The 69,979-nt window shown below is 39.6% G+C and overlaps 7 protein-coding genes, 1 long non-coding RNA gene and 1 pseudogene across 17 annotated transcripts; 6 read left to right on the forward strand and 3 right to left on the reverse strand.

Annotated features, from left to right (window-relative positions):
* The first annotated feature begins 3,885 nt into the window (after positions 1-3,885).
* LOC148204930 (uncharacterized) lies at positions 3,886-6,740 on the forward strand. Its single transcript, XM_088095634.1, has 11 exons — positions 3,886-3,918; positions 4,003-4,629; positions 4,717-4,842; positions 4,942-5,420; positions 5,506-5,587; positions 5,680-5,769; positions 5,853-5,975; positions 6,069-6,197; positions 6,263-6,366; positions 6,464-6,554; positions 6,639-6,740. The coding sequence occupies exons 1-11, from the start codon at positions 3,886-3,888 to the stop codon at positions 6,738-6,740; spliced, it is 1,986 nt and encodes a 661-aa protein (XP_087951760.1).
* A 2,062-nt stretch (positions 6,741-8,802) lies between these two features.
* Positions 8,803-18,591, reverse strand: LOC148204931 (uncharacterized). The gene is made up of 5 exons (XM_088095689.1): positions 18,551-18,591; positions 18,265-18,322; positions 9,266-9,340; positions 9,070-9,135; positions 8,803-8,979 (listed from the first exon to the last, which is right to left on the reverse strand). Exons 1-5 carry the CDS (start codon positions 18,589-18,591, stop codon positions 8,803-8,805), a joined length of 417 nt encoding a protein of 138 aa, XP_087951815.1.
* LOC148204932 (protein FAR1-RELATED SEQUENCE 5-like) lies at positions 10,830-15,583 on the forward strand (annotated as a pseudogene).
* Positions 16,350-17,620, reverse strand: LOC148204933 (uncharacterized). The gene is made up of 4 exons (XM_088104423.1): positions 17,561-17,620; positions 17,331-17,465; positions 16,809-17,246; positions 16,350-16,565 (listed from the first exon to the last, which is right to left on the reverse strand). Exons 1-4 carry the CDS (start codon positions 17,618-17,620, stop codon positions 16,350-16,352), a joined length of 849 nt encoding a protein of 282 aa, XP_087960549.1.
* Positions 18,592-21,186: 2,595 nt separating the features above from the next.
* Positions 21,187-23,121, forward strand: LOC148204934 (uncharacterized). The gene is made up of 5 exons (XM_088109562.1): positions 21,187-21,693; positions 22,013-22,167; positions 22,274-22,368; positions 22,469-22,792; positions 22,874-23,121. Exons 1-4 carry the CDS (start codon positions 21,507-21,509, stop codon positions 22,725-22,727), a joined length of 696 nt encoding a protein of 231 aa, XP_087965688.1. The 5' UTR covers positions 21,187-21,506; the 3' UTR covers positions 22,728-22,792; positions 22,874-23,121.
* Positions 23,122-25,451: 2,330 nt separating this feature from the next.
* LOC124830773 (uncharacterized) lies at positions 25,452-34,242 on the reverse strand. Its single transcript, XM_088095727.1, has 6 exons — positions 34,233-34,242; positions 32,678-33,061; positions 32,468-32,551; positions 27,136-27,260; positions 26,126-26,248; positions 25,452-26,008 (listed from the first exon to the last, which is right to left on the reverse strand). Exons 1-6 carry the CDS (start codon positions 34,240-34,242, stop codon positions 26,003-26,005), a joined length of 732 nt encoding a protein of 243 aa, XP_087951853.1. The 3' UTR covers positions 25,452-26,002.
* On the forward strand, positions 34,192-40,631 carry LOC148204935 (putative pentatricopeptide repeat-containing protein At2g01510). Of its 10 annotated transcripts, none has more exons than XR_015782645.1 (6): positions 34,193-35,020; positions 35,107-35,183; positions 35,420-35,506; positions 36,278-38,637; positions 38,949-39,273; positions 40,445-40,631. XR_015782645.1 is itself a non-coding variant. In XM_088100728.1 (5 exons), exons 1-5 carry the CDS (start codon positions 34,903-34,905, stop codon positions 38,922-38,924), a joined length of 2,793 nt encoding a protein of 930 aa, XP_087956854.1. In that variant the 5' UTR covers positions 34,192-34,902; the 3' UTR covers positions 38,925-39,540. The 10 variants fall into 10 exon arrangements, 4 of the variants coding, with proteins under 4 accessions (XP_087956854.1, XP_087956827.1, XP_087956838.1 ...); XR_015782649.1 differs by having other exon boundaries at positions 36,278-38,624; XM_088100728.1 differs by lacking the exon at positions 40,445-40,631 and having other exon boundaries at positions 34,192-35,020; positions 38,774-39,540.
* A 56-nt stretch (positions 40,632-40,687) lies between these two features.
* On the forward strand, positions 40,688-43,893 carry LOC148204936 (sialyltransferase-like protein 1). The gene is made up of 11 exons (XM_088100736.1): positions 40,688-40,822; positions 40,909-40,985; positions 41,222-41,308; positions 41,426-41,503; positions 41,593-41,684; positions 41,777-41,978; positions 42,228-42,318; positions 42,400-42,458; positions 42,593-42,741; positions 42,916-42,997; positions 43,079-43,893. Exons 1-11 carry the CDS (start codon positions 40,705-40,707, stop codon positions 43,469-43,471), a joined length of 1,428 nt encoding a protein of 475 aa, XP_087956862.1. The 5' UTR covers positions 40,688-40,704; the 3' UTR covers positions 43,472-43,893.
* Positions 43,894-44,499: 606 nt separating this feature from the next.
* On the forward strand, positions 44,500-46,423 carry LOC148204937 (uncharacterized). The gene is made up of 2 exons (XR_015782666.1): positions 44,500-45,341; positions 45,469-46,423. It is a non-coding gene; the product is annotated as an uncharacterized LOC148204937 (long non-coding RNA).
* The last annotated feature ends 23,556 nt before the right edge of the window (positions 46,424-69,979 follow it).

Below are 69,979 nucleotides of genomic sequence, written 5' to 3' on the forward strand. Positions count from 1 at the left end.
GCCGAACGTTGTTGAGACTGGTGGCCGAATGGTTGAGGTGGCCGAACGTTGAGGCCGATAGAACAAACGTCACTTGCGTCGTGGAGTGTCCGTAGCCGTGGTGTGTCGAGCGTTCGCATTCAAGGGCGAGGAGAACGGTCTTTTGTTTGAACGCTCGTCCACATTGAGTGTCGAGCGTTCGAACCCAAAGGCGAGGACGAACGGCTGAATGCTTGGTCGCTCGTCCACAGGTATTGTCGAGCGTTCGACTCCTTGAACGTCGAGGCCGAACGTTGGCTGTTTGGATACTCGTACACACTGATTGTCGAGCGTTCGAGCAGGAACGTCGAGGACGAACGTCGAGCGCGCGAACGGGAACGTCGAGTCCGAACGTTGGCTGTTGGGCGCTCGCACACACTGATTGTCGAGCGTGCGAGCAGTAACGTCGAGGCAGAACGTCGAGCGTTCGAGCAGGAACGTCGAGGCCGAACGTTGGCTGTTGGGCGCTCGCACACACTGATTGTCGAGCGTGCGAGCAGGAACGTCGAGGCCGAACGTCGAGCGTAGGAGCAGGAACGTCGAGGCCGAACGTCGAGCGTGCGAGCAGGAACGTCGAGGCCGAACGTCGAGCGTAGGAGCAGGAACGTCGAGGCCGAACGTCGAGCGTGCGAGCAGGAACGTCGAGGCCGAACGTCGAGCGTAGGAGCAGGAACGTCGAGGCCGAATGTTGAGCGTAGGAGCAGGAACGTCGAGGCCGAATGTTGAGCGTAGGAGCAGGAACGTTGAGGCCGAACGTCGAGCGTAGGAGCAGGAACGTCGAGGCCGAACGTCGAGCGTGCGAGCAGGAACGTCGAGGCCGAACGTCGAGCGTGCGGGCAGGAACGTCGTGGCGTCGAATTGCCGAATGGTTGAATTTTAGGGAACAGAATTTGGGTTGAATGACGTGGAGGCAGAACTGAATGACGCGTGGGTGGAGCGAGTCTTGCGGAAGACGTGGAGAATGGGTCCGACAATGCGGTTTTCTTGGAGGCGCCGAAATGGCTTGTCCCCGAGTTTGGGAATTTAGGGTTTTCGGTTTGCGAATTGTGCGATCATGGAGATGATAGGGATGACCTAACGGTGCTCCTGCAACAGCAGTGCCTGGTGGCGCGACGGAGGCTGATGGGTGGACCCGATTTGGGGATTGTTTTTGGAACACGTTGGGTGCAGTTTTCAGAAGAGATGTTGCCATTGAAGACGAAGAATGAGAACCTGCGCTCAATTTGGGGATTTGGGGATTTCTGTTGTAATTGGATTTTCATTGATTGGAATTGATTGGAATTGTGGATTTGATCTTCGCAGTGGCGACGATGAAGGCATGGAGATGGTGATGACGACATAGGTGCATGATTGCTGATGGAAGATGAGTTTGGTGGCTTCTGTTACGAGACCCGCATGAGGGGTTCACAGATTTGGGATTTCAAAGTAGTTATGGAAAAAATAGCTGACGATTAAAGGGTGAGGGAGTAAGGATGGTCTTTCCGTGGTGAAGGCGGAAATGAATGAGTTCTGATTTGCACCGTTTCCTCTTTGCAGATATGAATGAAGGTCTCCGAGGAAAATGATGAACGACCTCGTGAAACTCGAGATTTGGGTTTGGTTTGATTGCGCGCTTTGGGATCTGAGGAGTGGCGTCAATGGAGGTGCTGGTGTGGGTTGTTCCTGTTGAGATGCATCGGTTCGGTGGTTTCCACCACTGTCGTAGGATCAGCGTTTTCGTAGAGGTGCTCGTGGGGGAGCCAATGGCTCACGGAGGAGAATCCTGGAGTGACGCGGCAGCTTCATCTTGATGGAGTAGTTTTATCCGAAAGAATGCTTGGTAGAGGCCGAGGCTCCTCTTATGGTTTCATTGGGATGGCCCTCGGCTCCACGGTGGGCGCCAAAATGTTTCGGTGTACATTTTCTTGTGTGTCTCTGTTGCTCCTGGCTGTCTGGGATGCTTGCATTTCTTCAATTGTTGTCCTTCATACTCGCCAAAGGAGGGGGAGGTACCTGCAAAGATACTCCGACGCTCAAGTCAGATGTGAGTTATGGAGCTGAAGCTCTCAAGAGAATGATTATGATACTGCTCTGAAATATTATTCAGGATCTCTAGAGCATAAAGAGAACGTACCTGGACTTTGATCCTGTCATGTATTTATAAGCAAAATAAAAATAACCACCTTACCTAAAAATGTGGTGAGTGGCTTTGATAAATATCTTAACCGTTTAAGATATTTAAGATATTTTAATGAATACCTTACTACATAACACAATCCAATAAAAAAAAATAAAGAAAAACTTATTCTGAAAGAGTTTATGAGGAACAATTATTATTCTCATCTTTATTGATTTTCCCATTACAAAATCTTGAGAAAAAAAATGAACGAATATATTAAAAATAATATTATGGACAGATAATACTTTTCATGGAATGAGATTTAAATGGTTTATTCTTTTATTTGTAAACTATTTAATTTAACTCTATCCTTTCACAGCTATATATATAATAATCTATAACAAGAATTCTTGTTAGATGGATGATGAACATTTATTATAATGTCAACGACATGAATATGAATTTGCTTTCATAATCAAAGAAAAAAACAAGAAAAGGAATATAACATTCCAATTTGAGCTAATGCGATCACCTTTCCGAATATATTTGAAAATTGGATGCTCGAACATATTTTTCAGAGAGTAGCAAAAACCATCAGGAATTAACCACTACCAGTAGTGATATTTTCTGTTTCTTTCACCTTTTCCACTTGTTTTCTTATAAACTTTAAACTTTAATCTATTGTCAAAGCTAATCAAAAGTGGTTTTCATGTTTATCAGTTGTCAATGATCAATAGAAGAGAGAGTAAACATTTTTTTTTCACACCCAATAACGTGTTGTGTTGAACTAATGATGGTGAAGAATAAGAATAGATAAAACTTTTCTGATAAGACTAGCCATTATGGAATATATGTTATGAATGAATATAATCGTTTTAAAAGTACTAACCGCATATCTTGCACTGAGCTAGATTACCATAGAGTTTCTGTTCATCCACTTAATATCAAATAAAATTATGGAAAACGATACTCCGACAACATATTTTGACAACATTTCGACACAGGCCACGTGTCAGCGAATGAGAGGGCCACGTTTACAACGAAAAAAGCTGCTGCGTTCTGAGCATATCTGAGAAAACCTGCTTCAAATTTGACGTGGGCAGACGGGCACGGGCAGCTTGCGAAAGTGCGTTTCAAATTTCGAATGCTTTTTGATCACTTCGTAGAGAGAGAAGAGGCGCGAACAACCAAAACCCCCACTTCTGTGACCTAGACGAGAGAGAAGCGCGAACAACCAGCGAACAGAGAGAGAGACCGAGTCCTTGCCGGAGTGCCGCCGTTCACTGTTGAACGCCGTGTCGGAGAGATCGAACGCCCTCCAGCCCGTTTCTGTGTGAGGGGCGCTCGTGGACCGCTGGAAGCGAAGACGGCATCGTGTTCCGTCCGTTCCGGGCCAGCGACCTACGGACGCTTTGAAGGTGTCGCTTCGTCCGAGGTGGTGCCGTCCCTGTCGCGGAGTGCCGGCGGAGGTTCGCCGGAGTGTCGGCTGTGAGGCGGACCAAAAACAGGGGTTTTCCGCACTGTGAGTTCCACGGACACCTGAGGCAACCGTATCTGTTCCAACCGCCACACGTGGTCTTCACCCAAGGTTGGTTTGTTTTTGCATTTTTCAGTGGAATGAACGTTGAATACATGGATGATGTTGTTTTTGGATTGGATTTGGTTTTGTATGAAACGTCTCCCAAGTGAATGTTGTTCTGTTTCTAATTTGTATACAATTTCTCTGCTTAATCTTACATTGTTGCTGTAATTCTGTTGGATTGGTAGTCATGGATTGCAAAAACGAAGAAGCTTACAAGAATGTAAGTATATTTAATAATACGAAAAGTTTAAGCTTTGTTTCAAAAGAGGGCATGATGGTTTAATTGTTTGAAAATGAATTGTAGTTGCGGTTGCGGGCATGGAGTGACACAAAACCGATAGTGGACCTTAATTCCATACTACGCGACAGTCATAGGACACGTATCCAAATGACTCCCTTCAAGTGGTGTGTTTATATGAACAGTCCAATTGACTTCTGCACTCCTTTGTTGAAGGAAATGGTTAGACGTTGGGTTAGCCGGAACGAATCTTTTGTTTTGAAGCAAACAATGGTACCATTTACAGTGGCGGATGTTTGCATGACTATAGGGTTGGGTGTTGGTGGTTCAGATGTCAATTTTGATGATAACTTTGATGCTGTTGTTTGTCATCAATTTTCGTCAAAGTCATTCACTGTAAAAGATGTCATGCATAGGATAAAGGTGTTAATAGAAAACAATGAGACTGATGTTGATTGTGTTTGTCGTTTGTATATTTTAGTTTGTTTTATTGTTTTCTACTTTCCTAGACATTCAAGAACAGTTAGTAACATGCCTTTTACAGTATTAGATAACATTGATAATTTGTACGACTATAATTGGGCAAAAGCTGTCCACACATTTGTGGTAAATAGTTTAGGAAATGCTTCACGGAAGATCAGGGAAGGTGACATAAGGGACCTAGGTCTTAGCGGGAATGTTGCAGTGTTGCAGGTAAGAAATTATAAATTTTATTACGTTTGATGTGGCCGTAATTTGTTTATTATATGATTAATGGTTTGGTTAATATTTGTTTTTTAGCTATGGGCGGTTGAACGTTTGGGTTTAGCCGACGGTGCACATGACATTGTGTTCCCGCGAATAATGAATTGGCGTTCGCTTAAGTTAAGGTCTAACAAAATAGACGAATTGTTTAAACGGAAAGAGGTAAGTTAGGTGTTATTTGAATTTACATTTTTATGATATGCAGTACATGAATTGTGTTTTATTGTTATTAAATGATTAATTACATAAGGATGTTTACAGATATGTTGGGAGTGGTTTTTGCGGGACGAGGACCGTCAAAACTCAATCATTTGTGCGGCCCTTAATTTGGAAGAAGGGTCAATAGCGGAAGATGATGGAAGTTGGGAAGAAATGGTCATGAAGAAAATTGAAGACAACCAAAGAAAAATGGTTGCAATGGATAAAGAATTAAGAAGTTTGGCTACATTGGTAGGTGTTGGGAAGGAAGATTATGACAAAGGGAATGATGATAAAGAAGAGGATGGTGATGTTGACGGTGATGGTGGGCCACATGGGGAAGGCGAATGTTTTCAAACATTCAGGTATACTGATGGGGGTGGTTGTTGCGAAGGACAGAAGGATGACGTTGAGGACGTTATGGATGTTGAACCTGTTGTAAGCACTGTGGCAGTACATGATGACACTGAGGATGATAATTTATTGAATGTAAATCGAACACAGTTGTACAACATGGTTATTCCGTTTAAACTTCCTTGGAGGTAATGAATTTGACAATTATTAAATTCGATTTAGTATTACTGTGATGATGAAACATGTTGACTTATGTCATATTTTTGTTTCAAGGGTTGTTTCTGAAATTTGCGGTCAAACATTTGGAACCCAAGAGTGTTATTCTTTTGGACCTAGGATGCAGGTTGGCAACACGGTAATAATCAAATTTGGTGTGTCAATTTATGATTTATTTTATTTCATATGTCGGTTCAATTGTATAGTATTAACAAGTTGTTGGTTGTGTAGGGGATTTTGTTTGCCACATCAGTGTTCATGTTCTTTGAAAGAAGGAGTACTGGAGTAGTGAAAAGGATATGTTTTAGTCCATTATATGCGGTAGGTTAAAATAGTAGTTGTTTTATGCTGTTAATAATCTGTTAACATGAGAAATGAAAGCTAACCGTGTCAGTTCCTTGCAGACCCATGTTTTAATTGAGTCAAGAAAGAGAAAGAGTAATCGCAAAGTTTGGACATTGAATGACTACTCTCACTACTTCCAGTCTAATATCATCGGATTTGATGACATTGTTAATGCCGAATTTGTTAGTGCAATTAGATTTCATTGAAGTAATTTGGAGAGGAGAGTATGTTTATGGTTATTGATAGTTGATGGTGTGATATTAATTTTGTTGTAGTTGTTTGTCCCAATTATCCATGACGGCCATTGGTGGTGCTACGCTGTGAAGATTCCATCATTGGAAATGTTTGCACTGGACTCTTTTGGCCACAAAAGAAAGGAACGACAAAAGATTGACAATGTCATTGTATGTATAGTAATTGATGTTTACTTTGTGATTCCAAATTTATAAGGGAAGTATGTTGTTTCCAGGCACATAATCTTGCATTGCTTTTTGGACATTTGTTGAATTGTTCGGAAGAGAACAAACCATCATTGGAGGTACAACACTTGCATACTCCAATCCAACCAAACAAGTATGTTTGTAATGTTGATTTTTCTAAGTATAAAATTTTATTGTATAATTCATATGTTAAATATCATACTGCCGTTGTTGGACTTGTTTTGATGTAGCTTTGATTGTGGAGTAATTGTTTTGAAAATTATGGAGTTGTGGGATGGCATTGACAAATATGAAAGAAAGACAATGCCCAGTTACACAAGTGTAAGCTGTGTAAATTTGTATGTTGTGCATCTTTCGTACAAATGTTGCATTGGATTAATGTTTTGTGCATTATTGTGTTTGCAGGAAGAACTACAACAAGTTAGGGAGCATTATGTTTGTCAATGGATTTTGGATGTCGACAACGTGCGGAGGAATCAAGTCTTGGAAGATTTAGGCATGTTGTAGAATGTTGGGAATTAATGATGTTTGAACATTTGTTGATACATTTGATATTTATGTATTGGTTGCACATCCAATGTGAATTATGAAAATTTAGAGAAATATATGTGGTAGTTCAAATTAAGTTATTTGAAGTTATTTGGGTGTCATGTGCAAAACGTTTTATGGAAGTACGTAGTGGTCCTGTGTGTGCAAAGAGTTAAACCAAAGTAACCACTTATTTAGCCTTTGGTAACAGTTGTGGTCCTGCAGCTGGACTTTTTCAGAGACCGAACGCTCGTCCAAGTGCGGAAGCAGGAAAGGACGCTCGCCCAAGAGAAGTAACGGTCGTCAGGAGAAGGAACGTGCAATTGACGCTCGTCCAGCGAGAAGAGCACGCTCGCCCTGTGGACGGAAGTCAACGAACGGTGGCCCAGTGAGAAGTGGACGGTCCTCCAGGAAGTTAGGGAGCATTATGTTTGTCAATGGATTTTGGATGTGGACAACGTGGGGAGGAATCAAGTGTTGGAAGATTTTGGCATGTTGTACAATGTTGGGAATTAATGATGGTTGAACACTTGTTCATACATTTGATATTTATGTATTGGTTGCACATCCAATATGAAATTTTTAAATTTTGAGAAATATATGTGGTAGTTCAAATGAAGTTAGTTGAAGTTATTTGACTGTCATGTGCAAAACGTTTTATGGAAGTACGTACTGGTCCTGAGTGTCCAAAGAGTTATACCAAAGTAACCACTTATTTACCCTTAGGTAACAGTTCTGGTCTTGCAGCTGGAGCGTTACCAATTGAGGTTGGAGTGGGACGAATTTGTTAATAAACTGAGAAATTATTGTATGGAAATGAATGACAAACACAACCAACGAGGGAGAAGACATTACGCACCCCTGAATGAGTGTGGTGAACGAAGTTGTCTTTTGTGTGGAAAAAGTTAAACCTAAGTACCCACTTATTTAACCATTGGTACCAGTTGTGGTCGTTGATAACGGTAATTTTGACCATTATATTCGAACAAATTTTCGTACCAAATCCACCCTGTTTAAGCTTGAAACATGTATAATCCTCCCCTTTTATATGTAAGTTGTGAATAAATGTAGTGTAAGCTTTACATTTAAGTTTTCATGGTTAATCCCTTTTGGAGAACTACTTAACTGGGAACCAAGGAAAAGATGCAAAAGCATGATGGTAAAGGAACGCTCGTACAAGTGCGTCACTTTTTAAAAAAAGGAACGCTCGTTGAACTTCCTAAGCAGGAAAGGACGCTCGCCCAAGACAACGAACGCTCGTTAGGAGATTGAACGTGCAATTGACAGTCGTCCAGCGACAACAGGACGGTCGGCCTTTGGACGGAAGTCAACGAACGCTCGCCCAGTCAGAAGTGGACGGTCGTCCACCAAGTAGGTTCAGTGGACGGTCGTCCAGCCAGGGAAAGAGGACGGTCGTCCATCAAAGGAATGATATGTGAGGACATTAGGCACCCGTAAATGACTGTGGTGTACGATGTTCGCATGTGTGTGCAAAAACTGAAACCTGAGTACCCACTTATTTAGCCATTGATACCAGTGGAGATCATTAATGTCATTGTTTGGAAATTACGTACAAGTCGAACACATTACCCCAAATGTAATTGTAACAGCATGACGAAAAACATAACGTGCGTAAATGTTTAACAACAAAACGTTCGCATCAGGGACTAACAAGTTTCCTTAGTATGTCGTCTATTTCGTTGGATGAAGTGGGGTTTTGTGGGATCATTTCGACGGACGACTTGGTTGTTGGGTATGTTGTCCTTCCATACAGGCCATCTAGATATGAATTCAGCTCCATTTGTTTGACATGAACGATGTCGGATGGATCCAATAGGAAATGCTGAAAGCAAAGGAAGGCTACGTAAGGTGGGTAACAATGATGTCCAACGTAAATTATGGTTATTATTTGATTTCAATTGTGAATAGGTAACCTTCATTGATATTGAAATAAGTGCATACAGTACGTTACAAAACATAACTAATATTTATGTTAACTAATGCTTCAAATACAAACATAACGTTAATTTCTAAACGCTCATCAATCTTCCATGGGGATTGTTGTTTTATTATTAGATGCAGAAGGACAAGCCTTTTCAGATGGACCAACATCTTTGTCTTTGTTGTTGTTTTCGGCACATGGGTTGGATCGAATCACAGGTCTTGATGAAGCCTTAAGTAGTTCCTCAGTTGGAGGTCCTATGTCAGCTTTGAAGACCTACACATTGGTTAAAGTCACTATAACAATACGACGCCCGTACGTATGGAACAAAATTATTACGATTTAGTTATGAGTTCACGATATTACCTTCACAACGTTCCGGACTGTTATATTCAAGTAGTAAATCCTGCCAAAAGGACTCAATGCACCAACCTGTGCGTAAAGACATGTATAACATTTTAAAGCAACGAATAAGTTAACGTTAACGTGGTGCATGATTGTTAAAGGTTATAATTAGAAGGTGTAGTTGGTTTACACTTTGCAATAATAACACAGCACCAACTCCTATATCCGGCCCAAACTCTGGATGCAGAAGGACTTTGTTGTGAACCGAAGCAGACAATGACGTACTTTGATCCTGTTAGGAAGGAATACCGAAAAAGTTAACATACCACGCTTTTAACAAAGTTAACAATGTAGACAGTGTGGCAGTTCAATCCTGTAAGTGATTGACCTTGACAACAATTTTCATGTCACCCAATCCATTTGGGTTGCACTCTTTAACAATACATGCTACAAATGGAAGGACATGCATTGACTTAACGCGTTCTAGCTGGGTGACGTTGTCAATGTTGCCATCTTGTACAAGTCCTGCATACAATATCATACCATTGTTATTCAAAACATTCAACATTTTCACTACATAACCGTGTCCACTTATAATGAAAAAGTTGACCATGGTGTTTAATGAACTTCTCAGCCCATATCCAAGGATTAGATTTAAAATCTCGATCAAATGTTGCCTTTGCAATGTCATTAACAAATTCCTGTGTTGACTTAGGTTCATCTGTTTCCCTGTTTAGCATGGCCGCTTATACATTTCCAGCTGGTCCTGGTATCAACGTTGCAGTTGAGTTGCACTTTTTTAAGAATGCTTTGAGATCACTGTCGTCTATATCAAGTCCCTCCCATGGCTCCATTCTTTCAAACTGCATGGTTGAAAACGAATTAGGTTATGCATGGGCCAACGAAAAAACACACAACTTGTAGTTAAAGGAAAGGAAAAGCTACTGTACCTGACGTCCAAACAACTTTGAGGAGATATGCCAATAGGAAATCGAAAGCTGTATTATATAGACGAATAAAATATTATAATATTGACTTAAATCGCCATAATTACACATCAAACTTTTTTAACACAACTGACGCAGGGATAACTTAACAATTGAATAATCATATAATAATATTATATTAATTTGACATGACGTTTGTGCAGCTAAAACCCTTAATTGGCTTGTCATGCAATTAATGTTTAGGCGTTCCAGCCGTTGGAGTTTCCCGCCCATCCACCAACTTCCATTTAAAGCATTATCAACCCAAATAAAGCGGACCTTTTGTGATTAATTTGGTTGTTGGCATTAGTCACCTTTTATCATTCAAGAATTGCAGTGTATGCCCGAAACCAACAGCTTCCGTGTATGAAGTTGGTAAGGCATTGAAGAGCATTTAATCCCAGCAACTTGTTCAGACATTGAAGAGCATTTAATCCCCAGGAGCTTGGCCGTTGGACCTTGGTGGGATATTGAAGGCCATTTATTGAAGCCGTTGTGAAAGGACGTTCCTTCTCTTAGTAAGTTAATGTTTTACTGATTTCAAATGTTATGCCTTTTATTACAGAGTTATTTTCTGGTTGATTGAACAAAGAAAAATGTTGGCTTTTGTTACAATATTGTTTCAAAGTTCCAAATACAAGAAATTTCTCGTTTTGACAAAGTGTGGGCATGAACATTAGTGGTCCCGGAATACCAAATATGTTGTTGTCATGTTTTAATGATTGCTTTCATTAACCTTTGACGTCCATGTCATCTTGGACTAGGCGTTGCTTTTGAATGTGATTGTCACGTATTATGGCGTCTGAAGAAGTAGCTTGTGCGGTGAACAACGATTCCATTGAGAATGTGAATGATATTGTCCCTAAAATTCATATGTGGTTTGATACAATTGAAGAGGTTAAAAGTTTTTACACTGACTATGCTGTGAGGAGTGGTTTTGGTGTTCGGATACGGACTTCTAGGAGAAATAAGAACAACGACTTAATCTTCCTTAAATTAGTTTGCTCTAGGGAAGGGAAGTACCTATCTTCCATCGCTCCAGAATGGAAAACCCAGCCAAGTCAGAAAAACCAATGTCCAGCTGGAATAAGTGTTGCTATGAAAGAAGGAAGATGGCAGGTGAGAACAGTTGTAACTGAACACAGCCATGACATGTGTCCAAATAACTCCAACCTTATACGTGGTAATCGAAGCATTAATATGCATGCGAAGCACACCCTTAATATCAATGATAATTCTGGTGTTCGCATTAACAAAAGTTTCATATCTTTGGTCAATGAGGCCGGTGGGTTTGAAAATATGCAATTCGTGGAACGTGATGCCCGTAATTATATTGGGCAGCAGAGAAGAACTCTTTGTAAGGAAGGTGATGGGCAAGCACTTTTAAGATATTTTTCAAGAATGAGAGAATTAAACAATGAATTCTTCTATGATATGGAAATGGACGACGAGAACCGAATAAGCAGTGTGTTTTGGGCCGATGCACGAAGTCGCGCAGCATGTCTAGATTTTGGTGATGTTGTGTCGTTTGACACAACCTACCTAACAAACAAATATGATATGCCATTTGCACCGTTTGTTGGTGTTAATCATCATGGTCATTCAATATTACTGGGTTGTGCTTTGATTTCCGCAGAGGACACTAGGACATTCACATGGTTATTTTCAACTTGGCTTAGATGTATGTCAAACAAGGCTCCTGAAGGTATCGTGACTGATCAATGCAAGGCAATGTCCAATGCCATCAACGTTGTGTTTCCAAACACAAAACACCGTTGGTGCTTGTGGCACATTATGAAAAAATACCTGAGAAGTTGCAAGGCTACAAAGGCTATAAAGCAATCAAAAGTGAAGTTAAGCGCCTTGTGTATGACACACTCAGTTATGAAGACTTTGAGTTAGGCTGGGCAAATTTGATGTCATCCCAAGGCTTAGAGAATAATGATTGGCTTAATTCATTGTATGCAGATAGAGAAAGATGGGTTCCTTGTTATATGAAACATCAATTTTGGGCGGGAATGTCAACTACCCAACGAAGTGAGGGCATGAATGCATTCTTTGATGGATTCATAAATTCAAGTACAACACTTCAACAATTTGTGCAGCAGTACGATAACGCCCTACGACAAAAAGCACAAAAAGAAGTTGAGGCCGATTTTTCTTCAATGAATACGACACTACCATGTGGATCTCAATCTCTTATTGAAAGACAATACCAAACGGAGTACACACAGGCAAAATTTGTCGAAGTTCAAAACGAATTTCGGTCACGCATGAACTGCTTCATTAAAAACATGACAAAAGAAGGTACAATAACTAGGTACAGTGTTAAAGAAGACTTCATATGGGAGGCTGAGTGTCGTTCAAAATTTCATGAAGTAGTCTTTGATGCTGTGACAACTGACACCCACTGTAGTTGCCAACTGTTTGAGTTTAGGGGAATCTTGTGTAGACATTCCTTATTGGTCCTAGGGCAAGAAGACGTGCGTAATGTACCAAGAAAATATGTTTTGCGTAGGTGGAGCAAAAACGTCCGTAGAAGACATACGCTAATTAAAGCATCTTACACCAACAACATTGAAGACCCTAAGATGCAGACGTATCAAGCCTTGTGTAAGCGTTTCTATGACATCGCAGAGGTTGCTTGTGACTCTGAGACTGCATCTGAAAACTTGCTTTCGGATTTAAACTGTATAGCCAAAACTTTGGGTGTATGTACATCAACCACATTGTCCACGGTCAATGATGCATCTCGCATGGATGGACGCGTGCATTGTAATGAAGAGGTTCCACGTAGCTGTGAAATTGACGGCTTACTTGTGCGCAGTCCTGTAGCTGTCAAACGCAAAGGCCGACCCAGGACAAAAAGGTTGCAATCAACGATTGAAAGAATTACGAAAAAGAAAAAGTCCCATGCTGCTAAAACCAAACATGGAAGCAATTCCAATGTCAGTAACAGACAAACATGTCGTTTCTTTTCATGTACTTTTATTAGTGATCAACTTCATTCATTTAAACCTTAACTAATACTCTTATTTCAGGATACAACTAACCAACACATAACGGACGTCCACAATGTTCAGGAACTTCCAACTGAGGAGATAACGGACGTCCACAATGTTCATGAACTTCCAACCGAGGACATGTTTGAATCTCAAGTCACCCAATCAGATTTCATGTCTTTATTGACATCAGGAGAATACATTGTTCACAATGATGAATTTTCACCAAATAATTATACACACCTTTAACCCATGTACTGTGGGTATAAACTTATTTTTTGGGATATGTATGGTCTTCAATATTATGTGTGTCATTTCATTCAAATAAATAACATTAATATATTACTTGGTTACATTTATTTTTCATTAATATGGTTACTGAGGAATGTTTAATACCGAACCCTGTGTTTGTTGGGTAAACGTTAGATTGGTGGGAACCACCACTTCCTGAATAACGAAGGTAATGTTCCGTAGTTTGTAAAAGTTGAGGATTTTGAGTAAAGTGTCTTTCCTTTGTAAAAGTTTAGCTGTTTTATTCATTATCAAAGGAGAGAAAGATGTGCAAAGAAACCACCACCACCGACAAAGAAATAAGCAAAGTTGCAGTAGAGAAACAAATCTGTGTGAGTGTGTGGGAAGAGAGGGACAACCACTGCAAAATTGGTATAGCACCACCGTGAAGAGACAAAGTGAGTATGTTATTTATTGTGTTCAGTTATTGTGATCTGTGATGATTGTGTGCACCACAATGAGGGAAAAGAGTTATTTTTGTATTTCTGAAAGCTTTTATTTACAATAAAAGTATATTTCGGACCAACCGTGTTGAATACCGAACGCTGTCCACATGATTCCGCAGAACGCAAAGCATGGACAAAGAATGTCCTCCAAAACGAACGTCAACGAACGAGCGTCCACCAAGGAGCGTCAAAGCGTTCGCTGACGTCTACGACCGCTCGTTATGAGGCCCTTCTTTAATAGGGCGTTCGTTAATAGGCCCTTCTTTAAGAGGGCGTTCGTTAAGAGGCCGTTTCTGAATAGGCCGTTCGTTATCGATGGTCACCGTTCGGCCCATTGTTAGAGCCGTTCGGTTTGTGCTTCCAATGATCCCTCTTTACTTATGGTTCATTTTTTACTTTTAACCTTCCGCGTGCTGTGCTTCCTTCGTATGACGGTCGTTATGTAACGACCGTTCGCCCATTCTTAGCACCGTTCGCCCATGATGGGGTTTGACATGTGCTCTACTGTTGACTTTGAACGTTCGGTTTGTCAACTGGTTTGTTAGGACGGTCCTTATTTGGCGCCCGTTCCGTAATATTCGTATTCGGAGAACGTTCGTTGTCAACATTAGTAGCGTTCCTTCTTAATGTGGTTTTGTCTTCTTCTGTTATCCATTTAATGTACCCCAACCACCACGTCATAAACTAGTACGACTGATTTATTATGAAATAAATGGTTGTTGAAACGGTTCAACACATTTACTGATGCGTTGAACGGATTCAAATTCCACACCTCCCAATGGCATTCAACGTTCTTGTAACGAAGCAATTAATTGACTCTACCAATTCATTGGACACGTCTGACTGTGCACTGTTATGACTTTTCGTCAAACCTCTTCCTTGTGTATATATATTTGTGGTTTAGGGTTGGGTTAATGGAAAGAGCCAAACATATTGGTTTTGCATTTTCAAGTTATGGCTGCCTCAACCTCGGCTCTAACATTACGAGTGTTGTGGAAATTTGGATCCATCCACTTTTCTCATTCGGTAAGCATGTTCTTCGTAATTTATTTCTTCTCATTAAACTTAGCTTATACTTGCTTAAAACTTGTGCAGGACATTGGGTACGTTGATAGGCACTTTGCTGCGGCCTTTCAAAATGAATTAGGACCGACATGGTCCTTGCTGGACAACAATGGTCACACGCATGTGGTCACTTATAACATGGATACCGTCAATCCAATAATAACTAATGGTTGGGGTCAAATGAGAAACATATACCCCGAAAGATTGAACGATTCCCACATAAGCTTCGACTATGTGGGTAATAATCATTTCCACATCACCATATATTTCGGTGCTTGCTCCCAAGAGAGTAGGGAATCCTTCATTTATGATCGTACCAATTATCCTGATACCTCATTGTTTCCGGTGAAGTTGACAAAATCACAAGCAGAGGGTAGTCATTTGGTACGTCCTAACTAAATTTTTATTTTGTTATAAACTTGTCATAAATTGGACAATGTCATTTACTACAATTTTGTTACTGCCATAGGACTTGCAAATTGCATTTGGGAATCTTATCAGGAGCAAAGGCTTGACACAGGTTATGCTCCTTGGACAGAAGGACGGCGTCATGTGTAGTGTTTTGGTTTCTGTCACTCGCAATTCCACAAAGTTTGGCAAAGGATGGAAGGAATTTTGCAGGGAATATGGGTTGAAGGAGGGAGACGTCCTAGTCTTTGAGGTTAACAATCTTGGAAATGACATTTTAGTTGAAGTTTATATTAATGGATGTCCCTGTACTGTTATACATCCAATATCAGTGTAAACCATAATCTACATTAGGAATTCATGTAACTGTCTTTGAATTTTTATGATGTAATGAAAATGCAATTATTACTTTTTTCTGTCAATCACGTTGGTCTTGATTCAATTGTTGTAGTTGAACTTCAATAATTTTGACTTAACTTCATTTGTTATGGTAAAAAAAAATTTAAATTAATTCATTAAAACCACTGCAAAAAAACATTTGTTGTCAAAATGATCACTAACATAATCAAGTAAATAATCTTTTGGAAAATATTCTACATAAGTAGGACTTTAGTTAAAATATTTGGGTACTTACGTTATCAGTTTTGCCCACACGGGTTTGTGAACTTGGAAATCATCTTTCTACCTGACAAAAATGCCCAATAAGGTAGACTTAGTTGGACATCAAGGTTTTCATCTACTCTTGAAAATTTAAAAAATAAAATCATGATAATACAAAATCAAAAATTAACGTGTGGGATGGTAGTTAATATGATTGGGTACTTACTTTATAAGTTATGCAGACTACGGTGCACTACCTCTTTCATAAACGGTTTGAACTTCTAATTTTCACCATCATGTTAAAAATGATTATATTTTAATATAATAAGCGTGGTAAATTATCAATAGGAAAATGTTATTTGGACAACGTTGTCAAAAGAGTGTTAAAAAACTGTTGTTGGAATATCGCGGTCCTTATCAATATATAAGACAACCTAAGTCCCAAAATTATGTTACAAAACAACAACTGGACCTAACAAAACACAAATGGGATCAGCGTTGAATTAAGTGGGGACTAATGTTTGAGAACGGTCGTCCTCGCCGCTCGTTATCTCCACTTGCTGAGGACGCTCGTCCTCCCTCCGCTCCTTCAGCCCTCTTTCTCCCACTCGCTCTCCCACTGCCTCAGGACGGTCGTCCTCCCTCCGCTCGTTCAGCCCTCTTGCTCCCACTCCCTCTCCCACTCGCTCAGGACGCTCGTCCTCTACCGTACGCTCGTCCTCAAATTCCCCATCAATATCAAACAAATTTTATTTCAAACAACTTGATTTCATGTTCATCCCACTTCAATTGAACTCCCTGCTTCTGTCATAAACTATTACAGACAACAACAATGAAATCATGACAATTCAAAAAAGGATTCCAATGTTTTCAAAATTAAAACAACTATTTCAACATGATTCCAAACATGATAACATTATCTAAAAGTGATATTCCTAATGTAATACAAATTACTCAGGTACTAATTTGTTTCTTCTAACACCTGCAGTATAAGGACTTCTTCTTACGACACTCTTAACCCGTATTCGGGGTTGCGCTTTCATACGATCATACATTGTGCTTTGTTGCATTTGAAATCCACCTTCAACCACAGCGGTTTGCTGCTCATGCTGAACCGGTGTACTTTGACAACCATCTTCACTTCCCCAACACGGTTGTTCCACAAATTCTTCATTGTTATCTTCATTGTTATCTTCATTTTTTGCTTCAACCAACTTTCTTAAATCCTTAATACTGCTTTCCATGTCCGCGATTACCCGTGTTTGTTCTTGTACAACAAAAACTAATTTTTCCTTATCTCCTGTATTTTGCTTCTTAAATGGAATACCAAATTTCTCACAAGCGTCTTTCACCATACCATAACAAAGCTCCTCTTTGGACACACCAACATCAATAACAACCTGCAATGTGATTAACAATTTTTGTTTCATAATAACACAAATCATAAATAACTTTGCACCTTCCTGTAATCAACAACTACTCACCGATCCCTTTGCCAAAGCAGTTTTGATAAACTTATCCCCAATATTCATATCAATCCAGTTCAACAACCTTGGGAATTTTGTTACACGTGTACTGTAAATGGACTTCGATGTCACAAAATGGTGACAAAACCATACCTGCACATGTTTAATCCATCAACTAACACAATAAAAATAATTCAAAGAATAAAAAATCATTGTCTTTCACTAACAATTACATAACAAACACCTACCTGCAACAGGTAAGCACATCCTTGAACATGAATATGGCTTTTGGTTGTTTCATTCTTCATTGTTGTTGAAGCACTACACACACTTTCAACAAAGTACTGAAAAACTAAACTGCCCCAATTGTAGTTACCCAGACACCCCAACTGCCAAACAAGGTCAAAAATGATTGGAAATACTACTCCACTTCGATTCGGGAGCAAGAACTCTGATATCCCTACCAATATATACAAGCTGCAAAAATGTTCTATTGGAAAATTTTCATGTTCCTCTAACAAAAAGTCATATACCATGCTGACATCCACTTTCCCCTCAGGGAAGTACTCCCTAATAACACTACGATGCCCAACTTTATTTAAATCTATCACTTCACCAACAATAGGCAACCCTAACGACAGACACACATCAAGTTCAGTAAACTTAATAACTTTGCCCCCAAAATAAAACCCACTCATGTTATCTACCCATTGACCACATAACTTAGATAACAAATTCCGACCTATCTTAATACAACTTGGCAAGTATAACAACCAACCAAAAACACTCTGCTCAATGTAACCCTTCTGCTCAATAGTCAACCGTTCGTTCAAAACAGCTATCATCTTGGTTCTGCAGTAATGTCTGAACACTAACTGCATACGAAGTCATGCTTACTCATTAAATACAGTGAAACAACAAATGGATCGAAATGAAATACAATCCTACGTACCTTCTTCCTTCTATCACTTCCTTTATCACTTTGTTCACCAAGTTCTTCCTCCATCACACTACACCAACACAAAAACTAAAATTACATTACACCAACACATTTAACTAAAACAACAAATTGGAAATCATAACAAACATTGTCACCGTTTCTTAAAACACAACAAAATACTCAACAAAAATATAATTGTCATTTATGAATTCATATAATTCGTGCCACACAAGACAACATTTTCAAACAATCATGCTACAGAAACAGGACTGGTACCTTAGGCTTAATAACTGGGTACCTGGGTTCCAGTTTTTGCACACCAGGGCCAACTACGTCCATCACTCTCATTTTGGGGTGGCTTGTTTGTTTTCCCTCATTTTATCTACTTCTCACTAATCTGGGAACACTCGTGTTAACATTATTTCATGTAATTCGTGCCACACAAAACAACATTTTCAAACAATCATGCTGCAGGAACAGGACTGGTACCTTAGGCATAATAACTGGGTACCTGGGTTCCACTTTTTGCACACCAGGGCCAACTACGTCCATCACTCTCATTTTGGGGTTGCTTGTTTGTTTTCCCTCATTTTATCTACTTCTCACTAATCTGGGAACACTCGTGTTAACATTATTTCATGTAATTCGTGCCACACAAAACAACATTTTCAAACAATCATGCTGCAGGAACAGGACTGGTACCTTAGGCATAATAACTGGGTACCTGGGTTCCACTTTTTGCACACCAGGGCCAACTACGTCCATCACTCTCATTTTGGGGTTGCTTGTTTGTTTTCCCTCATTTTATCTACTTCTCACTAATCTGGGAACACTCGTGTTAACATTATTTCATGTAATTCGTGCCACACAAAACAACATTTTCAAACAATCATGCTGCAGGAACAGGACTGGTACCTTAGGCATAATAACTGGGTACCTGGGTTCCACTTTTTGCACACCAGGGCCAACTACGTCCATCACTCTCATTTTGGGGTTGCTTGTTTGTTTTCCCTCATTTTATCTACTTCTCACTAATCTGGGAACACTCGTGTTAACATTATTTCATGTAATTCGTGCCACACAAAACAACATTTTCAAACAATCATGCTGCAGGAACAGGACTGGTACCTTACGCATAATAACTGGGTACCTGGGTTCCACTTTTTGCACACCAGGGCCAACTACGTCCATCACTCTCATTTTGGGGTTGCTTGTTTGTTTTCCCTCATTTTATCTACTTCTCACTAATCTGGGAACACTCGTGTTAACATTATTTCATGTAATTCGTGCCACACAAAACAACATTTTCAAACAATCATGCTGCAGGAACAGGACTGGTACCTTAGGCATAATAACTGGGTACCTGGGTTCCACTTTTTGCACACCAGGGCCAACTACGTCCATCACTCTCATTTTGGGGTTGCTTGTTTGTTTTCCCTCATTTTATCTACTTCTCACTAATCTGGGAACACTCGTGTTAACATTATTTCATGTAATTCGTGCCACACAAAACAACATTTTCAAACAATCATGCTGCAGGAACAGGACTGGTACCTTAGGCATAATAACTGGGTACCTGGGTTCCACTTTTTGCACACCAGGGCCAACTACGTCCATCACTCTCATTTTGGGGTTGCTTGTTTGTTTTCCCTCATTTTATCTACTTCTCACTAATCTGGGAACACTCGTGTTAACATTATTTCATGTAATTCGTGCCACACAAAACAACATTTTCAAACAATCATGCTACAGGAACAGGACTGGTACCTTAGGCATAATAACTGGGTACCTGGGTTCCAGTTTTTAAACACCAGGGCCAACTACGTCCATCACTGTTATTTTGGGGTGGCTTGTTTGTTTTCCCTCATTTGACATAATTGTAAACCCTAAACCAACATTACTGCTACGAAAGCCGAATGAAGTGGGTGATTGGGTTGAAGTTTTTTGACAGCAAAGCCAACTAGGTCCATGACTACCAATCCAACACGATTACAGCAAAAATGTAAGATTAAGCAGACAACTTGTATAAAAATTACAAACAGAACAACATCCACTTGGGAGACGTTTCATACAAAACCAATTCCAATCCAAAAACAACATCATCCATGTATTCAACGTTCATTCCACTGAAAAATGCAAAAACAAACCAACCTTCGGTGAAGACCACGTCTGGCGGTTGGAACAGATACGGTTGCCTAAGCTGTCCGTGGAACTCACAGTGCGGAAAACCCCTCTTTTTGGTCCGCCTCACAGCCCACACTCCGGCGAGACTCCGGCGAACCTCCGGCGGCTCCGGGACAGGGACGGAACCACCTGGGACGAAGCGACACCTTCAACGCCTCCCTAGGTCGCTGGGCCGGAAGGGAGGAAACACGATGCCGTCTTCGCGAACAGCGTTCCACGACGGAGCTGCGGCGCCGTCAAACGGAACGGGCTGTGCACGACGGCACTCCGGCAAGGACTCGGTCTCTCTCTCTGTTCGCTGGTTGTTCGCGCTTCTCTCTCGTCTAGGTCACAGAAGTGGGGGTTTTGGTTGTTCGCGCCTCTTCTCTCTCTACGAAGTGATCAAAAAGCATTCGAAATTTGAAACGCACTTTCGCAAGCTGCCCGTGCCCGTCTGCCCACGTCAAATTTGAAGCAGGTTTTCTCAGATATGCTCAGAACGCAGCAGCTTTTTTCGTTGTAAACGTGGCCCTCTCATTCGCTGACACGTGGCCTGTGTCGAAATGTTGTCAAAATATGTTGTCGGAGTATCGTTTTCCTAAAATTATGGAAAAGGTTTGTTCGACAACAGATTTTTGACAATAATTTGACAACGATACGTGTGACATTATCATTGGTTGTTTTTATCAAATTTTTTTAAAAGTTTCATTTTGTCTTCGAGGGCATCTTTGGAAAGATGGTTCAGAAACATTTTGGTACTTTTCACTTTTTGAAACAATACTCAGAAGAAAAACCTATTCCTCTCTTCGAAACTCTCTCACCGCCTTCGACATTCCTCATTCGAATCTCCGCCACCGAAGTACTGTGTTTATTCACTGTTGTTCGTTCGTTGCTTGGATCCACCGTTGTCTCCGGAGGAAGTCGTGTGGCCTTCTACTTTTTCGTTTCTGGGTAACACAAAAGAAGAAGACCTTGGTTTCCGAGGGTGTTTGTTGTCACTGTTCATCGCTGCAAAGTTGCAATATTTTGGCTGATTCAGCGTTTCAGATGGCTTTTGGTGGTTGATTCTCCTACCAAGTTGAGAATTTGAGATGAGCAGCCAAAAGGGTCGTCATGAAGAAGAGATGGGCACCTCAGAAACCACCGGGAAAGTGGTTGTGGTTGCAGTTAAAGCTTCCAGAGATATCTCAAGGACTGCTCTGGTGTGGGCTTTGACTCATGTTGTTCAACCAGGGGATTGCATTAAGCTGTTGGTGGTCATTCCGGCTCTTTCTTCAAGTATTGCTTACTTTTCTTCATTCTCTCTCTTTTTTTCCTTTTAATTTATATCTGATTGGTTTGGCTCTTTCTTAGTTACATTACTCAGTTTAGTTTCACATTAATGGCTTTATAAAACTGAGTTAAAGAAAAAGTAAACTAGAAGATGAATACAGAGAATGAGGCACTGGTTGGCACATTCTACGCAATTCTGTTTTGAACCTTCAAATATGTAAGGCTTTAGGACCTCGACGTTGCTAGAGATCTGAACAATCCAGAAACCTGTTCTACTCATTCTTGTATCGAGGTTCGTAACTGACTACAATTTCTGCATTTGCAGGCAAGAGGGTATGGGCATTTTCAAGATTTACCACTGACTGTGCCTCCAGTAATTGGAGATCCAGTTTAGGAACTGCTTCAGATCAGAAAGAAGTTATAACAAAATCCTGTTCTCAGTTAGTGCTTCAACTCCATGATTTTTACGATCCAGAGAAGGTTGGGACATACATAACATTGTAATAGCTTCCATATATGCATATTCTTTCTTGCTTTCTTTATGTCTAGTGTTCGGTTTTCCTAAACTGTCAAACAATTTACACAGATAAAGATCAGAGTGAAGATTCTTTCTGGTTGTTCATGTGGAGGTGTGGCCGCTGAGGCCAAGAGAGTTGAGTCAAGCTGGGTTATATTGGACAAGTAATTTTTAACTTTCTTTGTTAAAGGCTGCGTTGTTGCTTGATGCATCTGTGAAGTTTTCCCAATTACTCATACACCGAAGATGATTGTCTATTTGCAGAAAGTTGAAGCATGAAAAGAAATATTGCATGGAGCAGCTGCATTGCAATATTGTAATGATGAAGCGGTCTAGGCCAAAGATTCTGCGCTTGAATTTGAATAGTTCACCTAAGATGGAACTGAACATGGGTTGTCCATTGAAACTCAGAAGAAACTTGAAAGAGAACACTGGACATGGAGGTATAATCAGAGGTCCAGCTGTTACTCCTGCTAGTAGTCCTGAACAAGGGTCACCACCATTGACTGCAACTGATGCTTGATCACAATTGAACTGTGGGATGATGTTCTCAATTACAATGAGAAAAGTATGCTTGATCACAACAATGTAAGGATCAGTAACTTTGCTAAAAGACTAGATGATTTTGGTATTGTGTTAATTTTTTAAAGTAACTTGTGTTGATTTCAGGAGCAGTTGCAAGTATTTAGACAAAAATATATATGGACTGGATTCTACACAATGACAACGTGTGAAGAGAACAAGTGTTGCAACACTTAGGATTTTATAGGTTTTCAATTATATGTTTATTAGTTGCCTAGATATTTACATTGTATGAGCCTTGTACATGTTTTTTGTAAACAAAAGATTATGATTATAAATGTTGGGTAATATGTACTGATAATATATTATATAAATAAAATTTCAATTTTGATAGAGTACCATACGTTTTCTTCCAGTGTTGTTCGACTATATATATTGAAACCTTTTTTTGGGGAGCAGTGTTCATCTAGCTGGGGAGTACCGTTGAAGTTTTTGTACAAATTATCCTTTTTCCTCTGGTAATCGATTACAGTAATCGATTACCAGAGGAAAAAGGATAATTTGTACAGAAACTTCAACGGTACTCCCCAGCTAGATGAACACTGCTCCCCAACTCTGTTTTTCTGACCTTTGCTACTTGTTTTGTTCTTAACTTTCTCCACCAAACTCCAAATAACTTGATTCTTGTTTTGTTGGAATCTAGACTCAAAGAACTTTAAGGAATTAACTGCATCTACTCAGATGTCCAAAAATTATAAATTAGTAGTCATTGGAAAGATTTTTGAGTCTACTTTCTAATAAAAAAAGAATCACATAATTTGGAGGTCTGTGAAAAAAGTTATGATTAAAATAGTCAGCAAAGGTCAAAGTTGACAGCATGGGTTATGCACCTCACCTCAATTGGAGAAAACCACCTAAATGGACATTTTTATTTTGAAGAAATCAATGACCTAACCTCATTATTAGAGCAGGGAGTACACCCAATAACATTGAAGTCACTCACCCATCTCAAAAAAGGAAAAATTCAACAAAAATAGAGAATGGGGAGCATTGTTCATCTAGCTCGGGAGTACAGTTGAAGTTTCTGTACAAATTACCCTTTTTCCTTTGGTAATCGATTACAGGGGTCTTGTAATCGATTACTACAGGAAAAAGTGTAATTTGTACAGAAACTTCAACTGTACTCCCCAGCTAGATGAACATTGTTCCCCAAAGTTGATTTTGTGTCCCCAAAGTCATTTTTCATTACTCAATACCCTTCATTATTTTGTTTATATTTGTTTAATATTGAAGTATTCCAACTTGTGTCAATGATGACGAACAAACAACTGCAAAACAAAATTAATATTTGTTGGTACTTGTCAAACCTTGTCCATGGTGAAGGGCCTCCCCCATCAACCCAGGATCACCTCTACTTGGTCTTCCATCAACAACTGACACTGACCTAACTTGAAAATCCTTCTTTTCCAATCATTCATCCATGGCTAACCACTTCAAAAAAAATAAATGAAAACACAGTTCTGCTGACAGTGGGGAGTTGTTCAGGAAATACTAGGTAGCAGTAGTCAACTTTTGGTAGAAAATTCCAATTTTCCAATTGTAAGCGATTACCAACACATGTAAGCGATTACATCTGCATGTCAAACCTTGTCCATGGTGAAGGGCATCCCCCATCCACCCAGGATCACCTGTACTTGGTCTTCTATCAACAACTAACACTGACCTAACTTGAAAATCCTTCTCTTGGACACCTTCAACCATGGTTAACCACTTAAAAAAAACAAAAAACACGGTCCTGCAGACATTGGGGAGTTCTTCAGTGAATAATGGGCAGCAGTAGTCAACTTTTGGTACAAAATGTCATTTTTGCAATTGTAAGCGATTGCCATCACATGTAAGCGATTACAGCTGCATGTCTAAGGTTGTCCATAGTCGATGGCCTCCCCCATCAACCCAGGATCACCTGTACTTGGTCTTCCATCAACAAAGGACTCACCTAACTTGAAAATCCTTCTTTTCCACACCTTCATCCATGGTTAACCACTTCAAAAATAATTGAAAACATAGTCCTACACACAGTGGGGAGTTCTTCAGCCGAAACTGGGTAGCACTAGTCAACTTTTGGTACAAAATGGCATTTTTCCAATTGTAAGCGATTACCAACACATGTAAGCGATTACAACTGCATGTCAAAGGCTGTCCATGGTCAATGGCCTCCCCCATCAACCCAAGATCACATGTACTTGGTCTTCCATCAACAAAGGACTCACCTAACTTCAAAATCCTTCTTCTGCACACCTTCATCCATGCCCAACTTGGTTAACCAATTCACAAAACACTCAAAACACACTCCTGCAGACAGTGGGAAGTTGTTCAGCTTAGACTGGGTAGCACCCCTTAAATTTTGGTACAAAAGGCCATTTTTTCAATGGTAAGCGATTACCAGGCCCATGTTAGTGATTACACTTGCATTAACACACTGTAAAGGGCTCCCAGGGAGCGATTAAGCTAGGCTTTGTAGCACTCATGAGGTTTTGGGACAAAAACAATTTATCAAATAGGTAAACAATTACAACTTCTCTGTAATCGATTACAACCGCTTCAGCTCTGTCAAAATTGTTCATCAATTCAGTTGTCAACTTACAAACACCCTTAATGGGTCTTCCCTACATATAGGGGTCACAGAAATGGACATAACTGGACATTTGTTAAGAACAACTAAGGATGAAAATTAAACAACACTACCAATCAATAAATGGAATGAATATTACAATAACAATTCAAATAAGCATTTGCTAACAACCACTTTCTTTATTAACAAACCAAATCTTTGTTTCAAATACAAATAAGTTCCATAATTAAAGTTCTACAAAATACTACAGTAATACAACTATCCATAATTAAAGTTTGGGACTATATCTGGTGTACGAAGTTTTACAAACTGCACTTTTGAATCGCTTTCGATGCATGTAATACTTCATAACAATTTCATTGCTGCAATCTTCTCCCTACATCCAAAGTTGTTGCAATTCTCATGTTGGTTACATGGGCTACTGTAACCACCATAATATTTATTTTTCTCCTCAAGCAACTTAGTCTTCAATGCTTCAAACTCTTTTTCAAGTGCTTTAATTTCAACTACTTGTTCCTCTAAAACACCATCTAAACCATCATCAATATCTTTTTTCTGTTTTTTATTGGTTGCTGACCTTGAATGTGCTTTCTTCCTTTCTTCCTCTCCAGCTGGACTAAATGATGCTCTCACAAATGGCTGACTCATTTCTGTCATTGATGCACCATAATCATCAAGCGTATGCAAATTCATCAAAAACATAATTGTATAAATTAAATCATTAAATCATTAAATCAAATATGTTAATAAAACCACTGATTACATACCACACCCGACTCCATTGTAGATTTTATGAAATTGTCACCTACATTCACATTAATCCAATGCAAAATTCTAGGGTATTTATGAACTAAATTATTAGAAGGAACGAAACGATCACAAAACCAAACCTGAAATACATTACACACCATAATTAGTATACATAAAATGCTCACTAAAACATTATACATTTATGAATTCAAACATTTCAAGGAATGAAACAATCCATATAAAAGATTTACTTGGAACACGTACACACAACCTTCCACATACATAGTCCTTGCACCTTTTCCTCCATTCCAAGTTGTACAAGCTTTGTTGAAACTACTAAGTAGATATTGGTATACTATACGACCCCAACAAAACCTACCCAAATCATTTATTTTATCAACTTTTTCAAACAAAATTGGGAATATTGTTTTGGTACGATTGGTAACAATATCTCAGAAATTCCTACCAAAATGTATAGCCTACAAACATCTACTGAAGGCAACTTCTTGTGTTTTTTCAAAATAAATTCATATATAACTTGCAATTCATATTTTCCATTACCTTTTGCAAAGTACTTCCGACAATCACTTTTTTCAAGTGTTTTTTCATTCAACATAATCGGCTCACCAACTAAACCCAGCCCTAAGCTTAACGTAACATCTACTTCCTTTAATTCCACAAATTTTTCTCCAAACCAAAAACCACCCCTCTCATCATCCCACCTTTCTAATAAATCGCTCAGAATATTCCTACCAAGCTTAATGTCATCGTTTAGTTCTAAAAACCATTGAAATGGAGTTTGTGAAATACTAGTCTTCTGTTTGTCAGTCAACATTTCTTCAAACCACCTATAAACTTGGTTTTCATTGAATGTCGAACAAACAACTGCATCTGAAAATAAATATTTTTTTCATGTATTAAGTCGCGATAAAACACAGAACCCATAAAAACCCACAACCCATAAAGACAAAGCTTCAATATAACCAACAAAAACACAATGAATACCTAAAATGAATGAAGTACATACCTTGTTGGAGGAACCAATGTCAGGGGTCGAAGCCATTGTACATAATAACGAACAAAGAACCACAAACTTCAAAAAACCCTTCCATTGAGACCGGTTAAAGCAGACCACGAACTCCACAAACAAAACTGCACCACACCAACTCAAATGGGTACACAGTCAACACAACAAACACACAAAATGAAATGAAAATAAAAAACCTGAAAATGGAAGACGAAAAAGAGAGTGTGAAGGAGAACGAGAGTGATGGAACAGAGAACGACAGTGGTGGGGCAGAGAAGAACGACTGTGTGAAGGAGAGACAACGAAAATTTGAAAAAGAAATCCCTAGCAATGAGCACCAACTATTCTGGACAAAGGATTAAGTGAAAAATGAAGCAGGGCAGTTTGGGAAACTCATCCAAAGCAGATTTTCTTATTAAGAAAATAAATTCAAACCCAACCAAGTACAACGCGCCACGTGGCGTTGTCAAAAGTGTTGTCAAAACCCAGTTGTTGGAATATCGCTGCCCTAAAATTATCATGGAGCATAAAAGGGTAAGAATCCCAAAAAGGGTTCAACTCATAGGGAAAAACAACAACAACAAAAATCTTCATTGAATTTAGAAGATATTAATGATGCATTTACAGCTGGAATGCTCACCGGTAAATATAATTAACTTTATTTCTTAAACAGTTAAACGTATATAAATATAATTTTATAATTATTAGTTTATAGATGTCATTCGGAAATTTTAAAAAAAAAAAATTAAGGAGATTGATCATATGAATTGCTAATATAGGAAATCATGATATCACTTTAATACAAACTCTTACTGATTTGCTTTTGATATCACCAAAAGATCTCTTACCAATGGAGGTATCTTATGTGTATATAAACACATGTTCATCTCTTATTTTATCCGATGTGGGACTTTGTTTGTACCCAACATATAACAAGTTTTTTTCTCATGTTTTAGTTGATGATAACTCAAGTCTTCTTCGTATAGGAAAAACATAATATTGTCTAACCTTTAAGTTTTTAAATGTTAGAGAGTTATAAAGGATCCAAAATAATAATGCATGCAATTTCAAATATTCTTTCAATATATTTCAAAGACATCAATCATTTGTTCTATAACAATCTCTGGTCTTCTGCTTAAATGTTCAAGGTGGCTACATAAAGCATAATTTCTTTTTATAGCATTGTAGGCCTTTAAGTGAAGGTCGTCTAATGAACAAGAATAAATCAGATGGTAAGATGATTGTATTGGTTTATCATAAACAAAAATTCATTAATCAAACATTGATTATAAAGTGGTGCACAAACCACTAGCCATCATGCGTACAAAAGAAATTATTGACTTTCATCTTAATCATAAAACTTTTGGATAGTTTACTTCGATTCTTTAATTAAATATATTTAGACAAGGTAAAATATATATAATTTTAGGCTTCGGTTCATGAAGGTTATTTTTTACTTTATTTTTTTATTATTTTTAATAAGAATTGAAGTCTATTCTTATATTCTTTTAAAAAAATTCAATTTCTTTCTATGCTAACATATTTTTTTACCATAAAACCATCATGCTTCTCATCAACAAACAGAGTCACCAATACCTTTTCCACCTCCACATTGAACAAAAGAGATTAAATAAATCTTTGCATTAGGAAAAACGAATTATGAAACAAAAAAGTAAATGCAAAACCAAAGAGTGAACATCTAACCGCTTTCGAAATGGAAAAAAAAGAGAAGTTTGTAGTGTCAACACAACTACAAACTTCGCGTTGACTACGATAAAGAAAAGGAAAGAAAGTGGAGAAGTGATGACGAAAGTGACAATGTGGTTCGCATTTGGTGACGAGGAAGAGAGCAAAATGGTTCTTGCAATAGAGAACTGATGCGATGCAAATGAAAAAACTTTTTGTGAAAATGTAATGTTAACCGTGATAGAGGAATAGACACCGGTTCTTTAGAGAACCGAAGCATATATTTGTGCAAATATTTTTAAAAATGTTATCAATGGACATTTTGTAAATATATACACAACTATAAACTTTTGATTATTTAAAGATTTAATAGCTGAAATTTTCTAAATACTTACAAAAATGTCACTGATAACACTTTTTTAATTATTTAAAAAATTATAAGCCTTAAATTTTTAAAAAATCAAAGCATATACAAATATAATTTTTAATTATTTTAGAATCGAAATTTATAGTTGTACAAAAATTTAAAAAATACCGTTGTATTTTGAAAAAGGTTTAATCCTTTACTACATCCCTATTTATGTACGAATTTCTCAATTGGGTCCTCGTTTTTTAAAGTGTATCAAAATGGTCCTTAATTTTGAAAATTGATATCAATTGAGTCCTTTCCGTTAAGTTGGCTGGACGGCGTTAAAAAAATTGATGAGTGGATGCTGAGATGACGAACGAACGCTCGTCCACCAGCGACCGAACGCTCGTCCACCAGCGAACGAACGCTCGTCCACCAGCGAACGAACGCTCGTCCACCAGCGAACGAACGCTCGTCGACCTCTTACTGCTGGACGACCGTTCGTTCCACACTGGACGACCGTTCGTTCGGTGGTCGACGAGCGTTCGTTCGCTGGTGAACGAGCGTTCGTTCGCTGGTGGACGAGCGTTTGTTCGTCATCTCAGCATCCACTCATCAATTTTTTTAACGCCGTCCAGCCAACTTAATGAAAAGGACTCAATTGATATCAATTTTCAAAATTAAGGACCATTTTGATACACTTTAAAAAACGAGGACCCAATTGAGAAATTCGTACATAAATAGGGATGTAGTAAAGGATTAAACCTTTGAAAAACTTTATTTTTCTGGAAACAAAAACATATTAAACGATTTCAAAAACTTTTTTTTAACCGTAAATCTTCCTTTAAGACTAAGAACTCAAAGTATTATAACTATTATTGCTAGTTATAAATAACAATGAACAAGGTGTACCTAAAGAATAATTTTTGTAGAAGACACAACAAAGATTTCCTTACAATGGAATAATTTCATAAAGTGAAGGGTAGAATTGTAATTTTGTGTTAAAATATATTATTTATATTTTGTCATCTTTCATGTATATTTCACGAGAATATAAACATTATAGAGCAATGCACATCTTTATATTGTTCCTTCAATTTTATATGCAAAACTATTTTAATTAACTTCAATATTCTCTCGTATCTTTACATATGAAATATTGCGTTTCTTTTTATTCATGTGCTCAATATAAAAGCAAAACTAAAGAACAATATCATATGTGACATCCCAAAAATACAGCATAAACCATAAAATCAGAAAATCACATTTAATAATATTTCAATACAGTTTTCCAACTAAAAACAAAACAACGCTCAAGGACGAACGTCCTTGAGTACAGTCTTACAATAATAACACAACAGACGCGCAAAGCCGCACGTCTTCAGAATTACAAACGAAAAAGCCGAACGTACACGAAACTTGACCGAACGGTTTACACGGCACAAATACCGAACGGTCTATCAGAATAAAATAACAAGACAAGATAGTCGAACGACCACTTTAATACAGGCTACATAACTGGCCGAGCGCCTCACTGCTCGGTCTTCACTTCGACATCAACCCGGTTCTCTTCATTCAGCGCCTCTTCCAAACGCTCGTCTCCCTCTGCTCACATCCACACGGATGATCATTGCAATGACAAGACGGACGTACAAGGACAATAGACAACACAAGGAAACGAAAGGGTAAGCTTACTTAATTTAACTCATGCATCAGTCATACAATTCATTACATAATTCGTCACATATCAAGGCATTATAACGCATGCACAAAATAAGACTCGACACGACTGACTGTCCGGACTGTATGAAATCTGCGTAGTTACAAGCGTTCACGCACCCGGGTGGTGTAGTAACTGGCATCCTCATCAGCTGCCACCCGAGGTTAGTACGTTCGTCCAAAGTACCTCTAAGGACGACGACCTCCTGCCGTTCCCACGCATGATGTGCGCCCTCTACTTGAGAACGAGCACTCACGGAACATCAGGATCGAACAGCCAGCATTAACTTCCCACAGTCATACTTTTACAAATTCTCAAATTATCAATTAGGAGTCGTCCCAACCCGGAACGCTCATTCAACATCACAACTTTCTTTCCATCTCATATAATGTCCACCATTTATTATTCCTCATTGTATAATTATTTTCATTATTTATAAGGTTAACCATCAAAACCCGAACGTCCTGCCCTCACCAAGAAAACGAGGACGAATCATGCTGACTGGATTAAAAGGACGCTCGTTCAAAATTAGAGTAAGAACGCTCAGTATATGACCGAGCACCATTTTGAGCGAGCGCTCAATCTATGACCGAGCCCCTGTTAAGAACGAACGTTCGGTATAGGACCAAACACCCTTTTGAACGAACGTTCGGTATAATACCGAACCCCAATTTGAACGAACGCTCAGATCAAAAACCGAGCACAATTAGGACGAACGCTCAATTTTGAGCACTTTTGGACGAACGCTCAGTTCAAAACCGAGCGCCAATTGGACGAACGCTCAGTGTGAGACCGAGCACCATTTCGGACGAACGCTCAATTCGGAGCACTTCTGGACGAACGCTCAATTCAAAACCGAGCGCTGGACGGACGCTCAGTGTGAGGCCGAGCACCAACTAGAACGAGCGTTCAGTATAAGACTGAACACCAATTTGGTCGAACGTTCAGTATAAGACTAGGGCGAACGTTCAATATAAGATTAGGACGAACGTTTAGTTTAATATATGGACGAACGCTCGGTATAAGACGGAACGTTAATAGCTCAGATTGGTAGAACTTGAAAAATAAACTAAGATACTTTTAAAGAAGTATTTACGAACGGTTAAGATAAACAGTTGCATATACACAGACAATTACAAAGAGACAGAAGTTTATCAAAAACATTAGCTTCAACAGTATTTGACCGAACGCTCAAATAGAACATTTTAGAGTGAGGACGCTCGTCCTCAACCACAAATTTACCCAAGTGACCGAATCAACATTTCAAACATATTACTACGGAAAACCGAACGGTCAAGGAACGTCCAGTACGAACGTGAATTTCATGGGGAGTTCATTTACATTTTCAGTTCACTTCTCATCATAATTGCATAATTACGTTCGTTCTAGTCACCCCAAAATCTCAGATTTCATACGACTAATATCATGCAATTTTCATACGTTTCATTTCACCAATAATAACGAACGTTCATACATTCAGAAAATCCAATATCATGCATTATATTCACACAATCAAATAACGAACGTTCACACACATACAAAAAAAAAACCAGTTAAATTAAATAAGCTTCCCTTACCTGGAAGTGAACGAACGTTCACAGACGTAGAGACACAATTCTTCAACCACAGGTTTCTCCTACTATTAACGCTCGTTATTCCAACTACAAGAACGAACCCCAACACTAAAAATCAAAACTACTCCACTTTAAGAAAAGTGACGAACGCACCACTGAGAATTGGGTTTGCATGCACTGGAAACGAACGTCAGAGAGGAAGGAAGGACTTACCAGTTTCACTAGCCGAACGTTCTTCTCTGGAAGCCCTGGATGTCGTGCGTCCTTCTACACTGCCGGAATCCAGACTTGGAGGGGATGAAACGGTGGTGTGTCTTAGAGAGAAGGTGCAGAGAAATGAAGAGAGAAGGAGGAGAAAAATTTCCAGAAATGAAAAACGGTGGAACGTGTGGAGTGTGGAGCATATTTCAGAATTCTCAGATCTGCTTTCCACCTCACCAGCGTTCGTCCGCACTCGCCAGCGCACGTCCCACTTGCAAGCGCACGTCCCACTTTGCCAGGCTAGACGCACGTTCTGCAGTCCTGATTCCGGACAGTCCACGCTGGACGTCCATTCAGCGGTCGCCACGTGGTTTCCACTTCCGGTTCCTGACTCAGCTCCATGTGCAACAGCCGGCGCTCGTTAGTGGATGTCGGACGCTCTGTCGTCCATGTGCGTCGCTGAGGTGGCTCGTTCAGCGGCTGCCACCTGGACTCCACCAGCGTACGTTGTTTTTTTTTTTTTTTTTTTTTTTTTTTTTTTTAAGGTTCTGACATCATACATTTATATCAATTATGAAAGTAAAAATAAAAACGCTGTGAAACTATGTCCTTTTTATCATAATAAGGTAAGCACTCAATCTCATTTAGCTAAATTAATTAATTTTAAAAAAAATAAAAATATAAAAATATAAAAAATATGTTTTCAATTAATGGTAAGTAAAGACAAAAAATAAATTAATTTTTTTAAAAATTTTAAAGTTTAATTTTAGCACACAAAAAATAAAAATATAATACCAAAAATAATAATAAAATAAAATAACCCAATTTGTTTTTAATCATTTTGTGAGCCCAACAGCTTAATGGTTCTATACATATAATCCCACTCTTGTTTAGGTTTTATTTCGTTCTCTTTAGATTTTATGTCCTGGAAATTTCATGACTTAAATTAGAGGGGTCATGGATTGTATAATTTTAATTGGGTTTCATCGCGATTGATTTTGAATGGTCTCATTATAAATGGGGAAATTGTATGTTTTGAAGAATGAGAATAAAGTTTGGTAAATTACTTATAAGGAATTTGTTAAATGTTGTTTGAGTTATATTAGTGTTATATAAATGATGACGAGGTTATAATGTAGGGTTCTGTTTTATTAAAATGGTGAATAGGTAGAATTAATGGAATAAGAAAGGTATGATGCAGGTACTGTTTCTTTCAAGTTGATTTGAAAAGGGATTTCGGGGTTGGAAATTATGGTATTATGAATGGATTACACGTATTTGAAATGATTATTAGAGTATGCTTTCTGAAGGTTTTATATGATTGATGGATGATGTAGGTGGTTTTTAACAAGGCCAGGATAGGTATGCAGTATGAGTCTCTTTTAAATTTCGATTTCTAAGTTTAAGCATTGATTCTGAAACAGTATGGTTGGTCAAGTAAACTTTCTTTGATTGGAATATATATGTATATGTTAGTGCAGAATATAGTTGGATGAATTAAGGAAGTTTATAGTATGTTTGACGGGTCTCATTAGAGTGTTTGTTTAGTATAATGAATGTTTGTTACCTAGTTGCATCTTTGGATTATGGAAAAATGGTTTAAGGTTGGGTAACACTTGTTTGGTGGAAATTGGATATTTATATAAATTGTGTGACAACGATTGGTCTTGTGTGACAACAATTGGTCTGTGTGATAGAACGTTAAAGGTATTGGTTCTAATTAATCATAGTCTCTGTGACAGGAATCACTAAGGCTAAGCCTGAGTGAGTGTTAATGGGTGTACTGCTTTAATTGTTATATTTTGATTAATTCTTTGTATTTATTCAATATAATTGTTATATTTTGATTAATGCTTTGTGTTTATTCCATATAATTATTATATTCTGATTAATGCTTTGTGTTTATTCAATAGCTCACCTATATTTCCGTGTGTTTGTTGCAATAATCGTATAACATGTGTTTTATACGGGAGCAGATAGGAATGCAGATGATTCTGGAGTTGTGTAATTGACGAGAGAGGGGCTAGCATTCGGGAAGCATTAAAGAATTATTAAAGATTTATTTGAGAAATAAATTTTTATGAAATGTACTTGACGCTTTATTTGAACTTGAGTTGTGGATATGTACATTGGAATAAATTAATTTTATTTTTAAATTTTCAACGTGACCTTTACGAAAAATTAGACTTTGATACACTTAAGTGACTCTCAAAAGTTGGGACGTTACACAAACACCAATGAGGCAGCACAAGCAGGTTTCAGCCCTTAACCGACGACCCACCATCCTTTATCTGGTGTGCGCGGCTGCATTGTTCTCCTTCCTCCTCTTCTACATCCAATCCTCTTTCTTCTCAGGTATATTCACGGTAAACGCATCACACTTGTAATATCAATCATTCTATTTCTGTTTTCTTAATTTCCGTTTAAATTCGCATGTTCAGGGTCCCTTTCTTCGGCTCGCAAATCCAAAATTATCCGCATCTTGTCTAACTTTCAGTCCAGTGTTCAGCAATGTGTGGTAACTGTTCGATCTGAAACATTTCTCTCTGATGAATAATACTGATGTGGTTATTTATTCATCTTATCATTTCTTAATATTATTGATGTGTAACTCCGGCTACACTCACTTCCAATTCTGATAGAAGCACAGAAAAAACATATAAGCATCATAATCTATGTCTTGTGTTTTTATTTTTTTAAAAGGATAGAATATAGTTGTGTTAAGATATGTGCTGACGTTGGAAATTGAAACAGGATAAGAGGGGGCTAGGACTCACTGCTCATATAATTGACCATTGCAATTTGATCCTTAAATACCCTGAAGGTACCAACAGCTCTTGGGTCAGTTTTACAGGAGCTCATTTCTTTCTTTCTCCTTTTTCGTTAGTTTCTCTTTTTGCTTCTCTTTCTTCTTCTTTTTCAAAAAACCCTAGGGTTAGGGTAATTGGTTGCGAAAGGGAGAGCGGCGTGAGGAAGAAATAATTGTTCCGAGGAGGTAATGGAAAAAAGAATTAATGGAGAAAGGGAATCCGAGTTTAGGAGTTTCACTTCTAGGGTTTGAGACTTTATTTTGGGATGATGGAGAGAGCCTATAAATATGGCGAGGAATTGAGGGTTTGAGGACACGAAAGCAAGTGAGCTTTAGAAACCAAGAGTGGGAGAGAGAGATTTCGAGAAGAGAAGTGCGAAATTCAAGCAGTGGGTGGAGTGTGAGATGTGTGAGGTGTAGAGGTTTGGTAGAAACGTTTTTTTGAAGAAGACGAACACACTGCAGGTATGGGGAACTATTATGTTCATGTTGGGGTTAATGAATTTGGTTAAGTGGCGTTCTTGTTTAGGTTTTATTTCGTTCTCTTTAGATTTTATGTCCTGGAAATTTCATGACTTGAATAAATTGGTAATTAGGCTTAAATGCTTATAACCTTTCCATTCAACTGTGTTTGCCTCATTAGAGAACGCCTCGAGGAGCTTCGAATCCAACTCCGACCGGTCTACTCAGTCATTTCCTCGGAGTGTCTTCCATTTTCAATTTTCCGTTTATGTTCCATGAATTACATCAAAGCATGTTCGAGGAAAAACGGAATTTTGACATTGCAAAAACGACACTTTCAGGTCGATGCTTCCATCATCAAGACAGGCTTCGATCCCAACACGTATCGTTTCAACTTTCAAGTAAAGAATCATCTCCTACATGGGGATTTGGGTGCAGCACGCAAACTGTTTGACAAAATGCCTCACAAGAACATCATCTCCACCAACACTATGATCATGGGTTACTTAAACTCTGGCAATCTTTCCACTGCTAGGAGCTTGTTTGATGGCATGGTTGAACGCTCGGTTGTTACCTGGACAATGCTCATTGGTGGCTACGCTCAGAACAATAAGTTCCGCGATGCTTTCGGTCTCTTCGCTGATATGTGTAGGCACGGCTTGGTTCCGGATCATGTCACCTTGACGACTCTCTTATCTGGGTTCACTGAGTTTGAAAGTGTCAATGAAGTCGCACAAATGCAAACCCATGTTGTCAAATTGGGGTATGATTCCACCCTCACGGTTTGCAACTCGTTGCTTGATTCTTACTGTAAGACGCGTAGCCTAGGTTTGGCTTGTCACCTCTTCAAGCATATGCCGGAGAGAGATAATGTAACTTTCAATGTGTTGTTGACGGGGTACTCCAAAGAGGGCTTCAATCATGATGCTATCAACCTGTTTTTCAAGATGCAGAATTTGGGGTTCAATCCCACTGAGTTTACTTTTGCTGCGGTTTTAACTGCAGGCATACAGTTGGATGATATAGAATTTGGGCAACAAGTTCACAGTTTTGTGGTGAAGTGTATGTTTGTGTGGAATGTGTTTGTGGCTAATGCTTTGCTTGATTTCTACTCCAAGCATGACCGTGTTGCTGAAGTGAGGAAGCTTTTTTATGAAATGCCAGAGGTGGATGGTATCTCTTACAATGTGATCATCACTTGTTGTGCATGGAATGAAAGAGTGGAGGAATCGCTTGAACTTTTCAGGGAATTACAGTTTACAAGATTTGACAGGCGACAATTCCCATTTGCAACCTTTTTGAGCATTGCCGCAAATGCTTTGAACCTGGAAATGGGTAGGCAAATCCATTCCCAGGCAATTGTAACAGATGCCATTTCAGAAATTCTGGTTGGGAATTCTTTGGTTGACATGTATGCTAAATGTGACAAATTTGGGGAAGCAAATAGGATTTTTGTTGATTTGGCTCATCAAGGTTCAGTTCCATGGACAGCCCTGATCTCGGGTTATGTTCAGAAGGGGCTCCATGAAGACGGCCTAAAGCTATTTGTTGATATGCAAAAAGCCAAAATACGTGCTGACTCGGCCACTTACGCCAGTATCTTAAGAGCTTGCGCAAATCTAGCTTCACTAACATTGGGAAAACAGTTACACTTACATATAATCAGGTCTGGATGCATTTCAAATGTATTTTCTGGGAGTGCACTGGTTGACATGTATGCAAAATGTGGATCCATAAAAGAAGCACTTCATATGTTTCAAGAGATGCCTACGAGGAACTGTGTTTCCTGGAATGCACTGATTTCAGCTTATGCACAAAACGGAGACGGTGGCCATGCTATTAGATCATTTGAACAAATGGTTCATTCAGGTCTGCAACCAAATTCTGTCAGCTTCCTTAGCATTTTGTGTGCTTGCAGCCACTGTGGTCTAGTTGAAGAAGGATTACAATACTTCAACTCCATGACTCAAGTGTATAAATTTGTACCCAAAAAAGAGCATTACGCATCAATGGTTGATATGCTATGTCGCAGTGGGCGATTTGATGATGCTGAGATATTGATGGCTCGGATGCCGTTTGAACCAGATGAGGTAATGTGGACATCGATTCTCAACTCATGCAGGATCCATAAGAATCAAGAGATGGCAAAGAGAGCAGCAGATCAACTATTCAATATGAAGATCCTTAGAGATGCTGCTCCATATGTTAGCCTTTCCAATATTTATGCAGTAGCTGGTGAATGGGAGAATGTAGGAAAGGTGAAGAAGGCCATGAGAGAGCGAGGGATCAGAAAGGTCCCAGCATACAGTTGGGTTGAAATCAAACAGAAGACTCATGTTTTCTCAGCCAATGACATGTCTCACCCACAGATGAAAGAGATAACAAGGATGCTTCATGAGTTGGAAGAGCAAATGGAGAAACAAGGGTATAAACCTGACTCAAGTTGTGCCCTGCACAATGTGGATGAGGAAGTCAAGGTAGAGTCCCTAAAGTATCACAGTGAACGCATTGCCATTGCGTTTGCACTTATTAGCACCCCAAAAGGGTCACCCATATTGGTGCTGAAGAACCTACGAGCTTGTAACGATTGCCACGCTGCCATCAAGATAATCTCCAAGATTGTAAACCGGGAAATCACAGTCAGGGATTCAAGTAGATTCCATCATTTCAGAGATGGATCTTGCTCCTGTAAGGACTACTGGTAATTTGTTTTTGTTTCATCAACAAATTCATCAATTTTACTTACAAAGAAAAGGCGTTAACCCTGACAAAGATTTAGTCTCCATTGACAAATATACCCTTGGTTATTAATACCAATTTTCTACACTACTGGTCAGGAGAAAACATATTATTCCTTCCCAGCAAGAAAAAGAAATCCTTGACAGAGTTTGCTTCCACTGTCATATCACACATTTTTCTATTTTTATTTGTATAACTTTTTATACCAATGATCTACAAATCAAGACAATCTTATTCATAGCTTTCTAACAAGGATTTAAACAATGATCCCAGGATGAAACTTCCACTTCAATGTCAAGAATTGTAAGTCGTCACAGGGTAGACCAAAAACAGTCTCATCGACTGAATTTGTCTGCAAATTTTCATTAGGAGTTTCATTTCTAGGGTTCGAGACTTTATTTTGGGGTGATGGAGAGAGCCTATAAATATGGCGAGAAATTGAGGGTTTGGGGACACGAAAGCAAGTGAGCTTTAGAAACCAAGAGTGGGAGCGAGAGATTCTGAGAAGAGAAGTGTGAAATTCAAGCAGTGGGTGAAGTGTGAGACGTAGAGGTTTGGTAGAAACGCTTTTTTTTTGAAGACGACGAACACACTGCAGGTATGGGGAACTATTATCTTCATATTGGGCTTAATGAATTTGGTTAAGTGGCATTCTTGTTAGGTTTTATTTCGTTCTCTTTAGATTTTATATCCTGGAAATTTCATGACTTGAATCAGAGGGGTCATGGGTTGTACAATTTCAATTGGGTTTCATCGCGATTGATTTTGAATGATCTTGTTATAATAGGAGAAATTGTATGTTCTGAAGAATGAGAATAAAGTTTGGTAAATGACTTATAAGGAATTTGTTAAATGTTTTTTGAGTTATATTGGTGTTATATAAATGAAGAGGAGGTTATAATGTAGGGTTCTGTTTTATTAAAATGGTGAATAGGTACGATTAATGGAATAAGAAAGGTATGATGCAGGTACTGTTTCTGTCAAGTTGATTTGAAAAGGGATTTTGGGGTAGGAAATTATGGTATTATGAATGTATACACGTATTTGAAATGATTATTAGAGTATGCTTTGTGAAGGTTTTATATGATTGATGGATGATGTAGGTGGTTTTTAACAAGGCCAGGATAGTTATGCAGTATGAGTCTCTTTTAAATTTCGATTTCTAAGTTTAAGCATTGATTCTGAAACAGTATGGTTGGTCAAGTAAACTTTCTTTGATTGGAATATATATGTATATGTTAGTGCGGAATATAGTTGGATGAATTAAGGAAGTTTATAGTATGTTTGACGGGTCTCATTAGAGTGCATCTCTCGTTATTAAATTTTGATTAATTTGTTTAGTATAATGAATGTTTGTTACCTAGTTGCATCTTTGGATTATGGAAAAATGGTTTAAGGTTGGGTAACACTTGTTTGGTGGAAATTGGATATTTATATAAATTGTGTGACAACGATTGGTCTTGTGTGACAACAATTGGTCTGTGTGATAGAACGTTAAAGGTATTGGTTCTAATTAATCATAGTCTCTGTGACAGGAATCACTAAGGCTAAGCCTGAGTGAGTGTTAATGGGTGTACTGCTTTAATTGTTATATTTTGATTAATTCTTTGTATTTATTCAATATAATTGTTATATTTTGATTAATGCTTTGTGTTTATTCCATATAATTATTATATTCTGATTAATGCTTTGTGTTTATTCAATAGCTCACCTATATTTCCGTGTGTTTGTTGCAATAATCGTATAACATGTGTTTTATACGGGAGCAGATAGGAATGCAGATGATTCTGGAGTTGTGTAATTGACGAGAGAGGGGCTAGCATTCGGGAAGCATTAAAGAATTATTAAAGATTTATTTGAGAAATAAATTTTTATGAAATGTACTTGACGCTTTATTTGAACTTGAGTTGTGGATATGTACATTGGAATAAATTAATTTTATTTTTAAATTTTCAACGTGACCTTTACGAAAAATTAGACTTTGATACACTTAAGTGACTCTCAAAGTTGGGACGTTACACAAACACCAATGAGGCAGCACAAGCAGGTTTCAGCCCTTAACCGACGACCCACCATCCTTTATCTGGTGTGCGCGGCTGCATTGTTCTCCTTCCTCCTCTTCTACATCCAATCCTCTTTCTTCTCAGGTATATTCACGGTAAACGCATCACACTTGTAATATCAATCATTCTATTTCTGTTTTCTTAATTTCCGTTTAAATTCGCATGTTCAGGGTCCCTTTCTTCGGCTCGCAAATCCAAAATTATCCGCATCTTGTCTAACTTTCAGTCCAGTGTTCAGCAATGTGTGGTAACTGTTCGATCTGAAACATTTCTCTCTGATGAATAATACTGATGTGGTTATTTATTCATCTTATCATTTCTTAATATTATTGATGTGTAACTCCGGCTACACTCACTTCCAATTCTGATAGAAGCACAGAAAAAACATATAAGCATCATAATCTATGTCTTGTGTTTTTATTTTTTTAAAAGGATAGAATATAGTTGTGTTAAGATATGTGCTGACGTTGGAAATTGAAACAGGATAAGAGGGGGCTAGGACTCACTGCTCATATAATTGACCATTGCAATTTGATCCTTAAATACCCTGAAGGTACCAACAGCTCTTGGGTATGTCTTTCTGTCTCCTCAATTCTGAGTTCTGAGAACTCTTATTTTTTTTAATGTTTCGTTAGTGGTTAAACTGTTGAGTTTCTTTTTTCTTTTTCAATGTTTAAATTATTGCAGTACAACGCACAGTTTAAGCACTTTGAGCCGTTGGAGTACAAATATGATGTGTGTGAGGCAATCCTGTTGTGGGAACAGGTGCATTGTCATGACACTCCTTTTGTTCCTGTTTCATTTGAAGTTTTAGAATGAGTATTTACTTGGGCTGATGTGTTGAGATGTTGCAGTATCGGAACATGACAACTGTGTTGACCAGAGAGTATCTTGATTCTCGACCTGGTGGTTGGATGGATTACGCTCCACAAAGGATAGCACAGTTGTATGGATCTTGAAACTTTATTTCAATTTTGTTTATTGGGTTGCATGTGTTATCAGTTAGTGTATGTGTGCGAATGCCTTTTCTTCTTGTAGGGGGACAAAGAAGTGCACCAACAAGACTCTTTGTGAAGAGAACCTCAATGTGTTATTACCTGCAAAGCCCCCATTTCACCCACGGCAGTTCCGAATTTGTGCTGTTGTTGGTAATTCTGGGGACCTTCTGAAGACTACATTCGGGAAAGAAATTGACAGCCATGATGCTGTTATTCGGGACAATGAGGCCCCTGTTAATGAGGTAAACATGTCAACCCATCATAATGGGGACAAAGTTTTAACAATTTCTTCTTTCATTTCCGTTTTCTTGAAATCCTATTAGTTTATCCAAAGCATAGATGAAACAACAACCTGCTTCTGCAATATCCAACAATTATATTCTGAACAAGATCCCAAAAAGTGATATAGTATTAGAGTTTGTAGTGTATTTATCCGATAGGCTATTAAAAGAGTCGCGGATACTTATTTTGTCCCTATATGGATTGTGTAGGAATATGCCAAATATGTTGGTCTTAAGAGGGATTTCCGTCTAGTTGTCAGAGGTGCTGCGCTTAACATGGTCCCTATTCTAAAAGGATCTGGTAAGTTATGATTATTTTTTCGTTTGTCTGTTAGTTCATGGTATCTATATAATGAAAGGATTAAAACTTGTTCTTTTGCAGACACTGAGGTTCTCATAATCAAAAGTCTGACACACAGAGAAATCAATGCAGTTATAAAGGTGAGAATCTGTTATTTATAACCGGTTCATTGAATGCTTTTAGGTGTATATCAGTACGGATGGGAGCAACTGGATACCTAACTACTTACTATAATAGGTTTATCTACATTTTTTCAAACTACCTTTTATGGCAGACCATACCCAACCCAGTCTATCTCTTCCAAGGAATTGTACTACGTCGAGGTGCCAAAGGAACTGGAATGAAATCTATTGAGTTAGCGCTCTCCATGTGTGATATCATTGATATATATGGATTCACTGTTGATCCAGGATACACTGAATGGTTAGTTTATCTATTTTGATATTGATTATTTCTCAAATTCTTGGTCTTTCCTCCATTGATACACAAAATCTTTATTTTTAAATTATTTGTTTATTTATTTTTGTAAATGTAAGGTTGTGATACTAAGACTTTCGAACATTTTATCTTCCCTTTTTATCATTTTTTTTCTTATAGGACAAGATACTTCTCTAAGCCTAGAAAGGGACACAATCCACTTCAAGGAAGAGCGTATTACCAACTTCTAGAATGTCTTGGGGTATACATTAATTATAAATTTTTATACACAATATATTTAGTGTGTATATTTTATAATGATTTCGATTTGTTTTATTGTCAGGTAATCAGGATTCACTCGCCCATGAGATCTAAGAGGAGGGAAGACTGGTCAGATATACCTAGTAGAGAAATGATAAGGCAAGCACATGCAGCAGCTTTGCACTTGAAAAGGAATGAAGACGGTCATGGAGGTGATTTAGGACAGTTTGGCAATTGTAAGGTGTGGGGCAATGTGGATCCAGAGAACAGTGGACCTGTCTCAGGATCACCAGACATGAGTGATATAAGGAAATATTCAAATTATAGTAAATGGGAAGTGATGCCTTTTGAGAGTTTGAGGAGGGAAGCACAGGATCATTATAACCAGATGCAAGGGGTCTCTCTATATAAAATGGACGACAATAGGTTGGATGATCTAGTCTGTGTGAGACATTCCTTAAAATCTGAGGCGTAAATGGTGCCTTTGCTTTCTATTGATATTATTTGATCGTGCCCAACCTTCTATAGAAGCTGGGATGAAGTTACTTTCTGAGGGCTGCTGGCATAGCTTCCCAACAGCGTTCTGTTTCTTCACTTATTCAGCCAGAGCGTAGCACCAATCTCAACTCCAAGTGAAAAAAATGGAATGAATATGCATAATTCCACCAACCCAAGTGATTCATGTTAGGGCCTAGAAATCACACTACAGGAATTCTGACCCCAGAAGTTTGTTGTACCATTTTTTTTTTCAGTTCTGGAATGGACAGTCCTTAGTCCGTGGCATGATAGGTATCTAACTTCTATAATGTATTAATTGTCTAAAGAAGTATCTGCAAAAAAAAAAACATTTTTTTATGATGATGGATAAAGAAAAGGATAGTGAGCTGTTTTGTTTTACGAGATTTTCAATGTATTTATTTTGTTGTTAAGCTTTTTTCCCCCTTTATTAATGTTTTTTCTCTTTTGTTCCTCTTTCCACTACTTATCTTGAGTTTGTTACCACAAATTGTTGCGTGAATTATTTTGCTGAATTTACCTTTTCATTTTGTTTACTAATTGGTCAGCTCAAGATCAATAGCTCTTCAAATATTTGTGACTCATGCAACATGTTATCTATTGTTGGATGAGTTACTCAAAGTTGATCCTATTTCTCAATTAAACTAGTTCTATTAAGCAATTCTCAATTGTGATGATCTTGGAGGAACTTTCTGTGAGCCCAGAGTTTCACAAGAATGTGTATTACACAAACACAAAATCTTCATGTTTTCATGCCTACTTAACTTTTCATACCAACTTCTAGTGATCGATGTGTTTGGTAGTACATAGTTATAGACTCTTTTGAGTTTCGTATAAATTTTACAATAATTATACACTAAATTTGATAGCTTTGGCTCTCTCTTCTTCATTTGTTTAAAATTAAATAAAATAGAAGGAGCTTTCCGGTTACAGGCATTCTTTTATTTCTCCACATAATTTGTTAACATTTCTTTAATATTAATTTGATTTTCTAAAAGCAAACATCAACATTTTCTAGAAGGTTAATTTTTCATTTAGTTGGTTATATAAAAATATTACATATATCTAATTGATGATAATATTAATAACTCATTGTAACTAGTTTTACAATTTGTTAATCCGAGTAATCTCTTTCTCTCTATCTATATATTTAGATTGACAACTTAATTATTGGTTAATTAAAATTGCATAACTTTAAAAGATTAAAAGATTAAATTTGTAATTAAAATTTGAGGGGAACAAAATTGTCCATCAGTTAACTTATATAGATTAAAATTGAATTTAAGCTCGTATCTTATTTTTGAAAAAATAAATTTAAATAAAATGTTGTATTTGGACAACCGATACTAGAGGATTTAGTAAAGGGGGGTTTTGTTTTTTTTGTTTTTTTTTTCTATGCGGCGTGATGAAGAAATCCAATGCTACGGGAGAGTAACGAAAGCATAGAAATTAAGAGAAACTGAGGTGCCTTATGGAGAAGAAGAATTGGAGGGATTAAATTTCTAGGGTTCGCGACATTCATTTTGGAGTGGTGAGCGAGTCTCTAAATTGGGCGAATAGTTGAGAGTTTGGGGGGACCAAAACAAATATTCTGGAAAGTCTAAGAGTGAGAGAGAGAATTTACGAGGCACGGGTAGCAAGTTGGGGAGGTTGTTCGAGTGGAGTGTCGAACGCATGAGGCTGCGGAAATTGGTGGAAAGAGTTGAGCAGTGAGGAAAAGCTAATTTTCCAGATATGGGGAGCTAACTTGTATGTATTGTTGTTGACGGTTTGAATGCCCAATTCTTGACGGAATACGACCTTGATGGATAACTTGTGATCTGAAATTGGTTTGTTGGTTTCAAAACGGATTGGTTTGGTTATTGTTTTTTTCGCTCTTTGTGTATTATGAGAATAAATTGGTAATTAGGCTTAAATGCTTATAACCTTTCCATTCAACTGTGTTTGCCTCATTAGAGAACGCCTCAAGGAGCTTCGAATCCAACTCCGACCGGTCTACTCAGTCATTTCCTCGGAGTGTCTTTCATTTTCAATTATGTTCCATGAATTACATCAAAGCATGTTCGAGGAAAAACGGAATTTTGACATTGCAAAAACGACACTTTCAGGTCGATGCTTCCATCATCAAGACAGGCTTCGATCCCAACACGTATCGTTTCAACTTTCAAGTAAAGAATCATCTCCTACATGGGGATTTGGGTGCAGCACGCAAACTGTTTGACAAAATGCCTCACAAGAACATCATCTCCACCAACACTATGATCATGGGTTACTTAAACTCTGGCAATCTTTCCACTGCTAGGAGCTTGTTTGATGGCATGGTTGAACGCTCGGTTGTTACCTGGACAATGCTCATTGGTGGCTACGCTCAGAACAATAAGTTCCGCGATGCTTTCGGTCTCTTCGCTGATATGTGTAGGCACGGCTTGGTTCCGGATCATGTCACCTTGACGACTCTCTTATCTGGGTTCACTGAGTTTGAAAGTGTCAATGAAGTCGCACAAGTGCAAACCCATGTTGTCAAATTGGGGTATGATTCCACCCTCACGGTTTGCAACTCGTTGCTTGATTCTTACTGTAAGACGCGTAGCCTAGGTTTGGCTTGTCACCTCTTCAAGCATATGCCGGAGAGAGATAATGTAACTTTCAATGTGTTGTTGACGGGGTACTCCAAAGAGGGCTTCAATCATGATGCTATCAACCTGTTTTCAAGATGTAGAATTTGGGGTTCAATCCCACTGAGTTTACTTTTGCTGCTGTCAACACCCAATTTTGTCCGGGTACGTTAAATAAAATAAAAAAAATGTGTGTCAGAATGTGTATCTTTTCTCTTTGTTTTCATTTTTATTTTCATCATCATTTTTAAGAATAAAAATCAAATAAAAAGTATATTAAGTCTTTTCTGTCTTAATTTTATCTTTATTTCATATTTTTATTTTTATTAACTTTATTTTACTTTAGTTTTCATTTTTATAAAAATAAAAATTATACAAAATACAAAAATAGAAAAATACAAAAAATTTATAAAAAATAAAAGAAAAAAGAAGTGGCTCGTTGACAGCGCTAAGAGCGTTCGTCCTAAGCGTTCGTCCTAAGCGCTCGTCCAGAGCGCTCGTCTTGAGCGCTCGCCTGGGAGCTCGCCCTAAGCGCTCGCCTGAGCGCTCGTTCCCCTGCTGCGAGAACGTTCGTCCTTTCTCTTCTACCTTTCGTCCTCAGCGCTCGTCCCCGATTTTCGAGCGCTCGTCCTGAGCGCTCGTCCACCTCAACCCTCTGAGTGCTCGTCCTGAGTTCTTTGAGCGTTCGTTCTCTTGTTGAGAGAACGTTCGTCCTATTTCTCTTCTACCATTCGTCCAGAGCGCTCGTCCTGAGCGCTCGTTCACAGCACCCCTTCTCAACGCTCATTCTGAGCGCTCGTCCACCTCACCCCTCAGACAACGCTCGTCTTGAGCGCTCGTCCACCTCACCCCTCAGATACCGCTAAACCCCAATGCTCGTCTTGAACGCTCGTCCGGAACGTCCGTCCTAATTCACTTCTACCGCTCGTCCTAATTTTCCTCTACCGCTCGTCCTAATTTTCCTCTACCGCTCATCCAAGTCACGCCTTATACCGTTCGTCCTCTATGAACAATCGTTTGTTATTGACCATGATCTTTACCGTTCGGTTAAGTATTAATTTGGTGACGCTCGTTCGGGATTTCATTTGATCGGTGTGAGTTTACAACCGTTCGTTTTAATCGTTAAATTAGTACCATTCGGTCATGATTGAGACGATCGTCCAGAACTTGTTCGACCAAGATTTAAAACGTTCGTCCTATTTGTTTATTAGCAACGTTCGCTTTTGACGTTGCTTATACTCAAAGAACGAGCGTTCATAGTTAGCTTGCGGTCTCATAAACTCGAGCGTTCGTTTTCTGTTGGATCAGTGATCGTATGCGAGCGTCCATGTGTAGCGATCGGCCTTAATTTTTACTCGAGTACGCGTTCGACCTGTTTGTTTTTACCATGTGAACGTTCGGTCTGTGTGTTAAATGGTTAGTACGTTCGGTCATATTAGGCTAACGGACGTTCGTTCTCGGTAGTTTTTGGCCGAACGTTTAGAAGGGTCGTGTTACGTTTTAAAATTTGTTTGAACTTTACACCGAAGTTCCCACCTTCAGCTGTCCTGTGCAGATTCCTCTGCCCCTCTTCCAGCACTGTAAAGTGGTCCTTTTACCATGACAATTGTTCTTTACACATCAGAACAGGGGATTCAAAAAGAAAAAAGAACAGCACTATCTCCAGATCATCATCCTCATTTTCCAACCTCGGGATATTCATCTCGAACACCACCTCCAACATCTATCTCTTCCCGAGAGCTCATCGTTATCCTCAGCCTGGTACCACCTCCAGGATTCATCTTCAACCTATCCTCACGGCCTTCATCTCCAACACCTCTTTATCCTCTCAATGAGCAATTCGTGCTATCCTCCGTTGCTTCATCACCTTTCCATCCTTTTGTTCCATCCATCAAGTACCCATTCGAAACCAATAAACCAATGTTTTTTTGAACCTGTAACCAGAGAGCATCAACATCCATAAGAACCTGTAACACTGTTGATCAAATTCGGCAAGTGTACCGAATCGTTCAAGTAATAAACCGGTAAGACCGGGTATCGTTTTCCCAAGAGACTCGTAATACTAGAGAATTGTGCGATTAACAACTCATATAGACTCAAGAACATAACATCAATTTACAGAACAAGTGCAGAAACATAAATTGATACATAATTACAAGGTTGGACTTTGGTATTGAGGGCACTTGGAAATGGAAAAGACTAGAAATGGTATGAAATGACATTGCTAAGGTTAGTTTTCACCAATGCACGCTTGTGTATAACCAATTTTATCTCCTCTCTATCAATTTACTAAAGTCAATCCACTAAAACACTCTAGCCCCAATCCCTTAGGTGAAAGAGCCTAGGTTATCCCTATTAAACTCCAATTCCTTGGACAATCTAACAAGCAAACCCGCATTAAAGAGCTAGGATCTTAAGACAACATGTGAATCATCTTCCATCCCTAGAATCAATGACCACAAGGACTCTTGTTTCAGTTCTAGGTTCCATCTTACGTCCCCATAATCCATGAAACCCCAAAATCAAGTCATGAACATTCCTATTACATGCAAGCTTTAAGATTGGAAACAAGAATACTAGCAATTGATAGAAAAGGCATATATATAATCAAATCAATCATCCATTACACAAGAATCCATAGGCTACAACAATCCCTAACAAAACGAATCTGGTTCTCCACTTCCATGGAGAACCCTAAAGCTTACAAACATGGAAGATGGAAGAAGAAGGAGACCCAACGGAAGAGGAGGAGATGTTCCCACAAGCTCCTCACGCCCTCCATTAGCTCCAGCCGTGAAATCGCACCTCCAAAGAACCAAAGACCCCAAGCCCTTCGCGTTCCAGGGTTAAATAAAGCGTTTCTGCCACATCAGCAAAAAGTCGCGCCCGGCGGCCCGACAGACCGGCGCCCGGCGCACCATGGGTCAGCTACCTCACGCCCGGCGCCGCCCAGGTCAGTAGGCGCCCGGCGTGAGTCTCTGCAGCAGCATTGTGTTTTCTTCTATTTTGTGCAGATCTGCTTGCTTCTGTGGTTAGTTCAGCTTTATACTTTTCGTGGAGGTTCTTCCAATCATTGTATTACTACAAAATAAAGGGATTATAGATGAAATATCATCAATGTAGCCTAAAACACATTTATTCATGAAACTAAGATAAAAGAGAGGATTTAGCAAGTTACAAGCTAGAAAGGAGTTGATTTTGCTCTTAAATTCATGCTTAGATAATGGTGAGAATTAGCATTATCAAACACTCTTTTCAGATTCAAGATTTCTTTCATTTTCAGTTTCTTGTAACTCATTTAGGAATGAAAATACAAGGCAGTATCTACTCTCGTCCTTTTCAATTTCGTCCATCGGCCAGCCCCTCTCAGATTTCCACCCTTTCTGTTCTAGAATTCATCAGATTCATCCCCATTTTTCTCACTGGATCACCACGCACCCACGGACAAACCCATCACCGAGAACATCACCATCCAGCATACCACACGCACAGAAGGATGCCCACAGTATGAAGATGAAGACAAGATGGAGGGGCCCTTACCCTATTTGCTCACGCCCAAGGACTGTTGCTCAGCATGCAATGGAATGTGTACTCACGGATTATTTCTGAACAGGAGGAGAGGCTCACGGATTGGTTTCTGGACAGGAGAGGCTCACGGGTTTTGAAGTTTTTTTTATAAAAATTGTTTCTTCTTCACTCATCAGGGGAACCGAGCTGGACGCCAGTTACTTCACCCATCACCATCCTAGCCAGCAAGCTTATCTTTCATCTCCGGCCATCTTTCTTCACCCTTATACCATTTCACGGCTAAATACCCATCCTCCATATTCACTCATGGCCATCACCTTCGTCTTCATCCCTCTCTTTTCCATATTCATCTTTGAACCAAAACCTCTAAACAACCCATGATCTTCATCCCTTACCTTTTCGTTTCCACCTCTCGGCTAATCCCTATCGTCATCCTTTCTTTTCTTCATGTCACGGCTTAACCTCAATATCAGAGATACCAATTCATCACATGAGACACTAATCTAAAGGGACAATCTGAAAACCAACCCACCTTCACCACCAATGGAAACCCGAATCCAATCTTTCATCAAAGCGTGATCTGCAGCTCACCCTTCCCATGCATCTAACAAATCAATTGAGATCCGAATCAACACCCAAACAGAAAACCAAGATTGAAAGTGTAAACTAAAAATAATAATCTCAAATCATCTCCGGCTTGCAAGCTTGATGGAGGTGTTTGCAGAACCCCACGGTGTGCGGTGGAGGAACTCTTCCCTGGGTGGCTGGATTGAGGCGCGACAATGGCGTGGTGACCGGTCCGGAGAAGCGGTAACACGGCGGCCCGGGTGGTTGTTTAGGCGGTGGTTGGGGCATGGCCGTGAGGGAAAAAAGAGGGAGAAAGCAGTGGTGCTGATTGGTGGAAGGCGGACAGTGGCGGCCCTGGTTGGGTGGCATCAGCCACGACTCACGGTGATCGGGTTTCCCCAGGTGGCGGAAGCATGACGATTTCCAGAGAAGCAGAGGCGCGGCTGAGGTGAAACCCCTCCCTGGATGGCCAGATCGAGGCGCCGGTGTCGAGGGCTAGAACGGGATCGGTGGCTGGATTGGGGCTCGGCAGTGGCGGCAGTGGCCGGATCTGACGGTGCGGCCCGTGACAGTCTCGGAGGCGACGACAGCCAGTATCAATCCGGCGCAAACCCCCCGCGCGAGAAGAAGAGAAAGGGAGCTTGGAGCAGCGGCCGGCGATGGTCTCGTCCATGGACATCGGAGGTGGCGACGACGCTAGCTGGATTGCGGTGGCCGTTTCCGGTTGGGACGTCGGCGAGCTGCTGGGAGAAGAAAGAGACCTGGGGCAGCCTTTGTTCTTGGCAAAGTGAACCAGCCTAAAAAACAAAAGAACAAAAAAAGAGAAAGGCAAAAATTAACATTTCTCCTACCAGCACCCCTTTCATTTGGGCTTAAGCCTTTCTGACCGTAAAGAAATAAAAAAAGAAAAGAATTGGATTTAACACACATTTCAGGATGTACCTCCAAATTTCGTCCTTACACCCGTGGCAGATGCAAAGTTGGAAAAGAGGATTTTGGCCCAATTAAAGGAACCTCAGCATGCATCCATGGTTTCATCTCTACCCCTATTTTTTTGTTGGGCTTTTTCTCTTGTTTTATTTTCATGCTTTGGTTGTGTTTTATTTTTGTTTTATTTTATTATTTAATTTTTATTGCATGCAACCCCTTGTATGATAATCCCACACCCCTTTGTTTTATTTGTGTCTATTAGATTTTATTTGTTTTGTTTTTACATAATAATCATAAAAAATAAAAATAAATAAAATCCAAAAAACACGTTTTAAAGGTTTAGGCACATGTGTGATCGCACGCATCGTCCTTGTGCCAAAAACCTTCTCTCTTTCTTAAATAAAAATCCAAAAACACGTTTTAAAGGTTTAGGCACATGTGTGATCGCACGCATCGTCCTTGTGCCAAAAAACCTCTTCTCTTTTTTAAACAAAATCTCAAAAATACGTTTTAAAGGTTTAGGCACATGTGTGATCGCACGCATCGTCCTTGTGCCAAAAACCTTCTCTCTCTTTCAAATAAAAACAAAAAATATGTTTTAAAGGTTCAGGCACACGTGTTATCGCACGCATCGTCCTTGTGCTAAAAACCTTTTCTGCTTGTTTTATAAAAATACAAAAAAATATAAAATCTTCAAAAACCAAAAATATCCACAACTTCTAACAACAATCAATATTGTGAGCCAGAACTACGTGATCCTTGATTCTCCATCAAAAGTGGAGATACGTAGGAGCAAGGCCAGTCCTTGTCAGGTTCACCTTCCCAAAAATCCAAAATCATTTCTCAAACTAATCTCCCAAACAATTTCCAAATATTTTCAAACAGTTTCTAAACGAACTACAGAACCCTGATTTCTCATTCTGAATGAGAATACGTAGGAGCAAGGTAAATCCTTGTCGGGCCCAAAAAACTAAAAAATGTTGTTTGTTTCTGTAGAGTTTTATTGTAAGGGAAAGTTAAACATTTTGAAAGCCACATTCATATTCGCATATTTAGTTAAAGGTACTGCCTCAGGGCAGGCGTTGTAGGGTGCTAATACCTTCCCTACACGTAACCGACTCCCGAATTGAGAATTTCAATTTCGTAGACCTTGCCTTATCATTTTATGGTTTTTCCGTAGTTTTCCAGAATAAACTATGGTGGCGACTCCAAATCTCTAAATTTTAAAACTAGTTTTTATTTTTCGGATCGTCGTCCCGTCGCGATCCCGGTTGCGACAGATGGCGACTCCGCTGGGGATTGTCCGAAGAGAGTCAAGCCATTTAATTAGATGTGCGAATTCGATGTGGTTTTACTTTGTGTTTTTCTTCCCTTTTTCTTTATCCATGTTTGATATTTGAAATAGTTACATGTGTGTTTGTTTTGATTGTTCCATTTTGAACCCTAGGGTAGGAAACATGTTTATATCTGCCTAGGATTTTTCTGGTTGTTTTGCAGGTGAGGGTTTGGGGTGTACCATTGCATTCTCCCTTCACACACACACACTTTATGCATATCATGAGTGGGGCCCTATACCCGGGTCTGAGCGCAACTTAGAATTAGAGGGGTTGTGTAGCGGTGTCACTCTGGGATGTACTTCCTGTCTGGCTATCGTGAGAACCCCAGCTAGAGTCTGTTCTTTTCATCTGCGTCTCCACATCTAGTTGATTACTCTGACTGTTGTGGAGAAACAGTGAAAAGAGCCATAGCTCTGGTGACCTTAATTTAAGCATTAGGAAGCTATTCCTTGTGAGTGCATATATTTGGCCTTAGAACATTAAGTCATTCAACCTTTGATTAGGGCACGAAGGGAGATGTGTGTCGTCTTATAACCGTTTTTTTAATTAAAAACGTTGTACGATCACTATGTCATTATGCGTATTTCTCATGTTTTTTTTATAGTCTTGGTCCTAGGTAGGAAGTTATAAATTTGTGACTAAGCCGTTGAGGTAAAATGGAAATTAACATGAGATCTGAAGTTGACTGGCCTTCAAGTTCAAACATTTTAAAGGAAAGGATAGCCATTAAAGCGGAGAAAGGAAATATGGATGGTCTGAAAGAACTGGTAAAGAAGATGAAGGCATCCCAAAAAGATGAATTCATGAAGGAGTATGGGAGGTCCAAACATCAGCAATTACTACTTTAGCCTGGTACTATGGTCCACCACTGAGGTGTTTCACTTTTCGGAATTTTCAAGTAGTGCCAACAGTGGAAAAATTCGAGCAAATTTTTAAATATACATCTGGAGGGAAAAGCTCCATACAATTATCTGGGGTAATATGCCCATGTCTTGTAACTATCACGGATTATGGAAGTACACCCTATGATGCTGGAGAGCAAGTTCACAATCAAGGGCAAAGTGAATGGCCTTCCTCAAAGGACACTTGCATCGTTTGGCCGAAGAAGAAAACCGGAAAACACTTATAGATGTATTGGCTCTTCTCCTCTATGGTATCATGCTCTTTCCTAGTGTTAATAATTTTGTCAACTATGCCGCTATGAATGCATTCGTGGGATACAAAGAGCGCTATGAGAATCCAGTCACTGCCATCCCAGCTGAAGTTTATGGGACCATTAATCGTTGTTATGAGTTAAAGGAAGGAAAAATGTTATGTTCATCTCCCGTGTGAGTGATGACTCCTTGAATGCCACGTGTCCCATGGATGAACTATTGCACTGGAAACCAAATATGAAAGGGGCAAATGAATGGGCGCAACTCTGTGCAAGTTTAAACGAAGAACAAGTTAAATAATGTGTTCCTTGGCAACGTAGATTGTAAATTATATATCATTGCGGAAGGCACCCTAATGTACCCCTCATAGGTATCAGGTGTTGTATTAATTACAATCTTGTGTTAGCACAAAGACGATTTGGGCATCCTATGAGAGGATCGCCTAGACCTACATTTCTTGCCATGTTGCAGATCTATTATGAGGAAGGAACCTTTGTTGAAGTACTTCATCAAGTTAGGGGCAGCATTGTTCGTGCAGAAAGGGACCCCTGACCATGGACTATTGGTTGTCAACACCCAATTTCGTCCGGGTTGATTAAAATTGTCAACACCCAATTTTGTCCGGGTACGTTAAATAAAATAAAAAAATGTGTGTCAGAATTTGTATCTTTTTCTCTTTATTTTCATTTTTATTTTATCTTCATTTTTAGTTTATTTTCATACGGAGTAAAAAATCAAATAGAAATATATAATAAATATTTTCTGTTTTAATTTAATTTTATCTTTATTTCATCTTTTTATTTGTTTTGGTTTTATTTAATTTTATTTTCTTTTAGTTTTCATTTTTTTATTTTTATAAAATCAAAAAAAATTTATACGAAAATAAAAATGCATAAAATAGAAAAGTAAAAATATATAAAAAATATATATAATAATAATAAAAAAGATGCCACGGTGGCTTCCTGATCTTTTCAGAGAAGGTGCTTTCCCGCCTCAAGCCACCTGCATGCAGCTTTCCAGCCAAGGCAGCCACTACCGTTTGCCTCCATGACAGCCACTACCGTTTGCCTCCCACTGATGCTCTGCCAGATTCCATTCTGCCCATCTTGCACCTCTGAAAAATTCCTTTGGCACCACTACAACACGTGAAGAAAGGGGATCCAGATGCTCCAACATCGATCATCTGGATATCACTGGAGAATTATTTTTTTTCCAAGGGGCAGAGAGCCGTAACTACCAAAAAAAAAAGCTCACGATTCTTCATCCTGACCTGAGGCTTTTCTAACTAAAAGGGATCATTTCCCATCAATCATCATTTTTATCTATTTGTCATGGCCGAATTCTAAAGGGGATTCACACCAAGGACACGACGTTAGGGAGGCCATCCGAGAGGTTCAAGAGACATCAGAGGGGACTCAGCCAAAGGAGAGAATACCTTACGGGAAGGAAGGAAAGGACCGAAGTGCGTGTACGCGGGTTGAAGGAGAGAGGAGAGATCACCGGAGACGAAGCTGACTAAGGCAAGCAGAGCTCCAAGAGGTAAGCACACCTTACTCGTGTAAACATAGTCATGTAAACTTGCTGCACTATGTTTCATTTTATGCTTGAAGTTGCTTTGCTTGAGTATGTATTATGGTAGGAGTCTTCCCCTGTCTCCGTTCTACATTCTCACCAAAACTTTCACCTAAGCACCCCTGCACATTGGAACTCTAAAAAATCCTTTTGGAGTTTTTTCTGTTTCACGACCACCGAGCATCACGAGCTCTCCCATTTCCCACAGCCACATTTGAACGTCCGACACCACCTCCATTATCTTCAACCATGTTCACTTCAGCCATATCCACCTGCCACGGTCACCTGATACTACGATCGTCATCATTAAACACCGCCAACATCCACCAACCATTATATACAATCACATACCTCATCCGTCCTGACACCCACGGCCACCGTTAACGTCTCACGGCCCACGTCACCATCTTCATCCTTTTTCTTCTTTCATTTTTCCATCACCCTCATATCCGTCCATATACCTCACGACCAAGCACCCATCCTCCATATTCACACGCTCACAGATATACCACTAACACCACTCGTATACGCGGCCAACATCCAGCAGCCTTCATCTCCTTCGATCATCTCTTAACACCCAAAAACTCTTTTCCACCGTAACCACCTCAACCTTTTGCCTCTCACCACTTCCATCATCATCACTCTCATCTCCCCAACATCTCTAACATCACTTCTACTTTCACCACTTTCATCTGTCAAAACCCGAACATAAAAATGGAAAATAGGAAATAGAGAATAGGAGGGTCCATCAGCGGCGGTTTCCAAGGCTGGCGGCGTCGCGGTTGGGAATGGATTTGGGGCTTGCCGCCGACGGCCAGAACGGCTTCCAAGGCTGACAGCGTCCCGGCGGTATTTGGGGCTTGCCGGCGACGCAGGAAGTGGTGGCACGAGTGGCTGGGTCGACGGTGGGAAGAGAAGGAGAGGGACCAGAAGCAATTAGCGGTGGTCTGCTTGGAGGAGGCGGTGGCCAGAACTGCTCCGACAGGCGTGAACGGCATCGCCGGCAGTGGGCCTGGTGGTGTTGAGCGTCGTCGGGGAAGCTTCGGATGAAGTAGGGGTCCTCTCGCGGCGGCTGGGACGTGGGCACCGTTAAGGGGAAAAGATAATGTTCATGCAAATGGTTTGAACTTGGAGGAACCCTAATGGATTTTTCTGAGTTGGGAATAAAGGCTTCGGGCCATATCCCTCTTCCTGGCACACACCAATTTCACGTTTGCACCCCCCTCTGTTTGGGTCGAAGCCCATTCCGTCTCTACAAACCAAAGGAGCCCAAATTTTGTTCTGCACCCCGTTTCTCATTAGGCACCCCCGCCATTTGTTTTGTTTTTATCACTTATTTATTTTTATTTATTTATTTTGTTCTCTTATTTATCTTATTCTAATTGTTTTTTTATTTTTTTTTATTTTTTTATTTTTTTTTATTTTTGTCGTTGTTACCGTTATTATTTATTTTTATTTATTTTAAATATCTATTTATTTTAAAACACCTATTTAGTAATATATAAAAATAAAATATCTATATATATATATATATATATATATATAAATTTTACAAAAAATACGTTTTAAAGGTTTAGGCACATGTGTGATCGCACGCATCGTCCTTGTGCCAAAAACCTTTTCTCTTTCTTCAAAATGCCAAAAATACGTTTTGAAGGTTTAGGCACATGTGTGATCGCACGCATCGTCCTTGTGCTAAAAACCTTTTTCTCTCTTTTAAATAAAATTACAAAAAAAATGTCTTAAAGGTTTAGGCACATGTGTGATCGCACGCATCGTCCTTGTGCTGAAAACGTTTTCTCTTTCTTAAAAAAAAATACCAAAAAAAACGTTTTAAAGGTTTAGGCACATGTGTGATCGCACGCATCGTCCTTGTGCTAAAAACCTTTTCTACTTGTTTGATAAAAATATAAAAACATGAAAAAGTCGTGTGAGTGCTCGTGCGATCGTACGCATCAGCCTAGTACTCATTACGCAAACAATAAGAGAAAAAAAAGCCGTGTGAGTGCTCGTGCGATCGTACGCATCAGCCTAGTACTCATTACGCAACATAATAAGAGGAAAAGTCGTGTGAGTGCTCGTGCGATCGTACGCATCAGCCTAGTACTCATTACGCAAAACAATAAGAGGAAAAAGCCGTGTGAGTGCTCGTGCGATCATACGCATCAGCCTAGTACTCATTACGCAAAAATTTAAATATTATACAATAGAAAATACAAAAAAGGTTTAATCCTTTACTACATCCCTATTTATGTACGAATTTCTCAATTGGGTCCTCGTTTTTTAAAGTGTATCAAAATGGTCCTTAATTTTGAAAATTGATATCAATTGAGTCCTTTCCGTTAAGTTGGCTAAACGGCGTTAAAAAAATTGATGAGTGGATGCTGAGATGACGAACGAACGTTCGTTCACCAGCGAACGAACGCTCGTTCGCGCTCGTCCACCAGCGAACGAACGCTCGTCCACCAGCGAACGAACGCTCGTCGACCTCTTACTGCTGGACGACCGTTCGTTCCACACTGGACGACCGTTCGTTCGGTGGTCGACGAGCGTTCGTTCGCTGGTGAACGAGCGCGAACGAGCGTTCGTTCGTTGGTGAACGAACGTTCGTTCGCTGGTGGACGAACGTTCGTTCGTCATCTCAGCATCCACTCATCAATTTTTTTAACGCCGTTTAGCCAACTTAACGGAAAGGACTCAATTGATATCAATTTTCAAAATTAAGGACCATTTTGATACACTTTAAAAAACGAGGACCCAATTGAGAAATTCGTACATAAATAGGGATGTAGTAAAGGATTAAACCTACAAAAAATATAAAATCTTCAAAAAAACCAAAATATCCCATTTTCAAAACAACAAACGATATTCCTGGCCAGAACTACGTGATCCTTGATTCTCCACCAAAAGTGGAGATACGTAGGAGCAAGGCCAGTCCTTGTCAGGCTCACTTTCCCAAAAATCCAAAATCATTTCTCATCAAAATTCCCAAACAATTTCCAAAATCATTTCTCAAACAGTTTCTAAATGAACTACGGAACCCTGATTTCTCATTCTGAATGAGAATACGTAGGAGCAAGGTCAATCCTTGTCGGGCCCAAAAAACTAAAAAATATTGTGTGTTTCTGTAGAGTTTTTATTGTAGAGGAAAGTTAAACATTTTGAAAACCACATCACATTCGCATATTTAGTTAAAGGTACTGCCTTAGGGCAGGCGTTGTAGGGTGCTAATACCTTCCCTACACGTAACCGACTCCCGAATTGAGAATCTCAATTTCGTAGACCATGTCTTATACATTTTATGGTTTTTCCGTAGTTTTCCAGAATAAACTATGGTGGCGACTCCAAATCTCTAAATTTTCAAACTCGTTTTTTTTATTCTTCGGATCGTCGTCCCGTCGCGATCCCGATTGCGACAGATGGCGACTCCACTGGGGAGTCAGAGAGTCAAGCCATTTAATTAGATAAGCGAATTCGATGTGGTTTTACTTTGTGTTTTTCTTCCCTTTTTTTTTTCTTTATCTATGTTTGATATTTGAAATAATTGCAGGTGTGTTTGTTTTGATCGTTCTATTTTGAACCCTAGGGTAGAAAACATGTTTATATCTGCCTGGGATTTTTCTGGTTGTTTTGCAGGTGAGGGTTTGGGATGTACCATTGCATTCTCCCTTCACACACACACATTATGCATTATCATGAGTGAGGCCCTATACCCGGGTCTGAGCGCAACTTAGAATTAGAGGGGTTGTGTAGCGGTGTCACTCTGGGATGTACTTCCTGTCTGGCTATCGTGAGAACCCCAGCCAGAGTCTGTTCTATCATTTGTGTCTCCACATCTAGTTGATTACTCTGACTGTTGTGGAGAAACAGTGAAAAGAGCCATAGCTCTGGTGACCTTAATTTAAGCATTAGGGAGCTATCCTTGTGAGTGCATATATTTGGCCTTAGAACCTTAAGTCATTCAACCTTCGATTAGGGCACGAAGGGAGATGTGTGTCGTCTTATAACCGTTTTTTAATTAAACACATTGTATATACCATATGTCATTACGCGTCTTTCTCATGTTTTGTTTTATAGTCTTGTTGTTGGTCCTAGGTAGGAAGTTATAAATTTGTGACTAAGCCGTTGAGGTAAAATGGAAATTAACATGAGATTTGAAGTTGACTGGCCTTCAAGTTTAAACATTTTAAAGGAAAGGATAGCCATTAAAGCGGAGGAAGGAAATATGGATGGTCTGAGAGAACTAAGGCATCCCAAAAGGATGCATTCAAGAAGGAGTATGTGAATTTGTTGAGCCTATTAGGGGGGGAGGTCCAAACATCAGCAATTACTACTTTAGCCAAGTACTATGATCCACCACTGAGGTGTTTCACTTTTCGGGATTTTCAATTAATGCCAACAGTGGAAAAATTCGAGCAAATTTTAAATATACCTCTGGAGGGAAAAGCTCCATACAACTACCTGGAGTAATATGTCCCTGTTCTTGCAACTATCAAGGATCATGAAAGTACACCCTATGATGCTGGAGAGCAAGTTCACAATCAAGGACAAAGTGAGGGGCCTTCCTCAAAGGATACTTGCATCGTTTGGCTGAAGAGGAAAACCGGGAAACACTTATAGATGTATTGGCTTTTCTCCTCTATGTTATCATGCTTTTTCCTACTGTTAATAATTTCGTCAACTATGCCGCTATGAATGCATTTGTGGGATACAAAGAGTGCTATGAGAATCCAGTCACTGTCGTCCTAGCTGGAGTTTATGGGACCCTTAATCATTGTTATGAGCTAAAGGGGGGAAAATGTTATGTTGTCTACCAGTGTTGTATATATGGTTCATCTTCCGTGTGAGTGACGACGCCTTGAATGCCACGTGTCCCATGGATGAGCTATTGCACTGTAAACCAAATGTGAAAGGGGCAAATGAATGGGCGCAACTCTGTTCAAGTAAACGAAGAACAAGTTAAATGGTGTGTCCCTTGGCAGCGTAGAGCGCAAATTATATATCATTGCGGGAGTCACCCTAATGTCCCCCTCATGGGTATCAGGTGTTGTATTAATTACAATCCTGTGTTAGCACAAAGACGATTTGGGCGTCCTATGAGAGGATCACCTACACCTGCATCTCTTGCCATGTTGCAGATCTATTATGAAGAAGGGACCTTTGTTGAAGTACTTCATCAAGTTAGCAATGCTTGGGGCAACATTGTTCGTGCAGAAAGGGACCCCATACCATGGACTATCGGTGAAGGAATTCCTTACAGCCATTGGATTGCAGAGAGGGTTAGGGAGTGAAATTGCCTTTCAAGCTAATTTCTCCTAACCTAGATTATGAAAAATAATTTCATGAGGATGAAAATGAGGAAGTAAAACTGTTGAAGGCAGAACTCAAGCAAATGAAACTAGAAGATATCAATTCGACCAGTAATCTTCAAAACCTACAACATGATTATATGAATCTCAAGCAAGATAATGCGGAAAACAGCAAAGCATGCGAGGAGTGGTTAAGAAGATAAAAGCAGGAGTTGGTAGCGGTCAACATTGAGCTAACCTTGAGAGACCGAGAATATGGTATAATTGAGACATCATGGCGTGTCACGAAGGAATTGTGTGACCATTTCAAAAGGACAAGCAAAAAGCGCCAGGGGAGATGCTCAACATGCATATTAGAATGAACGAAGCCAAGCAACAGGCAAAAGCAGCGGTAACAAAACTGAAGAAGGAACGTTGGCATCGGGCCGAATCAAAGAAGAGGTGATGAATCAGACGAAGGGGTATACCGTTGAACAAGAACGCGTTACAGAAAACTGGAAGAGAAGTTTCTCACAACTAGCTTCCCTTGCAAATGATGCCATTAAAGATGTCCCTAAGATATTAGCTGATGTTGAGTCTGCATTGCCGATCTTTAACCCACCTAAGAAGGTTGAAGCTTTCCTCAATTACTGCAAGAAACTGATGAGAGAAATGAAGAATGTGATGGCTGAGGCTCGTGATAGTTGATCGTGACTTTACATACCTTACATGTGGACTGTCCTATTGACTTTGATTCATGTTAATTTCCAGATTTATACATTTGGCGATGTTTTCACATCTTTATAATTTCTTACTATGGTAATTGTGTTGCTTTGTCTTTCCATATTTTTTTCTCTTTCCATTTTTTTTCTCAATTTATTTCATCTAATGAAATTCAGTTTTAAAATAATAATACGGCTAAGTCTCCAAAACACCCTAAAGGACACGAACCAGTGGTAAAACCATGGAGAACCAAGGAAAAATTCGAGAGGGGATAAAGGCCGATATCCAACAGTTGAAGGAACAAATGAGTCAAAGCTTAGAGGCCTTGAATGCCTTACAAAGCCCTGGAGATTCGTGCGCACAACGACCACAACAAAGAGTTCCAAAGACACAAACTTTCCCTTCCTATGGTCTTCCCCCGAATTATACTCCACCCTCAGAAATGGACTTGAGACATCTTGACGCTCAAAAAAGTCAAAGGGGACACAGTTGAAGTAGGAAACGAGTTTGGGGGGCAACCGTTTGGATGGTCCTTAGGAGAATTATTGTAAGCACTAGGAGGACAAAGCCACCTGAGTTGAATAAATCTGGTCACCATGTCATCACATCAATGTTGAGGTTGTCAGGCACAAATTTGAAGAACTGTAAAAATTGTGAAAGCCATAGAAGGTGGATGAAATGCCAAGTTTGAAAATGTTGCAAAGTTTGAATAGGCTCAGATCTGATGGTACTTCCAAAATTCAAGTTTCCAGAGTTTGAGAAATATCGGGAAAGAGCTTATCCCCAAAGCCATCTATGGCAAGAAAATAATGGTTCATGCATGTGATGGAAAGTTATTAATTCTTCTGTTCTGAGAGATGGGCTGGCATTGCCTCTAATGGGAGTACTCATCTCGAACCTTGATGCATCGGCCTAGGGAGAATCCGGTGGATGGTTTTCTTGAGACAGTGCAAATATAACATGGATGAAACATCTCATAGAGCATGATAGAGAAGGAGTATGAATTATTCAAAGAATATGCCCAAGGTAGAGAGAAATTTTCTTCTCAAGTAGAACCACCTCTGAGCAACAAGAAGGTCACTACTGTACTCTACAACCATCATGAACACATGATAAGCAATGAGAGGTTGAAGGTGGAAGAGTCTCTGACAGGGTGCGGAGCTGAACCAAAGTACAGAAACGCTCGACACAAGCACACGGACAATCACCCTATGGACGACAGAGAGTACTTCACTAAGAGCACAAGTGGACGTTCGTCCAGTGAACAGAAGAGGACGCTCGTCCACAAAGAAGAAGTGGACGTTCGTCCTGTGAAGTGGACGTTCGTCCTGTGAAGTGGACGCTCGTCCTTCAGCTAGAAGTGGACGCTCGTCCAAAATGAGGCAGCCGCTCGTCCAACCAATGAAAGCGAACGCTCGTCCTTCAGCTAGATGATGACGCTCGTTCAAGACGCGGACGCTCGTCCAAAGTTAGGCAGCCGTTCGTCCAAACTGAAGTGAACGCTCGTCCAGTCCAGCACAGAGAAGCGGACGTTCGTCCACCAACTGAAGAAATGGACGCTCGTCCAGCACACTGAGGTGGACGCTCGTCCAATACAGAGAATTGGACGCTCAAGTGGACGTTCGTCCACAAACTGAAGAAATGGACGCTCGTCCAGCACACACAATTGGACGCTCGTCCGGAAAACTCAGTAGAACGCCCGTCCAAGAAGTTAACGCTCGTCCATAATGGAAGTGGACGCTCGTCCTGCACGTGATCGTCCAGGGCGTTCGTCCTATAAGTGGACGCTCGTCCTTCAGGCTGAAACGGACGCTCGTCTATGCTGAAACGGACGCTCGCTCGAGCACAAATGGACGCTCGTCCAAGCGAAATAGACGCTCGTCCAAGCTGAATTTGACTCGCCTCTAACGCGCTCGTCCATCCGAACAGAAGTGGACGCTCCGCCTGCCTTTAGAAGAGAACTCTCATTGACGAGATGGAAGAGGACGCTCGTTCTCCAATGAGAAGATGATGTTCCTCGAGAGAAGCGCTCAATTGACGCTCGTCAAGATATCGGTCCGTTAAGATTTCAATGAATTCTCGTGCGCGATTTTCCAGAGAGCTTCAAGCCCGGGCGCGAATGAGAAGGTGTCAGGCACGACGTTTGCAGATGTATCTATTTAACCTCAAAACGCGAAGGAAAAACGGGTCTTTTGGTTCATTAGAGGCGCAAATTTCATGAGAAAGATAAAGAGAAGAGCTAATTCACATTTTACTGCCTATCCTCAAATGTCGTATTGAGGAGGTTGCCAACTTCACTCCAATCCCTATGACCTATGCAGAGTTACTGCTAAATCTTCTCCGCAGTAACCTCATAGAGGTTATTCCAACTAGGCCTACACGACCTCCGTACCCAATACATAAATGCGAGGTGTGATTATCATCGAGGAGCGCGTGGACACTCAACAGAAGCATGCAAGGCTTTCAAACATAAAATGCAATCTTTGATCAATTCAGGATTTTTTAAAAGTTTGAAGAATGTCAATTGAGCGTCGTGGCGAGGCGTGAGTTTGCCTCTGCAAATGCCATGGACAAATGAAGAGGACCCTAGTACTATCTGGGAAAGCATGGGTTATTGTAAAAGGCGACAGTGATGTCGTTTTTGCTCATGTTTTGGATTGTTTTGCTATGAGGGCTATGTGCATTGATATCATGTTTCAATCCATCACTCTTAAGGTGAATTTTTCATTACGAGGAATCCTCAAGATTTACTGGGAATCGTATCCTAATAAGGTGTCGTGGAGAATGAAAGCCGCAAAGAAAAAATCAAAACAAATTTTTTAGGTCACTTGTCTTTCTTGCAAATTGCCGAACCCTTGTTCTTTTTCATACAATTAATTTTGAGTTTTACTTTAGATCTCATTTTTCGAAATTAATTTTCATTATTTTCCTTAGTTGTAAATATTTTTTAAGCCTTTCTTCATTTCGTTACGTACAAGTAATTGATTGGAAATGTTAGACTAAGTGTGTCAAATAAAAATCATAAAGGGCTAATTTATTTCATCAAGTGAGCAAACTTTACAGAGGAAAAAGGTTTGAACAGAGAGACTAATTTGAATACAAAGCCAAAATACAAAAAAACAGGGATACACAATTTTAGATCTAACAAAAAAAAACGCAAGGTTACTTTACCTTACACAAAAAAAAAACACACATAAGAGCAATAATAGTAAGGGTGTGCAGTGGTCGATCGCGGACGATCGTTAAGGTTACAGTCCAGGAAATAAACAAAAATTGAAAGCATAAAGAAAATAACAAATAAATTTTAAAATGTCCATATTACAGTCCTTATTAAATTCCGGCCACACTCGGCCAACAAAAACACCAAACAAAAAAACAACAAAACAAAAAGCAGTTCAATGGAAGAAAAACTCTCGAGCTGGTTGTGGTGGTCGAAGAGACAGCTCCGTCGAGGGAGGTCTGATATGGAATCCGCGGAACACAGGAGGCGCTGGTGGAGGGAGTTGTCGTTCATCTCTATCATCCTCAATGATGATCGGAACAGGGAACAGGTCCAGCAGCTTTGGTGCCCTCATGACCACCCAGTCATATTCTTTAAAAAAAAAAAAAATAAAATAAAACAAAAATTGTTAATAATAGAAGAGGAAGCAAAATTCAATAAGGATACGACCAGGGTTCTTACCATACATGTAGTTCGGCAGCATAGAAAAGATGGTGCCTGTAGGGTCTATCTCCATTTAGAGGCGCCTGACCCGATTGCTATGGTTGTTGAACCAGCAATGCACGTTGTATTTGGTGGCTTCTCCGAAAATCCTAAGTCGAGACGCGATCTCGACGATTTGGGCTCTGCTAGGGTGTGTGACCCCATAGTTGAAAACGTTCATCATCATCTTGACCTGATCATCAGTAGGACGCCAGCGCTGACTAGTGTATCTCTCTGTGTCTATGTCACTCATCTTTCCTCTCGAAGTATTCTAAAACAAAAAAAAAAAGTAAAAAGAACAAAAACAAAACAAATAGCATAACAATATTAGATCATTAGTTCTTGTTGTTTTCTTTATTTGTCTTTGTTTCCTTTTAGGTTTATTCGGTCCAATAAGTCTTTGACGTCTCAGTGTCTGGTCTCAGATCTGTTTCATGATCCTCGCAAAGGTTCCTAAACGGATCTACGTCCAAATTGTCCATGTCCAGTTCATACAAATAACATCCATGTCCATATTGTCCATGTCCGGTTCATACAAATAAATTCTCTTTTTAAGTTTTCTGTTTTTATGGGGTACGTGGCGTTGTTCTACCCGATTGTCTCTGCCATACCTTCAAACGAAGGGAGATTAGCGTCTGGTTTCCAGCCTATATACCCCTTATCTTTGTTAAGACAGTGTGTTTTTAGAGTTTTTTAAGAAAAATGAAAGAGGAAGAGGAAAGCAAATAAAGGAGCAAAAGTAAATAACGCAGAAAGCATAAGAAAGAAAAAACAGGAAAGCAGAAAAGAAAATAGAAAGCTCAAAGGAAAGGAAAAGCAGAAAAGAAAAACATGAAAGGGAAAGGGAAGGAAAAGCATAAAAGAAAGGAAGAACGGAGAACTTAAGTGAAGGAATTTTCAAACTCGTTTTTTTTATTCTTCGGATCGTCGTCCCGTCGCGATCCCGGTTGCGACATTGGTGAAGGAATTCCTTACCGCCATTGGATTGCAGAGAGGGTTAGGACAGTGAAATTGACTTTCAAGTTAATTCCTCCTAACCTAGATTATGGAAAACAGTTTCATGAGGATGAAAATGAGGAAGTAGAACTGTTGAAGGCAGAACTCGAGCAAATGAAAATAGAAAATATCAAGTTGACCAGTAATCTTCAGAACCTACAACATGATTATGTAAATCTCAAGCAAGATAATGAGGAAAACAGCAAAGCATGCGAGGAGTGGTTAAGAAGACAAAAGCAGGAGCTGGTAGCGGTCAACATTGAGCTGTCCTTGAAAGACCGGGAATATGGTATAATTGAGACATCATGGCGTGTCACGAAGGAATTGTGTGACCACTTCAAAAGGACAAGCAAAAAGCGCTAGGGGAACTGCTCAAAATGCATATTAGAATGAACGACGCCAGGCAACAGGCAAAATCAGCGGTAACAAAACTGAAGAAGGAACGTTGGCATCGGGCTGAATCAAAGAAGAGTTGATGTATCAGATGAAGGAGTATACCGTTGAACAAGAACGCGTTACAGAAAACTGGAGGAGAAGTTTCTCACAACTAGCTTCCCTTGCAAATGAAGCCATTAAAGATGTCCCTAAGTTATTAGCTGATGCTGAGTCTGCATTGTCGATCTTTAACCCACCGAAGAAGGTTGAAGCTTTCCTCAATTATTGCAAGAAACTGAGAAGAGAAATGAAGAGTGTGATGGCTGAGGCTCGTGATAATTGATCGTGACTTTACATACCTCACATGTGGACTGTCCTATTGACTTTGATTCATGTTAATTTCCAGATTTATACATTTGGCGATGTTTTCACATCTTTATAATTTCTTACTATAGTAATTGTGTTGCTTTGTCTTTCCTTGCTTTTCTTTCTGTTTTTTTTTCTCAATTTATTTCATCTAATGAAATTCAGTTTAAAATAATAATACGGCTAAGTCTCCAAAACACCCTAAAGGACACGAACCAGTGGTAAAACCATGGAGAACCAAGGAAAAATTCAAGAGGGAATAAAGGCCGATATCCAACAGTTGAAGGAACAAATAAGTCAAATCTTAGAGGCCTTGAATGCTTTACAAAGCCTTGGAGATTCGTGCGCACAACGACCACAACAAAGAGTTCCAGAGGCACAAACTTTCCCTCCTTATTGGTCTTTCCTCAAATTACACTCTATCCTGAGGGGCAGGCTTCAGGCATGAAACCCACAAAAGGCCGAAGGTAACGTAGTTGAAATAGAAGGCGAGCTTGGGGTAACCACTTTCACAAATTCTGGGAAGACGATCCAACCAGATATTGAGAGCATGATAATGAAAAAAGCAACCTGAGACGAGTCTCCATCTTGTGTCGTTACACCAGCATATTTTAAGGACGACAAGATTAAATTAGAAGTCTTTGAGAAGAGGTTGAGGGTCATAGAGGGCAAAAGAAGTTTTGAATTTGGAGATGCTAGAAAACTATGTGCTGATACCTCCAAAGTTTAGGTTGCCATAGTTTGAGAAACATTAAGGAGATACTTGCTCAAGGAGCCATATAACCAGGTACTGCAAGAAAATGCCGGCTTATGCCCACGATGAAAAGCTCTTGATTCGCTTCTTCCGAGAAAGTTTAACTGGCGTTGCTCTAACTTGGTACACGAGTTTAGAAACGATTCACATATATTCATGAAAAGATCTGGTTGACATGTTCCTAAAGCAGTTCGAATATAATAAAAATCTAACGCCTCACAGAGTACAACTACAAAACATGGAAAAAAGAGTATGAATCATTCAGAGAATATGCCCAAAGGTAGAGAGAAGTTTCTGCGCAAGTAGAACCGCTTCTGAGCAACAAGAAGGTCACTACCGTGTTTTTAAGTACTCTACAACCACCATGAACACATGATAAGCAATGAGAGAGTGAAGGTGGAAGAGTCTCTGACAAGGTATAGAGCTGAACCAAAGCAAGTACACTTGTCGCCAGAAAACGAACGCTCGTCGCGCGATGGAAGCACAAGACGCTCGGCAAGCCAATATGAAGAGGACGCTCGTCCTGCAAAGAGAAATGGCGGACGTTCGTCCTTAAATAAAGTTGGACGTTCGTCCTACATTAAACAGGGGACGCTCGTCCACTAAAGAGAATTGGACGCTCGTCCAGCGACAGAAGTGGACGCTCGTCCATGCTCGTGGGCGCAGTAGGGGACGCTCGTCCATCCTCGTTGGGCGAGGAAGTGGACGCTCGTCCTTCAAACCAATGTATACGCTCGTTCGCCAAATAGAGTGAAGCTCGTCCGGCAGAAGTAGTCGCTCGACCAGGAAGTGGACGCTCGTCTAGATATCAAGTTGGACGCTCGTCCACGTGTAGAGTGACGCTCGTCCAGAAGAAGTAGTCGTTCGCCCATCCAAACAGAAGTGGCAGTCGTCCACCAACTAGAATCGGACGCTCGTCAGAAGTATACGCGCATCCTACAATTAGAAAGGACGCTCGTCCAGCCTTTGTGGACGCTCGTCCAGCCTTTGTGGACGCTCGTCCAGATTAGAATGGGACGCTCGTCCAGTTCAGTGGACGCTCGTCCTACAATTAGTAAGGACGCTCGTCCAACGCTCGTCCTTCAAAAAAGAATTGGACGCTCGTCCAAAGAAGTGACCGCTCGCCAAACAGAAGAGGACGTTCGTCCTGAAAGTATAGGAGGCCGTTCGTTCAACAGCATAAATGGACGCTCGTCCGCTTTGACGCTCGTGCACAAATGGACGCTCATCCAAATATAAGTATATCCAGATGCTCCACGCCGAGACGCACTGAGAGGGTGCCAGACGCGACGTTTACAGATGTGTCTATTTAACCTTAAGACGCGAAAGGGAAAAGAGTCTTTGGTTCATTGGAGGCGTGATTTCACTGAAAGGAGAGCTTGGAGGGCTGCTTGGATTCTTCGTCATTTTGCATGGTCATTTTTATGGTTCTGGTCATGAGAAAGAGCTACTGTCAGATCTTCTCCGCAACAACCTCGTGGAGATTTGTCCAACCAGGCCAACACGACCTCCGTATCCAAAGGACTATGACATAAATGCTGGGTGTGATTATCATGAAGGAGCACGCGGACGTTCAACCGAAGCATGCAAGGCTTTAAAACATAAAGCGCAATCTTCGATCGACTCAGTGGTTTACATTTAGGATGTTTAAAGTTTGAAGAAAGTCAATTGAGTGTCGTGACAAGGCGTGAGTTCGCCTCTACAAATGCCATAGACAAATGAAGAGGACTCTAGGACTACCTGGGAAAGCGGAGATTATTGTAAAAGGCGAAACCGATGTTGATTTGCTCATATTTTGAATTGTTGTTAGAACTTTCATTACGAGGTAATCTACAAGGTTTACTGGAAATCTGTCCTAATAGGGTGTCATGGAGAATGAAAGCCGCAAAGGATAAATTAAGAAATTTTTAAAGAAAATCTTGAGTCATGTGTCTTCCTTACAAATCGCCAATTTTCTGTTTGCAAAAATAGCAAAAAAAATTCAAACGATAAATCAAAAACAAAGTTGCAGTGTAAGATTTTTCCCAATTTTGATGTTTTCTCTCGAAACGTGTTTTTCCACAAATAAGGGTTTTTCAACGTGTTTTCCATCAGAGGCTTGTTAGGAGCCCATTTCTTCATTTTTTTATACAAATAATTTTTGAGTTTTCACTTCTAAATTCATTTTTCGAAGTTAATTTTCCTTATTTGTAAATATTTTTTAAGCCCATTTTTCTAATGGTTTCGTACAAAGAATTGATTGAAAATTTTAGACTAAATGCATCAAATAAAAAATCATAAAAGACTAATTTATTTCATCAAGTGAGCAAATTTTACAGAGGAAAAAGGACACGCTTACGGAAAACCCAAATACATCGAAGCAGTCTTAAAATTAGATAAAAAAAAAACAAAACAACAATAAAAATACACAAATTAAGCTCGAAGATCTAACAGAAAAAGCACAAGGTCGATCGCGGACGATCGTTAATGTTACAGTCCTGGAAACAAACAAAAAAAAGCATAAAATATTTTAAGTGTCCATATTACATTCCTGTCAACACCCAATTTCGTCCGGATTAA

This window comes from Vigna umbellata, chromosome 1 (assembly GCF_029865625.1).
Source record: "Vigna umbellata cultivar VRB3 chromosome 1, Vumbellata_1.0, whole genome shotgun sequence".
Classification (NCBI taxonomy): Eukaryota; Viridiplantae; Streptophyta; class Magnoliopsida; order Fabales; family Fabaceae; genus Vigna; species Vigna umbellata.

Excerpts from the sequence above, each read along its gene's own strand:
- LOC148204930 (XM_088095634.1), top strand. The coding sequence starts at position 3,886 with ATGGATTGCAAAAACGAAGAAGCTTACAAGAAT. Across the intron at positions 4,630-4,716 it reads GGAATGTTGCAGTGTTGCAG|CTATGGGCGGTTGAACGTTT; the intron begins GTAAGAAATTAT and ends TTTGTTTTTTAG. Across the intron at positions 6,198-6,262 it reads AAAAGATTGACAATGTCATT|GCACATAATCTTGCATTGCT; the intron begins GTATGTATAGTA and ends TGTTGTTTCCAG.
- LOC148204933 (XM_088104423.1), bottom strand. The coding sequence starts at position 17,620 with ATGAAGAATGAAACAACCAAAAGCCATATTCATGTTCAAGGATGTGCT. Across the intron at positions 17,247-17,330 it reads CTGCTTTGGCAAAGGGATCG|GTTGTTATTGATGTTGGTGT; the intron begins GTGAGTAGTTGT and ends ATCACATTGCAG. Across the intron at positions 16,566-16,808 it reads GTGTTAGAAGAAACAAATTA|GACGAGCGTACGGTAGAGGA; the intron begins GTACCTGAGTAA and ends GGGGAATTTGAG.
- LOC148204931 (XM_088095689.1), bottom strand. The coding sequence starts at position 18,591 with ATGGACGTAGTTGGCCCTGGTGTGCAAAAACTGGAACCCAG. Across the intron at positions 18,323-18,550 it reads GTGCAAAAACTGGAACCCAG|TGTGATGGAGGAAGAACTTG; the intron begins GTACCCAGTTAT and ends GTGTTGGTGTAG. Across the intron at positions 8,980-9,069 it reads CAGTCCGGAACGTTGTGAAG|GTCTTCAAAGCTGACATAGG; the intron begins GTAATATCGTGA and ends ACCAATGTGTAG.
- LOC148204934 (XM_088109562.1), top strand. The coding sequence starts at position 21,507 with ATGAGCAGCCAAAAGGGTCGTCATGAAGAAGAGATGGGCACCTCAGAA. Across the intron at positions 22,168-22,273 it reads ATTTTTACGATCCAGAGAAG|ATAAAGATCAGAGTGAAGAT; the intron begins GTTGGGACATAC and ends CAATTTACACAG. Across the intron at positions 22,369-22,468 it reads AGCTGGGTTATATTGGACAA|AAAGTTGAAGCATGAAAAGA; the intron begins GTAATTTTTAAC and ends GTCTATTTGCAG.
- LOC124830773 (XM_088095727.1), bottom strand. Across the intron at positions 27,261-32,467 it reads GAACGTTCGTTCACTTCCAG|TTTTGTTTGTGGAGTTCGTG; the intron begins GTAAGGGAAGCT and ends GGTGTGGTGCAG. Across the intron at positions 26,249-27,135 it reads ACATTGGTTCCTCCAACAAG|GTTTGGTTTTGTGATCGTTT; the intron begins GTATGTACTTCA and ends AATGTATTTCAG.
- LOC148204935 (XM_088100728.1), top strand. The coding sequence starts at position 34,903 with ATGAGGCAGCACAAGCAGGTTTCAGCCCTTAACCGACGACCCACCATC. Across the intron at positions 35,021-35,106 it reads CCAATCCTCTTTCTTCTCAG|GGTCCCTTTCTTCGGCTCGC; the intron begins GTATATTCACGG and ends TCGCATGTTCAG. Across the intron at positions 38,638-38,773 it reads TGCTCCTGTAAGGACTACTG|GAGAAAACATATTATTCCTT; the intron begins GTAATTTGTTTT and ends ACTACTGGTCAG.
- LOC148204936 (XM_088100736.1), top strand. The coding sequence starts at position 40,705 with ATGAGGCAGCACAAGCAGGTTTCAGCCCTTAACCGACGACCCACCATC. Across the intron at positions 41,685-41,776 it reads CCACAAAGGATAGCACAGTT|GGGGACAAAGAAGTGCACCA; the intron begins GTATGGATCTTG and ends TTCTTCTTGTAG. Across the intron at positions 42,319-42,399 it reads CCCTATTCTAAAAGGATCTG|ACACTGAGGTTCTCATAATC; the intron begins GTAAGTTATGAT and ends GTTCTTTTGCAG.